We start from the raw sequence: 60,948 nt of genomic DNA, 5'->3' as shown, positions 1-60,948 counted from the left end.
AACAAGCCTCAGTGTACCGTAGTAAGACATATAGGCACTTGTCTCTCATGGTATAATTCACTTTGCACTCTGAAGGCCAAATTGGGTGAACAGATTCTTGGAATGATTGCTCCTCTTGAGTCGTGCTGATCCTGAATCTTGTCGTAGATAATTTCTGCCTGCCATGGACTTTTTAAAAGACACAAGCTAACCTGCCAAAAAAAAGGGGGGGGAGTAGAAACTTTGTGTTGTATTTACTCCAAGTAAAAGAGGTGTGTCAGAGCAAAAGCGAGGACTTGTGGGTCAGAAATGGCAGTTCCTAGAGACTCGCACAGCTTGAGTCCAAAGTGTAGAGTCTGACAGCCGCAGTTCTAACTCCACTTATACGGAACTAAACCCCAACAAATAAAATAAGATTTGTTTCTGAGGAGACACCTGCACTCAGCACTTAGGTAAACTACAGAATTTGCTTGGACGGTATTAAGAGGATTAGACAAATTCATGGGGGATAAGGCTATCAATAGCTATGAGCCATTACAGTGGTACCTCAGGTTACAGACGCTTCAGGTTACAGACTCCGCTAACCCAGAAATAGTACCTCGGATTAAGAACTTTGTTTCAGGATAAGAACAGAAATCATGCGGCGGTGGCAAGGCAGCAGCGGGAGGCCCCATTACCTAAAGTGGTACCTCAGGTTAAGAACTGTTTCAGGTTAAGAACGGGCCTCCGGAACGAATTAAGTTCTTAACCCAAGGTATTACATTTATATCCCATACGTCTTTCCACATTTATTATTATTATTATTATTATTATTATTATTATTATTATTATTATTTAATGCCCTATACCTGCAGGTCTCAGTTACAACATAAAATCACAATATAAAACACAAAATACATAATAAGAATAAAAACAACCCGCTAAACCCCCCTCACCACCACCACACATTTTAAAAGGGTATTGGAGGTAGGTTGAGCTGAGACGCAGTGGCTGGTCCAAAAACACCTTGTGAGCTTCGTGGCTGAGTGGGGATTTGAACCCTGGTCTCCCAGGTACTAGCCCAGCACTCTAACCACTACAGAACACTACCTCTGCTGTTATATATGTGCTCCGGGATCTTCTGCAACATTAATGAAGGGCAATAAGGCTATCAATGACTATTGTACTTCTCTTGTCAAAGGCAGAATCCCTCTGAATGACAGATGCTGAATAAACACAGATGAGGAGAGGGCTAATGCATAGGGCTGAGCGATGTCTGGTTTTTTTAAAACCTACTTAAAACCTTCCCCCTGAGGCAGGGTAAAGGGGAGAAGGGTTGAACTCAGTAAAATCCCTGTAATTTTTTTACTTTGGACTGGGGGAAGTCCCCCTGGAAGCTGGAATCGGGTCCCTGGAGGGATCAGCGAGCCGCCATTATGACATCACAATAGGAAGGAATTTGTTTACCTCTTTGAGGTCAGGAACTGTCAGCAGTGAAGAGAGCACAAAATATTATCCTGCGAAAATATGTATAATAAGGCTTTTTTCACAAATGGTCATAAGACATGAAGAAGAACTAAAAATGAGAGTTTGTAACCAGATCGGGCACAATTTCTGTTTTTGAACTTTGGAGGTACGAACTGCGCCATTTCCTGCCTGTAATCTGTTTCTGTTCCCACGAAATTGGAGACGTGCAGGATGTCAGAAGACACAACATCATCTGACTTTATTGACTTTCAAAAGGAACTATTGGAATTGCTTTTGGATTTTAAGAGTGAACTCCATCAGAACTCTATACAGATTGATGAAATAAATCAGAACTGTGCGGAAAGTGAAAAAGGACCAATCTCAACGGAGTATGAAGAGAAGCAAGATGAACAATCACCAGTCATGGACAATGTAATTGAGGTCAAAGAAGATGAAGATGAAGAAGCTGCATGGAACATTGTTCTCTCAGTGAGAGGGAGGGAACAGGACTCATGTTTGATTCAAAGAGTCTCCAAATAAGAACCAGCAGGGAATAATGCCCTCCCAGTGGGAGAGGGAGGACAGGATCCATACTGGGGCCAGAATTTAAGGGGAACCAAAATTGAGACAGGGCTGAAAACTGGAAATGTAGTTGGATGGTATTGTGCAAAAGTTAAGAAATCAGGGAGGCAGCAGGGGACGGAGAAGGGAGAGTGGTGGATATGTGGTGAAAGAGCGGGAGTGGGGTGAGGAGTAATAATAGATGTTACTCTCTGACTGATCAAAATGGCTCAAAACTGGAATGACCTATGGAACTGGCTGATCCATCTGGGAGACCCTGAGTCCAGGGGAGAGGGGGGGGGGCTGAATTAGATTTAAGTGTTTAAATGTTATTATGATAAAAGAAATAATATTTGAATGTATGGAAAAAATTGGGTTTAAATTTGAGGCTAAGGGGTGAAAATAGAGGATAGATGGAAGGGAAAATAAATTTAGATTTAGATTAAGATGAATTATAGGTGGAAGATAGTTTTTTTTTAGAATAGAAATAGTTGTGAGATAATGAAAAAATATGTTAGAATGATTTAAGATAATAAATGAAAATTGCTTAATTTGAAGTTAAAAATTGACCCAGTGCGAGGGGAATCGAGGAAGTCTACAATGTTAATTAAAATGTTAGAATTGATATGTTGTTCTTTTTTATGTTTTTATTATTGTTTTTTCTCTCCTTTTGTTTTTTCTGTTTTTGTTTTTTTGTGAATTTTTGTAATTTGTAATGTTTGAAAATGAATAAATATTATTTGAAAATATATACAGTATATAATATTCTAAATCCTTTGTTGTCATTTTAGCAATGTTCGCAGCATCTTCGCCAGGGGGAGATTTCATCTCAAGGAACCACCTTCTTTGCTCACCCATAAGGAGCAACTCCTGTTGTTTAGCGTAACCACCTCCATCCGTAATCTTAGCTAGAACTTCTGGATAGCTTGCTGCAGCCTCTACATCAGCACAGCACCTGCTGTTTCAGCTTGCCCTTTTGTGTTATGAAGGCAGCTTATTTCCTTAAACCTCATGAACCAACCTCTGCTAGCTTCAAACTTGTCTTCTGCAGCTTCCTCACCTCTCTCGGCCTTCATGGGATTGAAGAGTGTGAGGGCTTTGCTCTGGATTAGGCTTTGTCTTAAGCGAATGTTGCGGCGGGTTTGATCTTCTATCCAGACCACTAACACTTTCTCCATATCAGCAAGAAGGCTGTTCCTCTTACTTATCACTTGCGTGTTCACCGGGGTGGCGCTACGAATTTCCTTCAGGAACTTTTCCTTTGCATTCACAACTTGGCTGACAGAAGAAAGCCTCGTCGAGTTTAATGGGGCTTATTTATGAGCAGAGACATGCAAATAATTGTGTTATACATTGCATTGCTAATTAGCTGCTGAAGCGTTTACATGGCCTAGCGGCCCTAGCCTATGCAAAATGTCAGTGCCGATATGGTCTACTATCTTCCACAATGGAAACCGGGGCAGTTGAAGAGAGAAGAGAGTTGCGTTCTCAGCCGGGGGCGAGCACGACCGAGCCGGGATTTTTATTGGGGGGGGCAACTTTTTTAGGAAATCAAAGGTTTTTTTTAAAGGAAATTAAAGTTGGGGAGGCTTCTGCTGGGGGGCGGGGGTGACAGAGCCTCAGATTATTTAGTGCTTTAAATGTTTTTGAAAAATATTAGTGGATCCCCCCCCCCTGCCACCGACTTCCTTCCTCAGAACCGGGTTACGCTGTAATGTTGCACGTGGAGGCCGGGTCAGTCTCAAGTGGTGGTTTTACAACAGCCCTGCAACCCCACGATGCCGAGGGGAGTCTCACACAAGACCCTCGCCATGGGAGCCACCGCCCATCCTTCATGTCAAAGAGCGCTTGGGTCTCCCAGCCCCCAAATACCCCAGGTTAGGTAAATCTATTTTTTTATCCACACCAAGTAAGTCTTATCATCAAACTTTCCCCCCCTTTTCTTTTCCATTTGGAATGGGAGGAGTTTCCTTCCCGCCGCCAGGGAAGCAAACGAAAGATAAACCCGGAAACTGCCTCTGCCACCATCTGCCTGTTAGATCTAATGTTGTCTGAAGCCTATGGGAGATGAGCGCGTGTCGCTGCTCTCGCGAGATGACGCGGCTTCCGCCTCCAAGCCCCCTCCCCTTCCCGCCGCACAGCTTTGGCGCGTTTTCTGTTCGGCGGGAGCGGAGGGCCGGTTTCTGAGAGAAGTTGTCCCTGAGGTAAGCGAAGCCATTCCGTTGGTATTGTCCGGTAGGGAGGGGGCTTCCTCTCCTCGGAGGGTTTGCGTGGAGGCGGCTCGAGGCCCAGGTTGGCTGGACTAGGAAGAGGAGCGGCGGCGGCTCCCCTTCACCTGCCCTTCACGAGGACCTGGGCGAGGCCCAGAATAGGGCTCCCAAAATCACGGTCAAGGGGGTGAAGGAGCAGCTTCTTCCCTCGGAGGGAAGGTTGCAGCATTTGGGGCTTTCAGAAGGAAGGAGGGTAAGAGACGACATGAAATCACGCGAGGCGGGGAGGGGAGCGGAAAGAAAGAGGCTCCCCCCCTCAAAAAAAAAAACACAAAAAAACCACAACTCTCTGAAGCTCAGGGACATCCCATAAAGTTGAGTGTTGGAAGATTCAGGGCAGATAAAAGGAAATCCATTCACGCAGCGCGTCGTGAAGCTGTGGAACTCCCGCCCACAGGAGGTTTTTCAATGGCCACCCACTTGGAACGATTTTAAAAAGAGGATAGGGTAAATTCTTGGAGGAGAGGGGCTATCCATGGCTGTGAGCTAGGAGGGTTATTTTATTTATTGCCTGCCTTTTACCCTAAGGCCCCAGGGTTGAGTTACAACAGCATTAAAAGCCATATTTAAAACACACTTGGATGGTTATGCTCTGCCTTCACAATTGGAGGCGATGATGCCTTTGGATACCAGTTGCTGGAAACCTGAGAGGGTGGAGAGCGGTCTTGCGCTCATATACTAAGTGGACACCCAGGGTCTATTCATCCTGCTGGGAAAGCTCTCTTCAGATCGGAAAAAAACAACACATCTTCAGTTGTTTCTGCAAAGTGAAGATAGTGTGGTATCTTGACAGGAATGCTGTCCACACTGAAAGCCCTGCTTGGAGTTACTGTGGAGCGGGGTTTCTGAGATCTTTGGGACTTTTTATTTATTTTATTTCACAACGTGTAATAAAAACCTCTGAAGCCCAGTTTCTGGGTTTCCAAGTGGGGAGAGTTCTATCGCACTCTGGTCCTGCCTTGGGGTTTCTGGTTGGTCACTGTAGGAACAGGATGCTTGACTAGATGGGCGTTTCACTTGATCCAGCAGGGCTTTTATTAAGTTCAGCCAGAATGATCAAGGGGGCTGGAGCACCTTCCCTATGAGGAAAGGTTACAGCGCAGTGTTTTCAGGAATATGAGGTGATAATACACAGCCTTCTGAATGAAAGCTTTCTTGCTCTATACTTTATTCCGAGACAGGCTTGTCATTTTTTAACATATAAAACCTATAACTTTTATAATCTGTCTTTGTTGTTGTTGTTACCTCACATCCACTGCCCTTTGTCTGAACGTTATCCATGGCTACTTTACTTCTTTATCCCTTGTTCATCTTTTTACCAAACTTTTACAATTTTGCATTGCTACTTTTCCAGGATAGAGTGCTTTGAGTTGCAAGATGACAGATGCAATAGATGGCAATTTGTTTGATCTTCCTGATTATGAACAAATCCAGGATGAGACGTTTCTACCTCTACCACCTCCAGACTCTCCAGGAAGAGATGTTGAAGGCAACTTAGTGAATGGAGGTGACTGTTCACTTGAACTAAATGTTCACATTTTGAACCCTGATAGCACAGTCTATGCATGTTTACTTGGAAGTAAATCCCACTGTGTTCAGGGTTTTTTACTCTGAGGTAAGTGTGCATAGCTTTGTGCCCTGAATCCATGAAACTACATTTGCTTCTAATACTAGACTTTATGAGGAGAGAACTTAATTTATGCACATAGTATTTTTTTTAAAAAAACACCCTATTTAAATTATATCTCTTTTTTTGAAAAAAGACTGATTGAAAGTTACTTTGCACACTTCTTATTCCTTAAGGTGGTTAAGCTTTGACACAACAGGCTGTAACATGTAGCATGTGGACTATAGCTTCAGGGTTCTCCCTAGGTCAAGCCCCCTCTCCTAAAGTCATGCCCCTTGTCTGCTTTGCTCCAAAACACTCATTGGGTGCTTTTACCTCACTGGAATGTGCCCTTGAATTATAATAGCCACTTATTTGCCAGGATGGGGTCTTGCATAGCTGGAATGTAACCCACCATTCAAAGGTGACTCCTAACAGTTGCCCCTCCCAATTTACATTTTGGATTTGCTACTGCTGTTATGTACCCCTGGAGGTTTGCCCATAAGGGAATGTGGCCTTGAGGCTGAAGGTTTCCTCTCCCTGCTTTAGCAGCAGGGATATAAGACATCTTTCCTGGAATATGCCTGTGTGACTGTCACAGCATTCATATGTGGTATATAAATATGTATAGGAATGTTTATTACTATGAATGTTTCACTCAGTAAATTAATCACATTCTTAGTTTTAGCATATGTTCTTTTTCATTTGTCAGAGCCAGAGGAAAACAAATTGTCACAAGCCAAGGATTCTTCTGTGACAAGGCGATCTATTAGAAGGCCAGCGCCTAAACTAGATGCTGACAGGTATTTAGTAAAAAAATTCCTAACCCTGTGTGTGCCTCCATTCACTCTGTTGCATATTATTGCTCTTAATCCTTTTAATTGATGCCAAAGTTCTAGAACTTGGATCTTTGAGATGCATCCCAATATAGATAAGAGTTTTTACCTTTTGTTGACCTGTATGGTGTTCTCCTATGGTTACTAGAGTGGAACTTCCCTAGAATGGAACTTTTGTTGCTGAGTCCCACCACCCAATGCTATTGTCCTTAGAGATCCTCTTTAGCACATAGGTCCATTTGGCTAGGGCATGGGACAGAGTCCTTTCAGTTACAGTGCCCAGGTCATGGAACTCTATTTTCAGGACCCCAGGCTGTGGGTTCCAACCATCAATACAGTCCCTTCCTTACCGGCACTTCAACATGCTGCCAAAACCTTTTTGTCCCACCATAGCTTTGCTTTGTTTTGGTTTAGTTTCCCATTGTCTCTTCAGTGATTTTAGTATCTGGCTTCTGGCATTTAGCCCCAATTGTAGGAAATTTATATTATGTTAATCATGTGAGCCATCTTATGATGACTGTTGTGAGGGGCCCAAAGGCAGGATATATGAATATATGAATAAATGAATAAATTGGTGATCTTTTTATCAGCCTAGGCAATGGGTTGTGCTATACCTTTGCCATTGTTGTGTTGCAGTGTCACATCATTTGCTTGGCAGTGAGTGAGGAGGATAAAATGGAACTGAGCAGAAAACAGTACGAGACTATTGTTTAGTCAAGGACCCTCTTCCCAACACAGTACTCAAATGGGTGCCAAAACCCATCCAAATAATGGCTTGGCAACTATTTGTAAATGGTTTGTTTTAAGGAGGTTTAATTCAGTTTTGTTGGCTTAAGAAATTTGTTTATATTATTGTATACAGTGGTACCTTGGTTAGGTACACAATTGGTTCTGGAAGTCTGTACTTAACCTGAAGCGTACTTAACCTGAAGCGAACTTTCCCATTGAAAGTAATGGAAAGTGGATTAATCCGTTCCAGGCAGGTCCGCGGAGTACTTAAACTGAAAGTACTCAAACCAAAGCGTACTTAAACTGAGGTATGACTGTATATGTGGGGGGGGGCAGCGGCATATGTATATATGTATTGTAGATTCTGCTGGAACAAATTGTCTACAGCATGGATATCATGTCCTCCAGACTACAGCTCCCATAACCCCTGACTATTGGCTGTTCTGACTCGAGTTGATGGGAATTGTAGTACAAGAACACTATGTTGGCTATCCCTGGAGAGGTTGATAGCATTTTGATAACTCTTCAGAACCGGAAACATTTTCTTACATGAAAATTATGTGCGTCATCAAAAGCCATAACACCTTATAAATTATAAAGAAAAATTCAAGTAACTGGAGACACTTCTAACATTTGCAGGTTAGTTTCAGAGCGAGGACTTCCAGCTTTGCGGAATATGTTTGATAATGTAAAATTCAAAGGTAAAGGTTATGAGGTAAGCAATGCTGAGAAGTCTTCTCTTGATTTTTGTGGCCATTGCATGCATATTATGTATTCTGGGATATAAGCTGTATGGAACATATGAACATGAAGTTTTTCAACAAAGGATTAGACAGGGGTCAGCAGACTTTTTCAGCAGGGGGCCGGTCCACTGTCCCTTACACCTTGGGGGGGGGCGGACTATTTTTTTTGGGGGGGGGGAACGAATTCCTATGCCCCACAAATAACCCAGAGATGCATTTTAAATAAAAGGACACATTCTACTCATGTAAAAACATGCTGATTCCTGGACCGTCCACAGGCCGGATTTAGAAGGCGATTGGGCTGGATCCAGCCCCCGGGCCTTAGTTTGCCTACCCATGGATTAGATTAAATGTAAGGGGTTCTAATACTAACATGGTTAGTTTGGTTGATAAGTTGTGAATTGCCACTCTGTCATGATGATGATGGCACAAAATTGACTATTTTGGGTAATTTACATTTAACATTAGCCTTCCTTAATAGTATAAGGGAAGCCAAAGCAAGGAGGAAGATTTGTAGGCTCATTTGACTAATGAACCCTTTCCAGACAATGGCTCTTGTTTTACAATATCTTAAAGACTGGAGAGGAGAGGCAATGCAAGTACAATTAAAAACCAGTATGAATATTTAATGTGATGGATGTGCCACCTCCAGTCTTCAACCACAAATCCACACCTGAATGGACCATCTCAGTTGGTGGAGCTCCTGTTCTTAAACCTCTGGAGACACAAGACAGAAGAACACTGGTCTATACTGGCTTGCAGTGGCTCTCCAGGATTTTAGACAGGGAACAGTCCCTGCCTTACCTGGAGATGTAGGTATTTGCAATTTCTTTGCATGCAGAGCAAATGCTCTATAACTGAGCCAGAGCAACTCTCCAAGCATCTTCAAGAAAGGGCCTTTAATCTGTTTTTTAGCTGCTAATAATTATTTTTGTCAGTTGGATACACTTTTGCATCCCAAATGTACAACTTCAGTATTTAAGGCTTTGTAAAATAAAGCTTCAAATACTTTCTCAATGTTTGCATGCCCAATGTTTAAACTGTATCTTGTTCTTTATGTTCAGGAAGCAGACCTGAAGGCACTTGTGAGGCATATGGAGCAGTGGGCTCACAGGCTATTCCCTAAACTTCCATTTGAAGATTTTGTTGACAAAGTAGAGAGTTTAGGAAGTAAACAACCAGTCCAGGTGAGTGTCGACCGATCTGAGTAAAAGTAATGCTTAACTGAAAGCAACAAATACAACTTGGATCTGTAACATATGACACATCTTCTCATTCTAGGCATGCTTGAAGCGAATTAGACTTGACCTGCCCATGTTGCATGAAGAATTCACAAGTACTGAAGGCATGTATGCATTGAAAATGTTAGCACTGTATCTTTTTCTCTTTTAACGATCAGACATTTAGGTGCTACTGAGAACTGACAGCAAAATTGTTGTCCTTTAGGAATGAGCTGACCAGTCATTTTAAAAACTTGAATCCATGTGTCTGCTGCTAAAATTACAATACCATAGTGCATTGCAGGAAGTCTTTAACCGTTGAGGGATAACTTGTTGGTATTGAGTGCTCCTGAACGTGTACTTTTGCTTAAAGACATAAGAAGTGCCTTGCTAGATCTAAAGAGCTACCTAATCATGCAGTCTGTGCAGCAGATTCCAGTAGCAGGTCCTAGATGCACTGGAAATTAGCTAGAGAACTACTATGTACTTTCAGTCCCTCCCAAGAACAATGTATTTAATCTTTTTTAAAATAAGGAACATATGTCAGTTCCATAAGTCTGTGTATTTGTTGGGATCCATCTGCAGTCCAAACACTGGATTGCACATTGTGCTTAGGACATAATAAGTCCTTTCCAGAATTCAGGATTTAATCTGAAAGTGCTGTGCATTTTGCTAAGCCCTTTGATTGTACATTAATTGTAAACTTTTGTGGTGTCCTAAGAAGCTTGGACTCATATAGAACGAGTAGGTAGAAATTTTGGCAATTGCTGCAACAGTGCTGAAGTTTAATGACAATCTTTCCTAAAAGATTAGCTGAAAGGTCACTACTACCACTGACTTGACTTTAAAAGTGTAAACCATTAATATGCTGTTTTGCCTTCCTCTCCTGGGATATCAGAACAATTAGATAATTGTGGATGCAATGAATATTGGTTGCATTTGTTAGCTATACAATGCAGCCCTAGGCAGCCACATATATTAACAAAATGGTTCCTGCCGACAGCCTCTGTCCAGTTATCAGATTTCTGTGCGATGGTTCCATACATATATGTTGAGTGACAGACAACACAGATTTGGTTTAAGGAAAGGTGAATGACATTTTGTTTCAGGAATTAGATACCTTTTCGATTTTGACTGCTTTCTAATTAATAAGACATAGGAATTAACACTTCTGCACCATTGGACAAGTAGCTTTCCTGTAATTTGCTACACTATTGAATGAGGGAATATTATTGTAGTTCCAGCAATATGATGATAAATCTGGTATACATTTTTTTAAGCAGCCTAGCCTAGTGTAGAATTTGCCTGGAAACCTCTGATAGCCTTTCCCCATTCAATATAGGTGAGGACAGGGGAAGCAATGGACCTAAGCCAGCCACTGAAGAATTAGATTTATTTTCTGAAATCCAAAATGCAACAGAAGACTTTGGTTTGCCCCAAAATAGCACACTAACAGAGGAACAGCTACAGAGAATTGAAAGGAACAGACAAATAGCCATGGAAAGAAGACAAGCAAAAACACAGATCAACATTCAGTCACAAGAAGGTAAATTCTAAATTATTAATAGAGGCTATTCATGGTGATACTTTGGGATACTTGAATTAAAAAATCCTGCTAAAAATCAGCATCTGGTTCTGTTTTGACAATTGCAAATATAAAAATTGAGATTTTCTTTCAGTTTGTTTGTAAATGATTTCTTCCCCTTCAAAACAGTTTCCCTCTCAATAGGTGAGCTGTGGTGTGCACTGTACAAGGGAATCCCATCTACACGGGGGTTAGGTTCCAAAGCCGGTGCATTAGGCAAAAATCATGTATAGTCCAAGTTACCTTAAATTACCTCCCCAGTCTGGCTTCAAGGCATCACCGCTTATATTATCTCAGGAGTCTCCTTTGGTCCCTGTGCTTTCCCAGTGGAGGAAGAGGGGCTTTCCAACCTTCTCCATGCTTGTTACTGGCCAGCAGGAATGCCTTTCCCCAAATGGCAGGAGGGAGGGGGGCAGGCAGGCAAAGGGAAAGGAAGGCAGAAAGAAAGAGAAAGAAGAAGAAGAGTTTGGATTTGATATCCCGCTTTATCACTACCCGAAGGAGTCTCAAAGCGGCTAACAATCTCCTTTCCCCTCCTCCCCCACAACAAACACCCTGTGAGGTGGGTGGGGTTGAGAGACTTCAGAGAAGTGTGACTAGCCCAAGGTCACCCAGCAGCTGCATGTGGAGGAGTGGAGACACGAACCCGGTTCCCCAGATTACGAGTCTACCACTCTTAACCACTACACCACACTGGCTAGAACGAATCTTTATTGTTACAGATGGGGTCCTAGTAGTAGCTTTTGCAGGAGTTTGCTGCCGATCATCTATAATTGAATTTGTGTTATTTATGTGTGTGATACAATTCCATTATACTTTCAGATTAGCAGGAAGTTCATGTGATGACTGGTTTATTGCTAGTTCTATATATACACACTGCCCTTTTATACTAAAACCTGCCAACTTGACATAAACAGGGAAATAAAATCAAACAGCTGGTCTTTGTCTTTACCTGAACAAGATTCAGGTTAACTTGTTACTAGGTGGATGAGTTACCAAGGATTGCCACAAGAGCGGAATAGTTATTAGCAGGAATTTTTCTCCACCCCCTTTCCTTCAACTCAGTAGTGAGATTTATTGTGGAGATTCACCAAGTGGCCTAAACCATGTTTCTTCATGAAGGTGTAGCAGACTATGACAAAACCAAAGAGAAGGAGAGTATGTAGGAACAAATTTCACAATTTGTTATTTCCATACATTTGATGACTGAACTAAAGTGTCTTCGTCTCTTTTACAATATTCTTTGGAAAGCTAGCAGCCAGAACATTCCTCTCCTTGCATTTCGAATTCATGTTTTTCAGTTTTAAATTTAACTATTTCCTTCAATTTGACCCCTGCATTGCGATAATTGCTTCATTTTTCTTCCTAATAAAAGTTTGGTTTAAAGAAATTGATTGCTTCTCTCACCTTATAAAACTTCACGTTATTGACTGGGTTAGGGAGTATGAGCCCAAGCAATTACCTTAAAGGAAAGGAGTTAATGCAAGGATGGTGACAGGCAATATTTTTTTGTTTCTAATAGAGCTGCATGTGATCGAGGAGCATGTGGCTCAGGAACAAGATGACCTGCCTGTGGTGGAAGGAGGAAATATACCTTTTCAGACTATTGAGAAGAAGGAAATTGGAAGTATAGAAGATAAATGACCTTTAACTTTTGTATCACGTGACCAAGGACCCACATCTTGAACTATACGTCACATATTCCTGTTATTTCTTCCTGTTGAAAGTGGTTTTTTTAATGGATTTTTTTCCACTTGAACAACTGATCATTCTTCCCAGTTCCACTGGTCTCACTTACATGTAAAGATGAGCCAAACCATGGGTAGGCATGAATGAGCAAGTGTGCTGGTACAGGGTGGAAATTGTGGCTGATTGACTCCTCCCCTGTAGTGCTATCCATGGTTTGTCTTAATGTTCTGTGCAAACCTAGACTTGTGGTTTGTCGTCTCCAATCAAACCATGAGCAGTAAGCTAAGAGCAAGATTTAGTTGCAGCTTGTGGCTTGTTTCTAGTGAGACATACAAGTCTAGGCTCAAATGGGTTAGTGCTGTAGCAGGACTCAGGAAGGAGTAAAGTGGCTGTGATTTTCACTCTATACCACTATGCTTGCTTGCTCACGCTAAGCTATAATTTGGCTTCATGTTGCATGGTAACTTGGCCTTTCAGTGAGAGTTCTGTAATTCAGATTTTTTTTCCCCTTTATCCACCACTTTGTAAATGGTGTTTCTCAGTTTAAAGTGAGATGAGTTGAAGCTTGAATTAAAAGTAATAGCTGCTAATCCTTCAATGAAAAAGCACCATTCTCACAGTAGATGTTATTAAATGTTACATATAGAAAGCAGACCAAAGCAATGCCATTAAAATCTTTTATAACTTTCACCTTGTGAAATACTTGTGCTATAAGTGTCCATATTTTACACTGGAAATGAAGATGTAAATCTGCTGTGAAACAGGAGATTATGGTCTGCTATCAGAAGCAGCAACTACCGGTAATATACAGTACTGTACTGCATAGGCAAATATTGTATAGGTTTGTCTTGCAGAACAGAGGTAATGTTCAGTGGCATAGCATGCAATTAGGGGATATTTATGTGCAAGCTTTTAGACACACACTTATTAAAGTAGTGCTCATAAAAGGAACAGGGTTTGGGATATCTAGGAGGTTACTTTGCAGTGTAACAAAATGGCATGATCCAGTGTTAGAATGAGAACTGAGTTGATTCAGATAAGCCTTTCCAGCTACGTCATTCCATCCTGAATTCCTGCACATAGCTTGGATGGTTTCCACATGGCAGGTAGGAGACTCTAGTGCAGGGGTCCCCAGACTTACCGGCGTTTGGGCCGGTTCCCACCGCGCCGATCGCGCGGCGGGCCAGAGGACGGGGGAGCGCGCGCCTGTGCGGGCCGGCGGGCGGGGGAGTGCGCGCCGGTGCGCATGCGCACGGGCGCTTACTGGCGCGGCGGCGCGCTTCCAGGGTGGAAAAAGCGCTGAAAATCCGTTGTGCGCATGCGTATGGGCCTCCCCCAACCCGGAAGTGCACCAGAAATGACCTCTTCCGGGTCGGGAGAGGCCCATACGCATGCACACAAAGGATTTTCGGCGCTCTTTTCCCGACCCGGAAGAGCGCTGCCGTGCTGCGCGCCGTAAGAGCGGGCGGCGGGGGTTGTCGCGGGCCGGATTGGCAGGCCAATTGGGCCGCATCCGGCCCCCGGGCCGTAGTTTGGGGACGCCTGCTCTAGTGTGAACTGAGAGGCTGAAGAAAGAAAAACACAAAATCTCAACTAAATTTAGTTCTTATATGCTTCATTGCTAAAGTTATTACTCAAAAGTTTTTTCTTGGGTTACAAAGGTAGTGCAATGTCTCTTTTTTCTTCTTCCGTGTATCATTTTTACACGTCAATTTTACTTGTTGAGACATTATGAGGAAGGGGGAAAGGGATGGGTGGGATGGGGAGTTGGGTGTGGTGGATTGTCGATGTTTCTGTTTTTCTTGATATGTGTAGGGGTTCGGCGTCAGCGTCGTTTGTGCAGGTTCTCTGTTGTTTGTGCTTTGTTGGTGAGAGAGGTCGGGATTTGTCTTAGGATGTGATTGTTCATTTGTGGTTGGCTGTGGTGATCCTTAGTTTCTTGTGTGAGTGGGGAGGGAGGGTGTTTTGTTTAGTTTAGCCATATTGATTTGTATGCTGACGGTAAGTTTTTGTCGTCTTGTTGGGCTGTATAAGTGATGAAGGGGGACCATACCGGGGTGAAGGCGTCTTCTTCTGTTTGTCCCCGAGTCAGTTTCAGCTTACTGGTTAGTTTTTCTAGTAGGGCTGTTTCCCATACAACTTGGTACCATTGGTCCATACCCATTCCCGACAGGTCCCTCCAGTGCCTGGCTATGATGTTTCTGGTTGCTGACAATAGGTGGATTATAAATTCTTTGTGATCTGAGTGAGCGTTATCTTGAAAGATATTTAGTAAAACCAATTCTGGGGTAATTTCTAGCACTTGCTTAGTTATCTTACAAATTTCTTGCATGGATGTCTTCCAGAATGATTGGATTTTAGGGCACTCCCACCACATGTGGAGATATGTGCCTGTGGAAGTGCATCCTCTCCAACATTTTGATGAGATTCCTGAACGTATTAGTGATAGTTTTCGTGGAGTCAGGTACCACCTGTGAGTTAGTTTCAACTAGAGTTCTTTTCTTTTCATCGATATAGATTTGAAAGGGGGTTTTGACCACATTCTAGTCCATTGGGTAGGGTTGATTTCATATCCTATGTCATCCTCCCATTGCCGTTTTATCTTGTCCAGGGGATCTGTGGGATTTTGAAGTAGTATTTTGTAAATTGCAGATACCGTCCCTTTTCCGTGTCCTTTTGACATTTGGAGGCTTCTTTCGAAAGTTGTCAGGGGTCTAGTTGCTGCTGGTTTTACAGTTGGGTTATTTAGAAAGGCATGTAATTGATGTTGTGCTAACCAAGGGCATTGGGATGTCTTCTAGTTTGTCCTGTATTTGTGTAGTGGAATGAAGGAAATAAGATAAAGATAAAATAGAGGTGTTTATTTTAAAGGGGGGGTGATGGGTGGGAGGAAAGGCTCCCCTATTGGAGACAGGTTAATAAACAGACTAGATAGCGGGGGGGTTCGATTTAAAAGGGGGAAAGAAGGAACCGAAAAGGAAAGAGAAGACAAAGTGAGGGTGGGAAGTAACAAATGAGATGGAGGGTAAAATAAGGAGAGGATATATTGGGGGGGGGGTTGAGTGTCTGGGAAGGGTTTATGTATTGAGGTGGAAGGAATAATATAAGGCTAAGGTAAAAGAGGTTTGGAGGGGAGGGAGGACAGCAGTTTTAAAAGGGTAGAACTTTAGTAAAAGGGCTAGGAACTTGTGGTTTTATTTTTGCTTGTTTTTTCCCTAAAGGGTTAAAATGTATAAAAAGAGGGGGGTTGGGTGTTAAAAAGTGGAAGGTGGAAGTAATAAACGGTGGCAATACTAAAAATATTGGTTAAAAATATTATTCTTTTTTAAAAAGGGTGGGTGGGTGGGTGAGAAATAAAATGAAGGTCTTTTTTGTTGTTCTTATAGAAGAAAAATTTAAGGAAAATGAAAAAAGGGGGGAAAGAAAGATATAGCAGGCCCAGGTTGAGTCTAGGCCCAGCCTCGTGTTCCCTCACAGCCCTCATGGCCGCAGTCCGTCCTCCTACCCTCTCCCTCAGTTTAGTGGCGGGGGTAGCGGAGGCAGCTCGGTGGCGGGGTATCTGGGCCAGGGCCTCTCCCCTTCCCCTAGGCACCCCACTCTCGCTCCTGAGTCCCTCCGGCCCCAGGGCTCCAGGTAGCCGGGTGACCTCGGTGCGGTGGCGCAGCAGCAGCTGCAGGGAGGATGACAGGTCCAAGGCTCCTCTCCCCCTCCGGATCGAGCGTGGCGATGGCGGCTGCAGCAAAAAGATTGGGGCTTTTTATTTTTTATTTTCCCACTTCCCTCTCTGGGGCTCCGGTGCGCCGCGAGACGGGTGGTTCAAGGCCCCGGGGCTCTATCTGACCGGCGACCGGGTGCCCTCAATTCTGGCCCGAAACACTCACTGAGGGGGCGGGCAGGGGGGCAGCCCCTCAACCGGTTCACCGGACACCCCCGGCTCTCACGCGGCGGCAGTCCCCGGTGGCTCAGGAGCCGCCCGGGCAGTCTAGATCTGCCGGCTGACCTCAGGAGCTCCGTGGCGCCCGCCATGATGCCTCCTACTCAAAAGTTTTGACAATGGTTTCGTAATTCGGAGGTACATTTGACTACAACTCAATGGTGGTGAAAGCAAAAAACAACCAAAATGCTAACTAAATACTGGATATAAATTAATAGGAAGTGCTTAACATTCTTTTGCTGTATAGTCCCTTCCATTATCAGAGAGTAAAATTTTAAAGAGCTTCTTAGTTGTCACATCAAATTATTATTTATTCCCTGAGGTACTTTGAAATATTTGCCATTTTATGTACTCAATTCACAGAAGGCAAAAGTGCTATTTCATTACCATCCATGGCTACAAGTGTGTTTTAATGTATAGCTGCCCATACCATGTTTTACCAAAAGCCGAGCCAACTGAAATAACGTTAACACATTTAGAAATATTAGATTTTTTTTTAGGACAGGCCAAAGGAACAGCACTTGCACGAGAGCTTTCATGCTCCACTATCTGCAGATACATCCAATAAGGCCAACTCCTTGATTTCCTCCAACAAGTGATACAGGCTCACACCCTGTGTCTGGCGATACTCCTCATATTCTTCCTCTATCATCTTTGTTTTGGCCTTGTCATGAGCAAGCTGGGCCTCCTCCACAGTCTTCGTTACTTCCCGTACCAAGTCTGTTCTAGATATGTGGGGACTTTGAGACAGTTCCAACTCTGGTGTCTTGTAAGGCTTGCAGCTTGTTATATGTAACTGAATGCGATCGGTATGGCAACGAGAACTCTGTACGGAAATTTTTACCTGTGGGTGGGAAAAGCACACAGTAAGATTCTATTTTGCCTCCTTGTGTCACAGGAGAGTAATTTCAACGCAGATATGTTACATACCGCCACATGGTCAAACAGGTTCAGAGTAACAGAATCCTCAGCTGTGGGAGCAGAGATAATTTTGCTAGGAAAGCGCTGGAGACAACCAGGTTTCCATTTGCAGCTCCCATCGGCTTGACAAGAGAGGACCAACCCTTCCTTATTTTTCAGATAGGCTGCCCCTTTAATTCCATACCTGTGACAGAAAGAGATTAGGTTCCCCCAAAAAATATCCAATTGCCAGTGAACTTTATCGTTTAAAAGCCTGAGGCAATTAATTGATTAACTAAAGTAATTACCTCTTTTTAGTAAATTCAATAAAACTATTAGTAAAAAACAAAATAAATGCAAAGTAAGTATCAATTAGTATTACAATACGTGCTTTTTTAACAAACGGGAAGACTAGGCAGTCTCTGTTGCAGGAGAACTTATTCAGAGCTCTGTCCCACCCAATGCCAGAGGCTCAAAGCATTGTCACATGGGTGCTGTATCTAAGTAGTGAACAGGCTCTGAACAGAGGTCCCAGGTTCAATCCAGGATCTCCAATTGGATTTGGGAAAAACTCCTGTCTGAAACGTTGGAGAGCTGCTACCAGCATTTGGTTAGAAAGAAAAGTGGTTTGACTGAATAGGGCAGCTTCCTAGATTCCTGAATTCAACTTCCCCTCCTCCCAACGTCATTTGAGAAAAATGTCCCCACAAAATCCCACAGGGTTAAATTAAAAGCTGCTATGCTGTAATCCTTCCTGTGTGTTCCAGATTGCACAGAAATAGGCAACTTGCCATGTGGACTTGCTTGTCTGGCCTCAAGCTACAGTTGCCTTACCTTGGCACAAAGACAAGCACGCCGTTCGTTCGGATTGAATAGATAATCCCGTCTGCTGTGCACTGCTCATCTCCATCAAGACTCTTATCTCTGAAGTACATACACTGGAAAAGTTCAGTGGACTGCTTCTGGGCATGCTGGGCGGCCTATCCGAAGAAAGCAACTTAGATTAGAAAGGAGGGATTCCACTGTGTTGGTGCCACTACCAAAAAGGCCCTGCCTATGATGTTTTGATATCTGGTCAACCAGACAGCATAGCCCAAGACAATGACCTTAAAACCTATGTTGGTGCATATGGGTGGAGGCAGCTCTTTAGGTAGCCGGATCCCAGAACATTTAAGGTTGGGAATGACTTCCTGTCTTGTCCATTCTCTTCCTTTTCTTTATGTTCTTTAGGTTAACGTAATTAAATATTTGCATAAATCATTGTGATTTATTTGCACTGGCCTGCTTCCAAAGCAAGTGGGATGATGAACCTCCCACAAAATAACTTCCCATCTCCATTGCAGTGAATCAACCTTCACAGTAAGTCTACATCCATACTACACATTTAAAGCATGATTTCCCCAAAGGACTCCGGGAGCTGCATTTTGTGATGGGTGTTGAGAATTGTTCACAGACCCCTAATCCCCTCCCACCGCTACAATTCCCAGAGTCCCCTGTGAAGAGGGATAGTTTTTAAGCTACTCTGAGAGGAGAATAGGGACCTCCTAACAATTCTCAGCACCCTTAACAAACCACAGCTCCCATAATTCTTATGGGGAAAGCCATGATTTTTTAAAAAAGCGGTATAGTGCTTTAAATGTATGGTGGTCAAATGTGCCTCTCTGAGAATCTATTACACAAACACCCAAATGCATGCTCACTAATCGCCTTACCCTGTTTCTGTTGTTGATGTGTCTACATAGCTCTTCAAGTTCTTTGTTGCTAAGCAAGTTCTCCTTGGTGCCTGATTTATCTCCTTTCGAAGTGGCCACCAACAGCAGCCGGTGGACTATGATATCAGCATATCTTCTAATTGGTGAAGTGAAGTGGGTGTATTTATCCAGAGCAAGACCTGCCGCAAAATAGGATGGAATAATGGACACAAAGGCCATGAAGACGATAGTGGAGGAGTTGGAGCTGGGATTTTAAAAACACACATGAAGAAACAAACGACAGCAGTTACCATAGTGAAAGAACTCTTCTTTGGGGCAAGAGCCAGTTGAAAAATACAAGGCGTTAGACATTGCCTGTGTGGCCATAGATCTCAGCAGCCTATTCACCAGGGGATCGGATGGGTCAACTGCCTTATCCAGGGAGTCAGCTAATGCTTTGTTCGACCTATCGAAATGAATAGATTAATGATTACAGAAAATCAATTTATTTGAACTTTTCAGTCATGTAGATGTTTCCTGTTACTACTTTCACAAATGAACCCACATCACCAACCTGTCCTTGGACCAAAACTAGTCTTGGACTTACCTGCACAGACAAACTCAGAGCAATTCCAGTTCTACACCGGTTGTTAAGGTGTCTAGCTCTTATGTTTTTAAAGATGCAGTGGATAGTAGATGGAGAAAAGTTTCCAAGCCACTCTCCTCCCCTGCTTTTGAAACTGCACTTCAGTCCAAAACACAAGTTGCTGCAACAGAGCTCTTCTATGGCAAGCTCCAGCTGGCTGCCTTCTAGCCCTGCAACCAGACTACTCTGAATACAGAAGAGTAGAACAGCTGAAGAGATCATACGGTAAAAGCCTTTTTCCTAGCCCAAAGTGCCTTGTTCTGGAGTGGCATATCAATGTCATAATTGTAAAATACGTTCTTAATGTTCTATACTGCCCTGGGATCTTTTGATAAACGGTGGTATATAAGTTAATTAAATAAATAAACAATGCATAAGCCCAGCCCGTTTCTGAAAATGCAGATAATCTGGGCACTCAGAGCAGCATTGTCCTTTGAGATATTTTGGAAAACAACAACTCTTCAGGTTAAAGAAGGCCTGGACTGGTAAGCCCCCATTCTACTTGCCGTGTATCTATGAAGAAGCCTTTTGTCCCAGCACATTCTCGGAGCTCTGAAAAAAACTCCTGCCGTGGGGGTGGGTGTTGGCGCAGGAGGGCTTGGTGAGGGAAAGTCTCCCATATCTTCTTGGCCACCCAATGGTTTGCGAGAATCATACATTCGGCAATCGTTTCATGGACTTCCAGCGGCTGCCGGGGGATGAGGTCATTGATGTTCTTTTTGTCATCCAGTAGCACTCTGACCTCTACTCCTTCCAATTCCAGCGCTCCGCAGCTGTCTCTCTTAGCGCGAATATGTCGGGCTACCTCGGTCAGCTTCCCTATGGCCCAGGTCAGCTCGTCTAACTTCTGTTTCCTTGTATCTTCGCCCATATCTTTGAGCTCCAGAATTTCATCGGCCACTGCCAAGTCTCCATCCAGCAACGCCTGGGCCGCCTCATAAAACAGTTTGTAGGAAGAGCGAATGATGGTTCTGTGGTACCAAACCTCCTTTATTTCATAGGAAGTTTTTTCAAGTTCCCAAATGACACTCACAGCGTACCTTGAAAATAAAACAATGTTGCTGATTTATAAATTATAGCACTGACCATCATGTAGCCTCTTTCCATATGAACCTATCCAGACCCTGATATCATCTTCTGAGGCCCTTCTTCGTATGCCTCCTCCTCGAGAGGTTTGGAGGGTGGCAACACGAGAACGGGCCTTCTCTGCAGTGGCTCTCCGTCTGTGGAATGCTCTCCCCGGGGAAGTTCGCCTGGCGCCTTCATTATACACCTTTAGGTGCCAGGCAAAAACATTCCTTTTTAACCAGGCCTTTGGTTGATCTGATTTACATCCTATGCCCTTTTGAATTTTTTTTTTGGGGGGGGAGGGGGAGGCTATTGGGTTGTTGAATTTTATTATGTATTTTGTGGTTTTATATCTTGATTTTATTCTGTGAACCGCCCTGAGACCCCCATGTATAGGACGGTATATAAATTCAATAAATAATAAAATTTCAAGCAAGAGAGAAACAGAGTTCAGTTGGTTTGACATTCATAACATGGGTTGCTTTTATGAATTATAAACAGCTGTGTTAGCAAAATCCACTTGTTAGTCATTGGAAAAACCATGAAGTTCACCCCTAGTTTCCACCCTTTCAATTTTTAGTGCAGGGAAGAAAAGACAATAGCCAGTGACGGAGAAATTGAATTAATCGTTATATTTTAAGTACGTGCAGTTTAATAGATTCTAATAATGGCCAAACTTCTGTGCTCGCAAAACATGCTATGGGGTCCATGGGGTCACGAAGAGTCGGACACAACTAAACAACAACAACAAATGAAACTTTTCTCATAAACTGAGAAAAGGTGCAGAATATTAGAATGCTACAAGGGGTTATTTTGGTCCCCCAAAGAGTCGGGGCTAGGAAGAAGCAGAACACCAAGAACTTGTCCTAATACCCGAGATGCTAGGGCAAGTCAGTGCTAAGAGCTCACCTGTCAACATTCCCAAGAAGAGAACATAAGTTGGCACTCAAGATGGCAGGCAGCATGTCGTAACGACGATCTGCTAAGTAGTAAGTAGTAGCCCTGAGAAATTGGAGAAATAATTATTATAATGCTCCTACTGTACATCTTTAAAATTTCAGAACATTTGGACGCATATTGCAACACGGTTGGTTTATCTAATGTGAATGCTAAACAATTTAGGACGGGCCATTTATAATGTAGACAAGAGACATTTGTTTCAGTGACACTATGCGTAAAATGACCATGCTTTAATCCCTTTTGCTGTGAGGCGACTTATATTGATATCTACTGTTAATTCAGAATAAGAGCAGTTGGCAGATGTAAGAAACAAACACCCCAAGCATACATGTTAAGATTAGTTTCAGCCTAAAACAGCAGCAAAAATATTAAAATCAATTTTGGGCAATTGTACATCTAAATAGAGCTTTCACAGTTACAAGAAATGATTTCCCTGTGATGACACTTGAATGACTGATTCTGCCATCTCCTGTGCTGCAGTATTTAGTCACTACTGTTCATTTCAGAAGTATATTACATTACACTAGGAGAAGGGGACGACAGAGGACGAGATGGTTGGACAGTGTTCTCGAAGCTACCAACGTGAATCTGACCAAACTGCGGGAGGCAGTGGAAGACAGGAGTGCCTGGCGTGCTATGGTCCATGGGGTCACGAAGAGTCGGACACGACTAAACGACTAAACAACAAAATTACATTCTTGGTACTGGTTATTGAATTCACTATCAAAAGAACAATCGTTCATTTCCCCCCCTTGCAGATAATACAATACAGTGGTACCTCGGTTTATGAACACAATTGGTTCCGGAAGTCTGTTCATAAACTGAAGCGTTCATAAACTGAAGCGAACTTTCCCATTGAAAGTAATGGAAAGTTCCGGTTTCCGCCTGCAGGAATGGCGGACCTGTTTTCCATCTCTCTGACCTTCGTAAGGAATTTGGCGGTTGCTAGGGGAGTAAATGGCAACCCCCTACCCTCTCCGGGGGTTACGGAGAGGGGCCGCTGGCCCGCGATGCCCCCAGACCCACTCCGACTGTTTTTGGAGTGGGGGGAGCTTGGGCTGAGCACTTACGAGGGCCAGGACTCCCGGACGCTAATCTGCATGGCGGGGATTTCCATGGTTAAAGAAGATAATTAGGCTTAAATCTATGGACATACTTCAGAAGGAGGGGAAGAAGCGCTGTTTACTGCTGAGAAATTTATGCTGCTGAAAGGAGAGGAGTCAAAGATTGTACTGCATCTGGAAGAAGGATTGATGGGGACGGAGCGATAAGGGAAGCGAGTTTTTATTTTTTTTTCCCTTCATATTGTTGCCTCGTACCTTCCCGGACGCGATGTCCTGGCTTGTTTGGAGTGAAAGAGAAGCAAAAGACTGTGTGAGTTGAACTTTATAACTGTTGTTACTGAGCATATTTTTTTAAAGATGTGGAGTTGCCGATGAGAAAAGCCTCCCCCTAGTCGGGCGGAAGGAGTTCTGGACGCGCTCGGAGGATTTATGAGTTGTGACGCACTTTAAATTGGAGCAGCGACCTGAAGCTAAGTTCAGCTATAGGGCAAGGAAATCCATTAATTTACCAAGAGTTTATGGTTTGATGTTTGGGTCTCCTGCCTGAAAAAGCTGTAAATTCTATAATGATCGTGAATCTTCATGGCTATGAGAGAAAGCGAAAGTGATTTGAGCTTTTTGAGATGGCGCTGCTTCGGGCTGCTTCGACGCAACAAGGAGCTCCATTAAGAAGATTTATGGGGAGGCTGGACTGATTAACTCACACAGGAGAAAGAACATCTGTGAAACTTTGTTTGATATTTATCTCAGCGGCTGGGAAACAATCGGATGAAAGTGGAAAACATCTATGTGACTGTAAGGGGAAGATCTGGATTATTATGAACTTGGAGGACGATTTGAACTTTAGAAAAAAGACGGCAGTGGACAGTTGCGAGGAATTCCCAATTTCTTGAAGCATGGGAACCCAAATAAAAAATTCTTTAGATGATTTGGCATAACATTCGGTTTGATTGATATATATATGTGTATAATTTGAAATATTGAATGTGATATAATTGGTTTTAATTGGAAAATTAATAAAAATATTTTTTTTTTAAAAAAAAGAAAGTAATGGAAAGTGGATTAATCCGTTCCAGATGGGTCCGTGGTGTTCGTAAACCGAAGCGTTCATAAACTGAAGCAAACTTTCCCATTGAAAATAATGGAAAGTGGATTAATCCGTTCCAGATGGGTCCGCGGAGTACTTAAACTAAAGCGTTCATAAACTGAAGCATGGGTGTAATTGGTTCCGGAAGTCTGTTCATAAACTGAAGCGTTCATAAACTGAAGCAAACTTTCCCATTGAAAGTAATGGAAAATGAATTAATCCGTTCCAGATGGGTCCGCGGTGTTCATAAACCGAAAATTCATAAACCGAGGTGTTCATAAACCGAGGTTCTACTGTATACAGGTCCATACCATACATTTATAGCACTTTAACAGTCATGACTTCCCCTTCCTGGAAAGTAGTTTGTTAAGTCTGCTGGGAACTGCAGCTCAGCAAGGGGTAAACTATAATTCTCAGGACTCTTTGGTGGAAGCCATGACTCAAAGTGCTTTAATTCTATGTTGTGGATGTGATCACAATGAAGTACTATTATTACGCTTCACAATCTTGTTTTCAAATTGATTTTCCTATGTTATTTTATATAACCGTGTTCACTTAGGTACTTTGTTTTAACTGGTTTATATATAGTGGTACCCCTACTTACGTGCCCATCTTGTTACGTATCCTTTGGGATATGCACGCGGCAAACCCGGAAGTATATTTCCGGGATTCACCAAACGAGCATGCGCAGTAGTGCTCTATCGCGCTGCGCGCATGCACGAAAGCACTCTATTACGCTGTGTGAGTGTGCAGAACAGGCACCTCCAGTTGCGGAAACCTCGGGATCCGACCAGAGCTTCAGAACGGATCCCGTCCGCAACCGGAAGTACTACTGTATTGCAACAATGAATATTAAAGCTTCCAGTTTCTACCCCAGAATCAAACCCACCTTGCTCTTGCCTCAATATCTGTGTAAGAATTTGCAGCCACAAAGTGAGTCACGTCTGCAATGTGAACACCTAGCTCCAGGTTTCCATTAGGCAGGGTTCTAATGGACAGGGCGTCGTCCACATCTTCACAGCCTTTTGGATCAATGCTGAAGACTAAGTGGGTATCCCTCAGATCAACACGCTTGAGCTCTTCTTCTGGAGCCACTTTCCATGGCTTCTCTGGGATAACAACTGGCATCTCACACATCTGCAGGAGGAAAGTCCTGCCCGTCAAAGATTTTAGATTGAAAAAATAACACTTCATTCATATCCTCTCTAAGAGTCAGCGAGTAAAATCTGCTGGAGGCAGCTTTGCCCCCTGTGTATATTGAAATCACAGTACATCAGAGCCCTTCAGTGCAAGGGGCAGAGTTTGCTTTTCTAACATGGCACCTTAAATTCAGCACTGCTCTAACACAACTCTGCAGTGCTTAGTACAGTTGTACCTCAGAAGTCGAATGGAATCTGCTTCGGAGGTCCATTTGACTTGCAAAATGTTCAGAAACCAAGGCGCAGCTTCTGATTGGCTGCAGGAAGCTCCTGGAGCCAATCAGAAGCCATGCTGGACGTTCAGGTTCCAAAGAACCTGGGTTCTTTGGCGTTCGGGAGCCAAAAGGTACGAGTGCCAAGGTGTTCGTCAACCAAGGTACAACTGTACCATATAATAATAATAATAATAATAATAATAATAATACAGTGGTACCTCGGTTTAAGTACACAATTGGTTTTGGAAGTCTGTACTTAACCTGAAGCGTACTTAATCTGAAGCGAACTTTCCCATTGAAAGTAATGGATAGTGGATTAATCCGTTCCAGATGATCCGCAGAGTACTTAAACTGAAGCGCATTTAACCTGAAGCAAACTTTCCCATTGAAAGTAATGGAAAGTGGATTAATCTGTTCCAGACAGGTCCGCGGAGTACTTAAACTGAAAGCACTCAAACCGAAGCATACTTAAACCGAGATATGATGTAATTGTATTATTTGTACCCCACCCATTTGACTGGGTTGCCCCAGTCCCTCTGGGTGGCTATAGCGGTTATAGTGTCTGACTATGACCCTGGAGACCAGGGTTCAAATCCCCACTCAGCCAGGAAGGTCACTGGGTGACCTTGGGCCAGTCTTCATCATCATCTCTCTCTCTCTCTCTCTTTGCTTTTTATTAATTTTATTATTATTAATTGACATCCATACACAATCTTAAGTACATGTACAAAGAAAAGGTAAAACTGATAATGATAGTAATAACAACCTTAAATAATTATACCATTAAATATTGATTTAAACTTGTACTTGTACATGCTCTTTTCTTATACTTTCTAGCTAAACGAAAATAGACCGAAGTAAAAGTCCAATAAACTAAATTATATCAAAACAGACTTCCCGTCATTTCCTGATGTAAGTTACATTTACAACATTGAATGTACTTATACTTCTTACCTTACTCTTACTATAATTTCTAGTACTTATAACATATTGTACCGTTTTTCCTTATTTAATAATATTTAATTTACACAAGGGTCATTCAAACGCTGCCATAGATGTTATGTCATTGTTATATTTTTGTAGGTATTTCTTGAACATATCCCATTTTTGTGTGAATGATTGTTTTGTATTTCCCCTTAATCTATTTGTCAATTGAGCCATTTCTGCATAGTCTAATAACTTATTCTGCCATTCACTTACTGTTGGTACTTTCCCCCCTTTCCATCATCTCTCAGCCTAACCTACCTCACAGGGTTGCTGTGAGGATAAAATGGAGAGGAGGAGAACCACATATTTAATGGTGTGTGAATTCTTGGGAAGAGGTCTTGTCTTTGTTTGGTGGGCAATCCTTAAGCTGCAAAGCCTCTGTCAAGAATCTCCACTTTCACTATGAAATACATTTCGCTGTAGAGCTCCTGCAAATTCCACGACTAACAGAAGCAGAACAGTTTTCCCCTCCCATAAAATAAGCAAATTTGCACCATTTACAAAGATTGCAGAATTCAATTGCTGCTTTTGTCTGAAGTTACCTTTGTATGGAAGGTTTGGGCCAGCCTTGACCATTATAATAATAAAAACAACAACATTCGCATAGACCATCACCCACAGTATCTATTACCTGAAATAATATGGCATTTCTCCAGTACACCTAGTACGTGTTTCATGCAATTGAACAGACTACATTGTACCAATTGATGTTATTACCAAACCACTGGGAACAAGTATACAATTACCATTTACCAGCTGAAGTATTAAAAGCAAATGCAGACCAACCTGCGCTTCGGAGAAAGGACTCACAGAGATGCTGTTTTCCACCAGGATAGTCTGAATTTCTCCCTCAATATCTCCTATCCGCCCTAAAACACGCACAAAATGCCCATTTGGATACACCGATGTCGACTCCCAAGAATCGATACGCACGATGACCCGGAAGTCCTGTTGCAAAATACCAAGTCAACAGAAAATCCATGATTAGCAAATGCACATTGGAACTTGGTTGATATTTATGCATCAAGGAACTGTTTTTACCTGTAGAGCTTCAGCTTGCTGCGTGCTAATTCTGATCTTGGGGATTCTGTAATCCCAAGGTGTCACAAGAACTTTCTGTGCATTTTTGCCATGTGACTGGCTTTCTTCTTTGGATGGAAATGTGACCACATAATCACGCCAGTTCTTCTGTATGATGCCAACGACTTTACCTTTGAAAGTGGAATAATGCTGTGACTATACTGTACATCAATCCTTGGAAGCAGAAGCAAAGTGCATGATAAGGAAGATATTATAGATAAATCCATTTACAAAAAGATCTATCATGCCCAAGAGGCAATAAGGGAATTGATAAAATGATACAGTAGGTCTACGAAGTGTTCTTACAGGACTAGCCTGCCACTTTACAATGCTACAGTGCATTTCAGACAAGATCAATAATTTCTTCTTCTTAAATATGAGCTTGTTTTTACAATGGCCCTTCATAGCAAGATTGGAATAACAATCTCAGGCCCAAGGGACACCACTACGATTTACAAACTTCAGCACACACCAAGTAAACGAAATACAACTAAAAAGTTTTCAGCTGAGCAGCTGCTAAAGCTTGAACAGGGTAGCAATGTATATTAACAAGATGTCAGTGACAACTTGCTCAGAATTTGTTCTGCAAAGCACAAACCATGGAAATGTAGGGGGAAATGCCTGTTTCCAGGTCAAAGCCCTAAGATGTTCTGTAGGGTGCGATGCCACAGGTAGAATTTCCCCAGGTGACTGAAGTGCTTTTACACGTCTTTACAGAGGCAAACAGTCTTTCAGGTAACTTACTTTCTACACTTACCTGTGGGCATAGGTTCACCGTAAACCTCCCCAGAAGTCTTGTCTTCGGTCTCGTTCTCACAAAGGGCGGCAGTCCGTCCCTTCCACTCGCTTTTGGGGAGTAATTCAACTGCTACCACATCACCATGAATTGCTCTGTTCCGAGCTTTGGTGCCGTAAATGAGGACGTCATTTTTGAGATCTGGGTGCAAAGAAAGGAGGAATGACTCATTGGAACCTAGAGGAGACAGCAGATTGCTATTTCTCGAAGTCTGGTTCTTTTTTGGCATTTTCTTATAAAAAAGGGGGGGGTGAGACTTAGCTGGCATCACAGATAAATAAATTTATTGTAAGAATGCACACAGCTTCCAAGCCACACTGCCTGTTTCCTAATCACTGGTGTTCGTCTATATACAAGATGAACCTCTGAAACTCATAAAGCCACTCTCATAACTAAATGTGAAAAACCACATATAAAGATTTATAGGGCTAAACTCCAGCATGTAAAAAGATGTATACATAAATTCTATGTCAAGAGAATAACTGGATTGCTATACATAATATTATGGTTGCCAAGTGTCCTTTACTTTCAAAGAACTGTCCCATATTGCAGGACATCCCCTTATTCATTTTGAGCACAATCCAATCCCTTCCTGTTGAAATATTGATCTGATCATTTAAGGGAGAATCATTTGGAGGGGGCTTTCCTGGCAAAGGGAGAACCCTAGGAAATAAATCACATTATTTATTTCCTCTCCCCACTGTTCTGTGGAAAGTGGCAAATAGATCTACCCCTGAGAATCTGTAAAACCTGATTGCAGAGGACAGCTGAAACCCAAGAGAATACCTGCTCTAAAGCAGAATTGCAGCAGTGTGAGGAATGAAGAAACTGCTCAGTATGAGGCAGCTACCGCCCTTTAGTCAGCTCCCATTATGAGGCAACCTGTTCAGTCTAGACCAGGCATAGGCAAACTCGGCCCTCCAGATGTTTTGGGACTACAACTCCCATCACCCCTGACCACTGGTCCTGTTAGCTAAGGATGATGGGAGTTGTAGTCCCAAAACATCTGGAGGGCCAAGTTTGCCTATGCCTGGTATAGACCACTAGGAACCTGAGAGAGAGAGAGAGAGAGAATGCATCCCAGAAAGTGCCTGCATGGCAAAGTAGACCCAGATGACCCAGCAAAGTAAGCCAAGCTGTACTTTGCAGAAGGAAAAACCTAGCAAAACCCAGTTCACTAGCCAAACTGAAAGCATGGAATCTGTTCTCACCTTTTTCTTTGTTGCTGGCTCCTTGAAGTCGCACAAATGCTTCAACCTGAGCTCTGTGCTTATTCACATTCAGGACCCCCTAGAATAAATTAAAATTCAGAACCAGGCACAGCCAATACAAATATACAAGGCTATGTTTGGGAGTGCTCTTGGATCCAGCATTGCCGCTTGAGGTTCCAGGTGGTGGGTGTAGTTTGGAATGCCTTTGCCCAGTTAAGTTAACCTGCCATATAATGCCTGGAGAAAGCGGATTTGGTCAGAGTGATGCTCACTTTAGCTATCTCTTGTCTGGATTACCTTAACGCACCACCTGTGGAACTGTCCCAAGAAAGCATTCAGAAACCTCCCTGGCTCAAAACACTGCTGCAAAAGTTCTGACAGGGACCATTTTGCTGGGTCATGCAACTGTCCTGTTGTTTTGGCTGCAATGTCTACCACGTTGTCCAGGTTATCAGCTTCAAGGCTCTATTTGGGAACCTGGATACTTTTTAAGGGCCACCAATTTGTCTAAGAGCCTGCCAATCCCGTTAATGCAGTGGAAGAAACCTTCTAGTGTCTTTTTATACCCAAGGACACATTTGGATTTTTGAGCAAGCGCTGTGGGCATCAACCCCTCTGATCACTTCTCTCCCCACACTCCCAGATCAGCACCCAAGAGACAGGAAAAGAGAAAGTGGATATGCGCACGCTCTGCTTTTGGGGGGGACACACGGTTAAAAGTCAGATCCAATAGGATTAATCTGAGCCTTGAAAAACACATAGAGCTGAAAGAGGAAGGGGGATCACTCTTCCCACTTCCTTCTTCAGTTCTGTGTACTTTTCAATGGAGAAAAAAGTCATCATTCTCACCACCTCAGGACCAAGGGGGCAGTGAGCGAGGCAGGGCAGGGGGGAGCTCAAAGGCCTGAAGGGAAGACCACAAGGGTGCCATTGCACCCATGGGTGCCACACTGGCAACTCCAGCTCTAGTGTATTCTATGTCCGAGGCACAGTTGGTGGGAAGATGGGGAAGCTGTCTTGGTGGGAGTACCTGGATTACAGAACTCACCTACCCCAGGAGATCCATTTGGATCCTTATTAGCAACTTTTTGTCACTTCCTGGACTTGTTTGCTCTAGCAAATACTTGCGCAGCCATCTGGCTGGGTTATTATTATTATTTTCTTCTTCTTCAAAATTTGCAATATTCTGTTCACTGTGCTCATTTTTATTAACGATGTGATTGTAAGTGTTTTTATATTTTGTCTTGTTAGCTGCTGTGGCATCTTTGACGGGAAGATCTGGCCGGGTTATTACTATTTTTCCTTCTTCAAAATTTGCAATATTTTGTCCACTGTGCTCATTTTATTAACAATGTGATTGTGTGTGTTTTTATGTTTTGTCTTGTTAGCTGCTCTGGCACCTTTGATGGGAAGAGCGGGATTCAAATTAACTGAAATAAATACTTTCTGTACACAATGCCAGATCTTGCAACTGATCTTGCTTCTTTCCCCATCAACATTGTAATGAGCTATAAAGGCCACTGCCGACATTTCAGCAAAAGACTCCAGTCTATCTTATCCCACAGAGACACTGTCCATTATGGGGCAAAAGGGCAAGGGGGAAAACAAACCCAACTGATATCGAAGTGAGCTTATTTGCAGGAACAAAGTTTTCCAGTGTTCTCTGTTTTATACCCTACTCTAATCATTATCCTCTGAGCATTTTACAGAAAGGAGGCACAGAAATGTTATGAAAACTGACCTCCTTGCTTGCTGTTTCACTGTTCCAGCATCAATTTTGGATTTAGTACCTTTTTGTGGCAGGAACAGCCCATAAAACTTTCCATTTCAAAGTCCAGCCTCCAAACTTTAACAACATTGTGTTAGAAATCTTGCAAAATTGCTTATTATTCTTATTACTATTACTGCAGCGTGTACAATTTACTTAATCTATTCCCCCCCCCCCCCGTATCCCTGGGTGCTTTCACCCTGCCAAGATCACACGGGGTAACTTCAAAAAGATGGAAAGTTCTGAGTGTTTGAGCTCACACTATTGGAGGCAATGTTCTGCCACCATACTGGTAAGCAGTACGCTATGATTAGAGATTGTATGCTGCTTTGTGAAGGAAGTTCCTCAAAAAGCAGGGAATAGCTTTTTAAAATGAAATAATGAAATAAAGCAGCACCTGTATGTATCTCCCTGATTTGATCCCTGCTTCCAGCATTTCCACAGGGACATGTTCAGGATACTCCCTTCCGTGATTCTCTTGACTTTCATTCTCCCGTTCACGCCGTGAGTGCACTATAGACTCAAAAAGCTCGTGAGCAGCTTTTAAGTCAGGCCAAAAGTTGTCTAGATAATTCTGTGCACAGACAGACAAAGAGGAAGGAGATTATTCCTGTAATTTGTAAACGGGCAATTCATAACAGGACCAGTCCCATGTTGGAAGCCCCAATAAATAAGGCAGAAATAGTAATCCTAAAGTGAAATTAGTGAAATTACTGGGTCATCCTGCTGCTCCAAGTTCAACCTTAACCACGTACCTCTCAATAAAGACGGCAACTGTATCTGCTAAAATACAGGGATGCAAAGAGCTAAGTCATCCCTCTGAAGAGCCACATACATACGGTAGTATTTGCCAATCCCAAGAAATGGAGCAGGAGCAAGGCGAAATTATTTGGTCTCTTAAAGGTATGTGACTATATAAGGCTTTAGGAAGAACTAAGCTGTGTTAAGAGAATCATAGAATAATAGATTCATAGAGTTGAAAGAGACCACAAGGGTCATTCAGTCCAACCCCCCTGCCAAGCAGGAAACACCATCAAAGCATTCTTGACATATGCTTGTCAAGCCTCTGCTTAAAGACCTCCAAAGAAGGAGACTCCACCACACTCCTTGGCAGCAAATTCCACTATCAAACAACTCTTACTGTCAGGAAGTTCTTCCTAATGTTTAGGTGGAATCTTCTTTCTTGTAGTTTGAAGCCATTGCTGTGTGTCCACTTCTCTGGAGCAGCAGAAAACAACCTTTCTCCCTCCTCTATATAACATCCTTTAATATAAAAAAAATCCTTCAGTAGCACCTTAAAGATCTGAAGAAGTGTGCATGCACACGAAAGCTCATACCAAAATATAAACTTAGTTGGTCTTTAAGGTGCTACTGAAGGATTTTTTTTATTTTGCTTCGACTCAGACCAACACGGCTACCTACCTGTAACTAGATCCTTTAATATATTTGAACATGGCTATCATATCTCCCCTTAACCTTCTCTTCTCCAGGCTAGACATACCCAGCTCCCTAAGCCGTTCCTCATAAGGCATCGTTTCCAGGCCTTTGACCATTTTGGTTGCCCTCCTCTGGACACGTTCCAGCTTGTCAGTATCCTTTTTGAACTGTGGTGCCCAGAACATTTAGGTCACCTCCTTTCTCTCTAGGAGGAACGTTTACTTTTTCATGCCCGGTGTGTTACTGAACAGCTCTGATGTTTTACTACAAAACGGGTCCATTTCATCCATGTCGCTTTAATGCAAACAAGTGAATAAATGGCACAGAGGCATTTCTGCAGGCAAACATCAAGGACATCAGAGTACTGAACTGTTTCATTTGCCATTTCAGTACAGAAAGATTACCTTGAATGAAATCACAAAAACACCTTCCGTTTCACTTCCAAGTTGTTGGATGGAATCTTCATCATCTGTTACCATGACAATGGGCATCTGACCCGCAAAGTGATTATAGTACCAAACGGATGCATTGTAAATACTCCTAGGAGAGCAAACATTCACAATTACCACTCCACGTCCTGATCATTCCCTTTTCTCACGAGGAAGCCTATTCAGCATAATGGAATTTCCCTTTAAAAAAGGGAGAACTTGACAGCTATGGTCCTGTTACATTTTTTGTCTTGACATCATAAATGTATAAGACTGAGTCATTATAAGGCCTTTTCATTTTAGTATAATTAACAAGCTTGTTATGGGTCAGTCACCCACTGGCCAGGGCTGGACACCAAGGGTGGAGAGTGGCTGGACACAGTTTTCTAATAATTTTACTGGTGCTTTTAACTGGTGATGCTACCTCATCTTCAGCACATACCTTGTCTGCCACTTCTCCAAAGATTCTCCCCTCTCTCTTGGCAAGTAAGAAAGCAGCTGGAATTCGTTAAAAAACATAATGCAATCATGGCGGGCGTCCCTCACCAAATTTCGAAGTTTATTGTACTGTCTGTGAAAGAGAGAAGTCAAATGTCACTCTGCCAAAGCATTACAGCTGTATTATCTTTTACAAATGGGAACATTCATTGTAACAAAGGATCATTAATACACAGACCGCCTTGTTCATGTAGTTAGCACCCAGTGGCAGTCCTATTGCTAACAAACAACTCATTGTTAAGTATCTAAATATTCATCCATATTGTATTCAAATTTAGTACTACTGTAACAGTAACATTATAATTTTTATGTGATCAGAATTTTTTAATCAATTATAGTATAAATTAAGAAAATATCTCAATTTTTATTATTGGTGTTTTATTAAAGGAATCAAAGGGACACAGGTGGCGCTGTGGTCTAAACCACAGAGCCTAGGGATTGCCAATCAGAAGGTCGGCGGTTCGAATCCCTGTGACAGGGTGAGCTCCCATTGTTCGGTCCCAGCTCCTGCCCACCTAGCAGTTCGAAAGCACAAGTAGATAAATAGGTACCGCTCCAGCAGGAAGATAAACGGCGTTTCCATGTGCTGCTCAGGTTCGCCAGAAGCAGCTTGGTCATGTTAGCCACATGACCCGGAAGCTGTCTGCGGACAAACGTCGGCTCCCTCTGCCTATAGAGCGAGATGAGAGAGCAACCCCAGAGTCGGACACGACTGGACCTAATGGTCAGGGGTACCTTTACCTTTACCTTTACCTAAGGAATCAAATAAATACAATTTGCTTTCTTTCTTCACTCCTCCCTGTTCCTTTTCTATTGTGCTTTTTACCTTCTGATCTGGCAGGGCAGGGAATGTCTGATATTTTAATCTATGCACCGTGTTTAGAAAGAAATAGGTCCTTTAAAAGCAGTAACTCACAATAACACTGACGATGAATCAAATTTTCAATCTGATCTAATCTTTAAATGTACCCCTATACAATTAATATCCACTAAAATCATTTAAACAAAAGTGCAATTTAAGTTTATTAATTTTAAAATGATAATTATGAATTGTTAAAATTTAAATGACATGGCTTGGGTAGCCCACAGTATAATCCTTTAAAACCATTTCCTTTTAAGAGCATGTATAAAAACCTGCCATTCCATGCATAACTGAGTCCTTATCAAAACTTAATAAAAATGAAATTAATGGATTAAAAATAGATGGATTTATTTATTTTATTTAAAAATTCCTTTATGTTTAATGGATTAACCATCATCCCCTTCTGTGTTAGACTTATTGCTCTACCAAACAGGGCCAATGCAATGTACTAGAGGCTGCTGATGCAGAGGATACCAGGGACGAAGAGTCAGATTCCTCTTCACTGGGTGATCAAGGGAGGATTCTGAACCAACAGGGGAGGGGCAGGCAGGGCCAGCCCTGGAAGTACTGCTACAGTATCTGATGAAAATACATACTGTAATGCTTTTTTTGCGGATGTTGCACTGCTGTCCTCTAACTCAGAGGACTCCATTGCAGAAGACACAGGAAGTCCTTGTGCAGCTGATTGCTGCTTTCCCTTATTGGAATACAGAGCAGGATAGAATGGGTTGATCCAGAGAAAAGAATCATAGAACTGCAGAGCTGGAAGGGACCAGGAGGGTCGCCTAGTCCAACCCCCTGCAATGCAGGAATTATGATGATTTGTTAAATTTGTATACCGCCCTATACCCACAGTTCACAGGAATCACAGCTAAAGAATCCCTGACAGGTACCCATTCAACCTCTGCTTTAAAACCTCCAAGGAAGGAGAGTCCACCACCAAGATCCACATGTACAGCAGCAAGCTCTGCTTATGCCCCCATATTCTATACTCCTTCGGGAAAGACTCAATACAAATATGTCCCCTTCCTATCCCTACTGATCATTTCAGGAAGAAACTGTGCCATTCCTGCTATACTTCCCGACATCTGAATTGGGCCGTACAACTCTATCAGTACAAAAAAGATGAATATAATCACAGATCCTAGCTGCAGATCTATATATCAAGCCTCACAAAAGTGCAATGCTGAAAACAAAGCCTGCAATGTTGGGGTGTGTGTGTGAAACTGGAAGCATTAAACATTGAAAAATATGCATAACCATTGGTATAATAAAGGTGGCAGCTAAGTAATTAATGCACAATGAAGAAATGGCTGGCTGGGATTTCAGAAATGAATAGCCACTCTGGAGATATGTGAACCGCATCTCGCGGATGCCAAATTAGCTCCATCAAATAAAGTGACTGATGTTGGACTAGCGGCTTGTAGGCTGCAGTTTCCCACCCCCCTAAGACCCCCACCCAGCCCTCAAATCCCAGAATAAAAAGGCCATGCAGAAAGACAAGGGCCAGACCTTGTGTCACAATCAGAATTTTTTTTAAAAAGGGACCCACATGAAAACTTTATCTCAACCTGGGGAGTGGCCGAAGGTAAAAAAAAAAATAAAAATAAATGCTGGCGGCAAGAAAGCATTATGTATTTTCATTAAATTGCCTTGTTATGACTGAGGATTAGAATACTGCCATTACCTCTGAAATATATTCATAGATAATAATGCTATAATTAATGTCAGTGAGAGAAATCCCTGATTAACCTTTGGGGTCCCAAGGGCATCTGCAATACAGATGTGTTCACAAAATTGCTGTAGCATAATATTAACCTTTGTAAGTCTAAAAAAAGGAAGGGGAGTAAAAGACATTTCACAGTTTGGTTCTATTATTTCTTGGCATTTAGAGTGTCATTGTGAAGCTGAAATAAATCTGCCACATGTATTGTTTATAGAGAGCCATCTAAGGATATGGCGCTTTTAACAAAAAAAGAGGCATGGCCAATCTCTATCCAAAGGGCTTGCCATCTAAGAAAGACACAGGAGGCTGTATCCAATGTAGCAGTAAGTTAAAGTCATTTAGTGGAGAAATGTTTTGTACCAATGAACGGTTGTTGCACAAGAGGATGCATAAGCAGTTTAGCTTTGTTGTGCAACAGGTTGCACAATGCAGAGTTTGTTGGGTGTTGTGTTTCCACCAGTGCAACAGGACCCTCCAATGGATCTCTACCCCAGCACTGACCACAGAGCCATTGGATTCACCCATCTTCAACACAGAACCAGGGGAAACAGTGATCCAGGGGAAACAATGATCCAGGCAGGAATTTCTTGTGCTAGCTGCAAATAAGGCTACTCGGAAAGACAGAGAAATATGTGAGAAGCACCTGCCCAGGTCAGGACCTGGCTGAGAGGCAGGAAGGAGAGGAGCCTGCTGTTCTGCTGAGTCTTCCTGGCCTGGGGTAATGCACAGCAGGACTGAATGCTCAAATATTTATCATTTTATTTTGGGAGGAACTTGAAGCATGCAGGAGGCTCCGTGAAAAATCAAGATACCTGCGCCCTCTCTGATGCTGCATTGCTTGACATGCTGTTTGCATGAAAACAATCCCTCTGAGTTCCAGGAACTCCAGTATCTCCAGATAATCTTGAACCACCTTCCAGTCAGGTACAACATAGTGGGTCAGGTCGTCGGACAATAATTTCTCACCTGAAACAGAATTCAAAGTGTTGCTTTATTTATGGCCCCTAAGACTGTGTGGTGCTTTACAGAGCACGTGTCCCCACACTGAGGCATGTACAGTCTTGTAGGCTACAGGGGAAAACCTACAATGGAGAGAGGTGGAGTATGGGAAACAAGGAAACAACATGCAGTCATATTTCAGTTATACCTGTGTACTGTGGGTTACAACTTTAGTTGCAGTAGGCAAGGTGGAGAGGGGGAAGCTGGTGCCCTTCAGATGTTACCCTCCAACTCCCATGAGCCCCAGCCAGGAGGGACAAGGGTCACATATTATGGGATTTATAGTTCAAAGGCATCTAGAGGTTGGACAAGGTGGGTTATCTGAAAGGAATGGAAAGAAAAATGGTGCTGGCTCGCTAATTTTACTCTGTACCACCCTTCGTCCACCTCTTGTCCTCCAGATTTTTGGATTACAACTCCCAGCAGGTTGTAGTTCAAAACATCTGGACGTCAACAGGTTGGCGAAAGCTGCTCTGTACACACTAAAAATTATACGGTCCCAGAGAGCCTGAAATCCATCCTTCTAATGGACAGATAGTCTTAGATGGCATTAAGTCTTTCTCACTTTATGAATGGTGATTGAGGTCAAAAAGAGGGCACGTTGCAGTAACAACCTGGCAACAAGAACAGAAACCTTATTTGAATAGTAAAGGCATATACTGCATCAAAGTAAAAGCTAGCAATCAATTTACTTTCAGGGGAAAGGGCAAAAGGGTTTATTCTACTTGGTATAAACTATTTGACCTTAAATTCTGATGGAAAATAATGTAAGAGAGATATTGGATCTTCTGCGCATTGCTACACAGCATTTCTGATTTTCTAACACCCACTTGCTACAACAAAGTTAGCAACAAGCCTCAAAATATATATGAGAACCCCTAAATTCGTACAGGAAGAGTTGCAAATTACAAGTTTTATTCTTGGAACATCCAATGATTCATTCCTATGGTAAAAATTACAATGGGCGGATAGGTACAGTCTGATTCAATCTATGGATTGTGTTCGTACAGAAACTTAATCAGACAAAATGGAAATACTGTGGGAGAGAAAAATCTGTTGATCTGGAGGGAGCTGTGTGTCCAGTACTGGATAGGGATGCATTCACCCAGAAAGACCAAGTCTGAACTTTGGGCTGGGGTGTCCTCCTGGATCTAATGCTATCAGTAGAGACATAGGTACTATCTGTTACCAGCAGTGCTTTTTATCACCTTTGCCTGATTTGCCAGCTTCAATCCTATCTCAAGAAAGCAAACCTTGCCTCATTCATGGCCTGGTTATGTCTAGATTAGACTACTATAATGCACTCTACATGGGACTGCATTTCAAGATGGTTCAGAAGCTACAAGAGGTGAAAAATTCAGCTGCCCAGATGTTTTGAGGGCCAAGCAGCTGGATAGCCTAATACTCATTCTGTACCAGCTACACTGGGCGCTTATGCATTTCTGGGCCCAGTTTAAAGTGCTGGTGGTTTCCCTTTAAAGCTCCAGAAGTTTGGAAGCAGTTATTCAAAGGACTGCCTGCAGTTTTGTGAATCTGCCTCAGCCTGAAGTTCATCCACAGGGGCCCCATTTGGAAGCCCTGCCACCAAGCTCAAGCAAATCCCCAGGCACAAAAGACAGAGCCTTTTTTGTGATGCCCTCCCCTCCCAGTCTTGGTGGTACGTACAATTGGTTTCCTTTTTAGTGCATACTAACAGATCTTATTATGGGACATGGGTGGCGCTGTGGGTTAAACCACAGAGCCTAGGGCTTGTCGATCAGAAGGTCGGCAGTTCGAATCCCCATGACTGGGTGAGCTCCCGTTGTTTGGTCCCAGCTCCTGCCAACCTAGCAGTTTGAAAGCACATAAAAGTGCAAGTAGATAAATAGGTACCACTCCGGTGGGAAGGTAAACGGTGTTTCCGTGTGCTGCTCTGGTTTGCGAGAAGTGGCTTAGTCATGTTGGCCACATGACCAGCTGTACGCCGGCTCCCTCGGCCAGTAAAGCGAGATGAGCACCACAACCCCAGAGTCATCTGCGACTGGACCTAATGGTCAGGGGTCCCTTTACCTTTACCTAACATATCTTATTGCTGCTTTTAAAAGCTGGACCAGGCCTGGGGTTTTAAAACAATCATTGCTTTGGGTTTTCTCTTTGGTGGTCTGGATTAGGTTAGGGTTTTTTTTTTGCTTTTTGTTTATTGCTACCTTGTTTGATGTTTGTTTTTATGAGGATTCTTTATACTGTTGTTTTAAATGTATTTAGTAAATGTAACCAGCTTGGTTATATTTGTGAACTACTTTGCATTGCCCGGAGAAGCAGGATATAAATAAATAAACAAATCCTTCCTCCTGCTTGTTTGTGCTGTGCTTCTTTAGTACCAACATGAAATCCAAAACCAATCCCACTGAAAGGCACAGTAGCTGCTTAAGAGTGCTACTACAGTTGATGTGAGGAGTCACAATGGCTCCATGGAACATCGATGGACAAGGGGTCCAGTTTGTCTGTGGACTTCCCAAAGGCATTTAACCGGTCACTACAGAAAGCAGAATATTGGAGGCGATGGGCCTTCTGACCCAATCCAATGTGGTGCCCTCCCGATTCTGGAATCTGCCCACGTGGCAATAGTCAGAGATCCTGGGAGTTGTAGTTCAAAACATCCAGAGGCCACCACATCAGCTGCCCCTGTTCTAGTAGTATAATTTTGCGTGTATATGTTGACAATCATGCTCCTCTCCTTCTGTTTTATTCCTCCTGGACAACTACCACATCCCCAGTTATGTACTCACGAGTTCTGTTGGAATTGGCACTCTACCTCTTCCTGAAAGAAATGAAATAAAGCACCACAGAAGCTTTCCTCCCACCCTAGTGAATGCTCACAGAGGGACAACTAAGCCACGTGCATGGAGCTGAAATATATGAATGCAGGAAGATTATACCAAGTCAGATATTTGGTCAATCTAGCTCAGTACTGCCCACACTGACTGACTCTTGGAAGTTTCAGACAGGAAATCAACCAGGGTGCTCTGGCCATTCATGTATGTGCATGTAGAATAAGCAATTGTGTGTGCCTTACACAGAAGCACCCAGACTCCTTTTCCCATTCACATTTACTAAAGTTGAACCCTTCCTTAATAATAATAATAATAACAATAATAATTTTATATAATACCCCGCCTATTTGGCTGGGTTGCCCCAGCCACTCTGGGCGGCTTCCAAACATAATAAAACGCCAAACACTTCCCTGTTCAGCTCAACAGGGAGCAAAGAAAACACTTTGCATATGCCCAGTGACTTCTTTTCCTGTATTAGCCAGTTTGGTGTAGTTTAGGAGGGCAGGGTTCAAATTCCTGCTCAGCCATGAAACTCACTGTGTGACCCTGGGTCCCTCAGCAAAAACCTGCCTCACAGGGTTGCTGTGAGGCCAAAATGGGGAGGGAGGGACTCATGCAGACCACCCACAGCGCCTTGGAGGAAAAGTGAAATATAAATGTAATAATTAAAAAATACCAAATCAGGCATGAGCCTTGGATAGACATTCCCCCTCCCTGCCCCTTTGAAACATGACACCACGCTCCGCCCCAATTGGCCAAGCCCCACCCCCTTCAAGGTTACAGACCGACGCCCCGCCCACCTACCGCGGGGACAGTCCGCCCGGCAGAGGGCGCTGCCGCAAGGCACGTCGGGCCTCAGGTAATGCTCGCGCACCACCCGCACGGAGCGGCCCAGTAGGCCCCGCAGCTGGAGCACCTTCTCCGTCCGCTGCATCTGGAGAGGGAGGGAGGGGCGTGCGCGCGCGAGAGAAAGAGAGCGACAGAGAGCCAGCGGGGAGCGGGCGCGAGCGTGAAAGCCACACCTCCAAACGACCGCGCTGCGCCGTCCACCGCCTTGATTCGTCGCCGCCGCCGCCCGTCCTGAAAGGAACGTGGAGGCGGGCTAGGGGGTGGGGCGGGGCCACCCTCGTGAGAAAACGGAGAGGCTGGAAAGAAGAGGCGGGGCCACGCCTGAGAGAAACAGGGAGGCGGGGCCGCGGGCGCGAGATCAGAAAGGGGCGGGGCTGCCTTAAAATGGCGGGCATGTTTTCCTGTGGGGGAGAAATTTCCTGAGGGGATGAGGGCGTTTGCTTTGGTGAGGGAGCAGGCGAAGGAACCTCGTGAGGGTGGAGCTGCGTCCGTTCGCTTTTCCACCCTCACGGTTACAGGCTTTGGGCAGTTTGGCAAGCCCCATCGTCAGAATAGAATAGTAGTAGTAGTAATAATAATACTGTAATAATAATAAAAAATTCATACCCCGACCATCTATACCCCGGCCATCTAGCTGGGTTTCCCCAGCCACTCTGGGCGGCTCCCAGTAGAAGAATAAATAATAATTTAAAATGTGATACAATATCAAACTTTAAAAACTTCCCTAAACAGGGCTGCCTGTTAATGCACATGGTTAATTTCGCCCCATTCCTTCTCATGGGTCTACTCTGAGAATAATTTAAGTTATATCACATTATGTTTCTACCGAGCCTTTTCTAAGGGACTCAGTTCTCCTCCCTCCACTTAAATTTCAACAGCAACCCTGTGTGGTGGGTTAGGCTAAGAGTCGGTGGCTGGTATTTTGCCAGTGTTAGGGCAAAATTCTGGGTGCGAGATTGCTCAGCCAGTGCCACCCAGCTCGTCAGGCAAGGGCCTGCAGCCACTGCGGAGTATAAAGGATGGAGTCCAGTCACGATCCGGAGCAAACAACAAGGTTTATTACTGCGCAGCAGGTTCAATGCAAGACTGAACACCAAGAACAGGGTTACAAGAACTTTTAAAACTTCCCACCTGAATCCCATAATGCATTGCCAGCCTTGTGTTTCTCTGCAAAAATCAAGGCCTCCGAGGTGGCAGGCAGTGATAATAAAGCAAGCTATTGAGCCCCCCCCCCCAAAAAAGGTGGTGGGAAAAACAGGACTAAAAATTAACATATAAATCAAGACACTCATTCATTCATAAATTTATAAATCCAATGCAGTGAACAAAACCAAAGCGACTAAAAGCCAGGGGCAGAAGTTCTGGTCTATTTAAATAAATAACAGGCAATCTCTTTATTAGGAGCATCTGAAAATAAGTTTTCCAAGTTCATTAGATCCTGTTAGGCAAACAGAGTTCGAAAGGGAAAGAATTGAAGACTGTGATTTGGTCCCCTGGCAGAGGTGGTTTTAGGAGTGATCTTGTCCCAGCCCATCAGGAGTAACTTGAGCATTGGATCTGCTTGTTGTTGAAAAATGGAAGCAGGAGACTGACATTGCAGCTTGCTGTCAGGCTCAGAGGAGACGGGAATAGACAAAACGCTGCCATTTTTTACTTGATTAGTATCTTGATTTTGGGTGGCATACCAGAGCCGTTATCAATTATTAAATAAAGAAGAGAAATAAATTGACAGAGATATACACAACACTGCTTTTCCACATAAATACAGCTGTAATGTATCATCTTTTGACATTTTAATGACAACTCTGTTGCACTTCATGTCATCCACGTATTACAGAAGTTCCCCTCCCAACCTCTTTCCATCAGGCAAGACTAATGCCTTTCATCACATATGGAAAATTAAAACAACCAAATGGAGCTAGTCTCCAGAAACATGTTGCCCGCAGCAAAAGGAACTGCTCTGGTTGGTTTCAGCTTTGAAACGAAGATCTTAAGAATTGTGCATTGCAATCCTATGTTCACTCAGGAATAAGCCCCACTGAGTTTAGTGAGGCTTACTACAAGGTAAGTTTTTTAGGATTTCAACCAAAGATTCACAAAACCCCAATTCTGGAAATCCAAGAACCCTTTTCTCTGAAGATAATTTAGCAGAATGTCCTGGTGCCGGTCTGCAAGTCATCAGGGTGCACTTTCCATTTTTGTCACTAGGAGTCACTGTTTCACTAATACAGTACAGTAAAGATCAGCCACGGTGTATGATGGGGAGTTTCCTTTGCCCAGACGCAACAGACACAAATCTACTCAAGTCCGTGATACTGTAACAACATAAGCAGATTGTCTTCAAAATAAACAAGAAATTAAGTGTTTCCCTACAAAACATCAACGTAAACAAATCCCTCAATTTATTGCAAAGATTCAAGTAGTGGAACATGAAATTACAAGACCAACTTATTTATGAACATTACTGGTTGTACTGTGTAGAAATTTCTTGCTTGCCATAGCTCTTCGGTTTTGGTGACATGTGTTTAAGATTCAACTTTACATTTTATCTCTGGATTAAATTGTTTTACTGTCAACCCAAGCTACATATTACTTTTATTTTAATTGCAGCCTGACCCTGACACATGCTTAAACTCTTTGAAATCAATGGTCCTTGGGCATAGCTAAGTCTGCATAGAATTGCAGCCTTAAGCTCCAGTTGTATGCACATGTGGTAGAGAATGAACCCCATTGCATTAAATAGGACCTACTTCTGAGTAAACTGTCTGGAAGTGAGCTGTTGATTTTGTAAATTTTAGTTTCCCAAACTGCCATTAAGATCAGGAAGTTTAATATTACTTTCTTCTATTACCAGCAGCAAATCAGAATGTCAGAGGCACTGCATGGATGGAGCTTTTATTTTTATTGGATTAAAAAAAACAAACCTCCAGGGTAGTTTACGTGGTTCTAATCCCCTCATTTATTCCATACAACAACTTTGTCTGGTAGGTTTGGCTCAGAAAAGGTGCTTGGTCCAAGATTGCCCTGTGAGCATTGGGGCTGAGCAGGAATTGGAATCAGGATCTTTCCTGTTCTAGTCTGGCATTCTAACTACTATGTCCCACAGGCCCTCACAGGCCTTTGTACATCAGTTGTTCCAAACACATCAGCCAACAACTCAGGAGGATGGACTGGGAAATGATGCCAGATAGTGTGCCTTAACTTGTGTATCTCCCCAAAAGGACCTTTGCCTTTTTCCTGGCAAGGCCTGACTATTAATGTAAACCACTTCAGAATCAGGTCCACCTTAGTTAGGAGGAGAAAGTGCTGGTTGATTATTCCCCCCCCCCCGCACCTTTCTCTCTTGAATTTTAATGCACATCCTTGAGCCTCTAAGGAAATCTCTTCTTATCTCATTTGTACCGCAAATGACAACTGGAAAGAGTTCAGTGGAGGTCAATTGCCTCCTCATTTAATTTCTCATGATCAGTGGCTAAAAAGGAATCCATCAATTTCACCTCAACATCACAGCTCAAGTATGTGAGGGCAAGGGAGCATTCTTCCATTTGTAGGTGGACTTTTAAATACACACCAAAGCAACCAAACCTATTCGAGAAATAGCCATGGCCCAGCCTGTCAAGAATGGGGGTGCAGACTCTTGAATTGTGGAACTTCTCTGTTGTACTGTTGGTCAAATATGGGCCTATCTGAACTAGATGTGAAACCCAGATTCTCCCTCTTCTTCTGATGTTTTGGTAACGAGCACAATGAAACACTCGTCAGAATTCAGTACAAGGCTACCCTCTCCTTCCAAGTTACAGCCTTTTTTTTCAATGCTGTCCTTAATACCTTAGAAGCTATAACATGCTTTTATGGGAAACCATAGTAAAATGAGCATTATAAACTACAGGAGCAAATAAAATAAAATCTGAATGGCAGATGATATTCGTGCCTCTTTTCCTAAGACTATAGGAATAGAAAAAAATTATTTCATGGCCCCTAGAAAAAAAAGAAGAAAGCAATGAGCAAGCTTTTAAAATAAAATAATTTATAACAGCTATAACACATAAATCACTCTTGGTTGTCATGGAATAGTTGTTAAATGGTGGTGGCTTGGTGTAAAATGGAGAGTGAATTGGGAATTGCATTTGTGTGAGTTCTTATTTTTAAAAATGCAACACCTGAAGGCTCTTGGCTGAACAAAACATGTAACTATGAGTAGGGGTGGGGACAACTCCCATGCACTGTTGGTTATGTGTGTGAATTGCTGCTTTTTCCATGCTGTGGTTAATTCAGTGTGCTTCAGCACCCTGGATAGTTCATTATCCCTCTGCTAATACCGGCTGCTGTTCTTCCTTTGCCTCACCTATCTCCAAGTTGTATCCAGTGTTTGTCATACTCAGAGTAGACCCATTGAAATTAAAGACCATTACTTACTTTCGTCCATTAACTTTAATGAGTGTACTTTAAGCAGAGACGGTTGGCTATAACCTTATATCTATCTCATCTCTTTCCTAAGCCCATTCTAAACCATCTCCCAATTCCTTTCAAAACCTGCTTCTTGGATAAATAGTAAGTTATGCAAAACAAATGCATGTCAATATGACTAATTCTACATGTGCATCTCATTTGCAGAATTTGGATTTTCGTGGTTAATTTTTTTATTTATTTTTGTACAGTACGTACAGCCTCCATCTGTTCTTTGTGTTTTCTTCCAGAGAGGCATAAAAACATAGTTTATGCTGACAAACCTCTAAGTATGCCGGTGAAAACTATGATGCAGTCACCCATCACGAGGATGAAGCTTACAGAAGCAAGCTGATAGATTTATTTGCTGATCACTCAAGAAAAGGAAGGAATGAACTGTGTCATCCTGCTTGCATTTTTACAGAAGGTGTTTGCTCATGCAGAAAGAAGATCAGCATTACACCAAGGTTCTCGGAGATTTTTTTTTTTTTTTGCAGACTCCTGGTTGAACTGGCAAAGGCCCATGAAGGTCAAATGACTTGCCGGATGTTATCCATTGATCTGAGGGTTTTTGGCAGGATGGCAGCCGAATCTTCATGCTCATCCTGGTGCATTGCCCATCAGCTGTCAGTGCAGGATTCTGTTCTCTTCAGTCTGTATTTCGTTGAAAACAAATGGGCTTCACACCATTTGGTAATAATTTAATAGACTGCACATTAAAAAGCCAGAGGAGATGTGTGTGATTGCTTTATAGCACATCAGCAAAATGTCACTATCATGCACAGGAAATGCAGTGTTTGGAGTAAAGCTGAGATTCAACACATTCAAGCACCAGTCTCAAGCAGAGGCAAGGCTGTACCCTGGATGTTGCTTCAGCACCAGTTATTTAGATTAGGCCTCAGATTGCAGCTCCCTCTCAGTAGCTAGCTCTGCCTTCACTTCAAGGGGCCTAGATTTCTCTGGCAACCTTTCAATCTGACAAGGCGAGGGAGACTCTGGGACTCATGTGATGGAGTCCTTTGAGTCAGGTGAGGGTCTTCAGATCAGAGGGTAACTGGACCCACAAGTTCTGCTTCCAGAAGTGCTTTCAGTAGGTTAGGGGCTTCTGGAACTGATCCAGAGGGCAATTCCCTCTTCCACTCTGAATCCCAAGCTCATTTCCCAAAGAAGGTGAATCTGACCCCGAGGTTATGACATTTCATTCTCTTGAAAAGCTGTTTCTTCTTTCACTGTCTTCTTCTTCCTTGGCGATCACTTGTAGCCGAGTAAGATTCCATAAACATGGTTTTAACAGTGGGTTCATAAGTGACTGTGGAGGCCAATTCTGGATCCACACCTCCTTCCACAGTGGGGACATAGGTTTCCGGACGGGAGTTGATCATGGTGAGGGTTTGCCAAGTGTGCCTTCCTCTTAGCATGTTTCTCCCTTTCATCCTGAGTTTGTGCTTCTTCAAAGCCCATGACACTTTCCATAAACATGTTGAAAACAGACGTAAGAGCATCCTTCCTTTTATTACAGTTTAACTATGCTGAGTAAAAACATTGTTTGTGATCATACCCTGTCATTGGCCAACAACAAACTGAAAGGGTGGTATCTATACTGAAGTAATGATATCAAGATGAAACAAATCAACTAAGGAGTGAATTAATTCTGAAGAGAACATAAATTATTTTAAACAAAGAAACAGAAGTGTGAAATCCTCAGCTCTCTGTACATCCTGCTGCACAAGTCCAGTTGGAATAAATGGGAGCTGTGCAAGAGCCCTGCTTCCCAAATATATTTTGCTTGCCCTTTTCATTCTGTGGCTTTTCTTCCGAGGATTTTAAGAACTTTTGTTTCCCTTCATCCTATTGAGTGGTCTTTTTCTCCTCCCCACTCACCCTGTTCTCCACTGAGTGGCTCCCCATGTGTCAGATAATTAAAAAAATGGAAATTGCAAAACACAAGGCAGGAGAAGGTAGCAGAAATCCATACTGGTTGAGGTCCTCTTGAATATTAAAATGACTTTACTTTTGAGAGCATAGCAAATTCCAGCCTTGACAATTTCATTTTGAAAACTATGCTCACAAAAGTCCATAACAACAACATTTCCATTATGTTCTTGCAGGATTTTCTTGTGGTCTTTACTTTTGTGAGTCAGCTTTTATTATTGTTCAGCACTGATGTCGAGCAATGCAAATGCAAAACAGGAAGGGCTTTGCGGTAAAGATATTGCTGTTTTCTCAAAGTACAAAGGTGTCTGTTGGCCTGCAGCCCTGATGTTTTCTCCTCCCGACCTGCCTCAATAATGCAAACTAGCAGCAGTGGAATTTATTCTCCTGAGACCGTAATCTTCATTTACCTGCTACCAAGGTACTCTACCTGACTATATTTAGATTTCTTTTGAATGTTATCTCAAGAGTCTAGAACAGATTATAGTATATCATCATCTATTTTTATCTGCACAAAGGCTGTGGGAGGGAGAGGTAGTGGTTTGCCAAAATCCATGCAAATCAGCTGCATCTCCCGTGTCCAGACTACCCAGTGCACCACAATGTCTCTGCAGGGCAATTAGTGAATTCCCATCTCTGGTTTCTGGACTTTCTCTGTAGAAGCTGGGTGCATTCAAACAATCTCCCCCTCCATTGATCTTGCATTAGGAACAGCTATTTTCATTTAAACAGCTGCAGGGAGTCTGGAACACTGACCTAAAAGGAAGTCAAATTTATTTGAGGCTGATTTTATTCTCATGCTTTATCGTCCCATAGAACATTAAGTGGAAGGGATACATGCAGGCGCGCGCACACACACACACACACACACACATTCTGTCATTGGGATAAGTAATGCAAATGAATTATATAAACAATTTTTCGTACATAGAATAATTTATCATTTCCCCGAGATCTAGGTTTTCAAATAATTTAGGCCGGTTGGAAGGAAATAAGGCAGGCAAAATTAGATCACAGGGTCTGACAACAAGGAGAATGCAGAAAAGGCAAGGACCTATAAGAAGGAGAGGACTTTTCCTGTGGCAGCTCCTAAACTGCGGAACCTCCACTCCACAAAGATACATCTTCTAGCACTTTTGTTACCCACTTTCCGCTGTGTGCTTTCTAGCCTGACCTTTGACAGTCAATGTATTATTGGGCAATCCACCTCTTCTGTTTTGCTTAGCTTATACTGTGCTGCTTTCGCTTGGAATTGCTTTACTTTTTTTTTTTTTAACTTTATGATGATAAAACCCATCTAATGGTGAAATAAGAAATCTAATAAAGAAATATGAGACCACCAACAGGAAGGTGCCTTATACTGAAACAGACCGTTGTCCCTCTAACTCAGTGTACTGTCTACACTGACTGGCAGTGGCTGTCCAGGGTTTTAGGCAGGGTACTTTCCTTCCTGGAGATGCCTGGGATTGTACCTGGAACCCCCTGCATGCACAGTGAATACTCTGTTACCACTGAGCCACAGCACTTCCCCTTAAGCTGCAGCCCTTCCACTGAGCCTCTAGTCTAGGGCTTGCCGATCGGAAGGTCAGTGGTTCGAAACCCCACGACAAGGTGAGCTCCCATTGCTCTGTCCCAGCTCCTGTCAACCTAGCAGTTCGAAAGCACGCCTGTGCAAGTAGATAAATAGGTACCGCTGTGGTGGGAAGTTAAATGGCATTTCTATGCGCTCTGGTTTCCGTCACGGTGTTCTGTTGCACCAGAAGCGGTGTTGTTAGGCTGGCCACATGACCCAGAAAGCTGTCTGCGGACAAACACCGACTGAAAGCAAGATGAGCGCCACAACCCCATAGTCGCCTTTGACTGGACTTAACCGTCTAGGGCAGGCATCCCCAAACTTCGGCCCTCCAGATGTTTTGGACTACAATCCCCATCAACCCTGACCCCTGGTCCTGTTAGCTAGGGATCATGGGAGTTGTAGGCCAAAACATCTGGAGGGCCGCAGTTTGGGGATGCCTGGTTTAGGGGTCCTTTACCTTTACACTTCCAGATCACCTGGAATCCCCTTCACCTCCCTTGTTGTAAACTCCGTGATAATTTTGCGTACAGTTAGAACAATCTCCCCCCCCAATGTAGATCTTTTCTTCCAGTGGCATATTCTTCTACAGAGGAAAAGCACCACACTGGAATCCATTGCACTTCATAATGGAGACAGATGGTTTACCTGGCAGCTCCCCTTCACGCCTTCTGTCTCAGGGCAAGCAGATTGAAAGGAAGGAGGGGCAGAACCAGGGGCTCACATGGAACCCACAGTCAGACCGAAGATCCACAGAGGATGGCGCCCTGGAGGAGCAAAAGGAAAATAAAGAGAAGAAAAAAGAACTTACCAAAAATAAAGGTGACCATGAACCGTTGTTCTGACACAGGCAGCCTCAGACTATTCTCACATGCTTCTTCTTTTCAAGCAACCTGTCTGCTTTCAAGAGCAGGCAATCTGCTCTTCTTCTCTCTGTGTGTAGGAGGAGGAAGCATGCTTCGAAACCGTCCAAATGCAGCTGCTTCTTATATAAAACTCAAAACATGTAGTTTAAAGACTTCGACAAAAGTGACAGCATAAGTGGAGCAGCAGCTATTCCTGAGAGAGGGGGAAGTGAAACCCAAAATGTCCCAATTGACCAACTGCCGGGGGACCCTTGTGCCTTTAGCTGCCACAAAAAATATGAAATTCTCCTAGTGTTTTCCTCCATTTCCCACTTAGTTTGCCTTTGCTGGGCCCTGGGGTCATATTGAAACCTACGCGTGGGAGCTGGAGCTGGAGACAGATGCAGAGCAAAGTTTCAAGAAGGTGGAGACCCTCTGAAGCAGACTCATTTCTGCTCAGTTGATTAGGCATTAGCATCAGTGATTAAAACTACTATTATTTTCAGGGCATGACTTGAAGATCTTCAACTGTCATGAGTCTGTCAGAGTCTTAATCTGAGGCAGGCTGATTTTTTTGGGTGGGGTGTTGGCTGAAACAGTGAGGTCAGACTCAAAAGGCTAAAAGGTTTCTCAGGAAGTCAGAGTGGAAACACACAGATATCCCTCCCCACGAAAAGCATAAAGTGTACCTCCAGAAAGAAAGTGTCACACCTCTGTCCTGCGCATGGGCTCCTCCATAGCCATCAGGTTGGTCACTGTGAGAAGAGGGTGCTGGACTAGATAGGTATTTAGCAGGGCTGCTCTTAGAACACCTTTGCATAAGATTTGCTTATGCTGATTTATAAGAACAGAAAGGGAACAAGACTGTGACCAGGGTCTCAGCTAGATTGGTAAAGAAAAAGCGTTTTATATGTGTTGTATGTGCGATATAACACTTTGACACTAGATGGTGCTGTGGAGTCCCGTCTTTCCCTACCTGATTTCCCTGTATGAGTTCACAACACGTAACTGAATCACTTCTTTGACGTGTCTAGATCCAGCCCTGATGATCTGTGCGCCTGCTTAGTCTGCTGTCCAGTGCTAATTAAATGGGAAACTCTTGCTCTCCCTTCTTAGGGCTTTTTAATCTTTAAATTGGGCAGCCTTCAAATAGAAGACTCCTTCAGAATAGTATTACGTAGTAGGACCAGGAGGCGGGGGGGCGGCTGCTAACTTTCTTTATATCACTGAATCTATTATTCAGGTTGAGAACTTCCGAGGTGATATTAGATGCTGAAGCAGGTGTATTCCTAATCCTTTGCTCTGGATAACAACCTTCCCACGGGGACTTTCTTCAAGGGCATATCTCTCTTAGACCTCAGCAGCTGGCCTGCTTCGATTCTCCTCTATACTTCCAACGATCACTCTTCACAGCCACCATTCTCTGTTACCTGTTCCGAGTGCTTCAGAGGGAAGAAAGTCTTTCTTATGCTCACACTCAACAAGAGAGTACCTGCGAAACTGGCAGAGTGGAAAGCAGAGGCAGGTGGGTAGTCAAAGCTAGAGCCAGTAATGGGCAGAGCCACCGCCTCCTGGCTGCTTGCAAGAAGGCAGGCAGGTGGGGACTAACTGGGAGCTTTCTGAGATGGGTGGGGCAATGCCCAGTTCACCCTAATGAACGAGCCTCCACTGCCATTTCCTATGCTCATTCATATGCTTAGCCTCCACAGTACATGGTCTTGACTGTGCGCCTTTGGTCTGAAATACACATATGAAGACCTTGCTTTTTTACTTGAGCAAAAACTCTGCATAAAGTCAGCCACAGTGTGTTTGAAGGGGGGGGGCTGCATTTTATTTTGTTTCCTTTGGTCTCAGCGCCTAAATCTAATATATGTTATTTGATTTGGACCCTTTGGATTAGTAAAAGGGGATTGGCTATTATAAAGGGGGCCGGCATCATTACTCAGTGTTATTAATGATGTTGTCAACCCTTAGATTTCCCCAAACTAGAAAACTCATAAATTTTACTTATGGGGGGAGTGGGTGGAATCTCAGAATGATCTAACAAATATATAAATTCTTTAAAGTATTTAATATGTGTTAAGAGGACAGCATGATAAATTCAATATTGAAAACCAATATCAGGTTTACAATTATTTGCCATTTATCATCCCTGATTGTGCAGACAGTATCTTATTGAAAAGAATAAAGTGATTCATAAAGAGAGTTCTATTACAAAAGAAAGGAACCAAACAGAGAGAGGGGAGGAACAGTCAAAAACATCTTGTTTTCCTCTCCTACCATTATTGTCAGCTGCTATTTGCTCTTTTGAGAAAGGAACTGTGTGAGCTTAATCGCCTGCACTTTGATATTAGAGATATGATAAATTTATAAAGGGAGGAACCACCTCATTTTCTGAACAGCATTCTGACAGCACATTTTTCTTTAAATATCTGATTTTCTACTTACGGAGGAAAACAGACAGCGCTGTGCCATCTTTGTCTTTACAAGCTTGAGTTCTTTGAAGTTTAGTACGCTTGAGGGGGCCTTGATTCCCTTCCCTTCCTGCCCCATGAGATTGTCATTCTGTTACTGGTGGAATACGTGGAAGAAACCAAACTCCAGCAGTTAAATTGCACGTAATAAGACAGGAGAGGGTACCATTGGGGGAGGGCAGGGCACCCCATACTTGTGTTTCAGAGACCACATCTGGTAATTTCTGGAGTACAGCTATTGCCTACTGTCTCACTGGTCTACACTGCTAACAACGGAATTGGCCTATGCATCAGGTATGTATTCCAAAGGTGTAAACCCCTTCCCTTAGGAGAGGACTTTATCTGTGGCACCCCTTAAATTGTCGAACTTCCTCCCCACAGTGCTGTGTCTAGCAGCTTTCAACACATTGTTTGTTATGTGTTGTGGTGCCAGAGATTTGTGGGTGCAAGGCACCCATAATCCTTAGAATTCATAAAAGTCAGAATTAATCAAGGTTTGATTAAACGGTGCCAAGCACAGAAATTCCTGGGTTTAGCTTATGCTTACGAGCCAGACAAGCCTGGCAGGACTAGCTGTGTGCAAGCCATTCAGAGACAAAGACCAGTGATGCCCATCAAGGAAACCACCAAGTGAAAGTGAAGACTGCCAGACCAGGAGGGGAGGAGCCCCTCCTCCAGCTGTGTGTTGGTTGGTATTTCAGCCAAACAGGAAAAAGTGTCAGTTTTGCAATTGGTTTAGCAAGCAGATAAGTGGAGGGCAGAACATGATGTAGGCTGGTTGTGACTGTGTAAATAAACCATGTATCATAAATATACGTACCACAGTTTATGCTGTGGCTTATTCCCAAAAGGAAACACAGGCCCTGGATAAGCACCCAGAACCCCTGAGGTCTCTTGCATTGGAGATTGAGGTGGCGTATAACAATATGCTGAACAGTGAAAGGGGGGCAACATGGCTCCATCTATTGGCCAGAGAATGAGCCGCTGCAAAGAGCTTGCTTCTTTCTACCCCACCTGCCTGAATGACCACTCAATTGCATCTAGCTGTTGCCCTGGGACTGCAGAAACAATACACAAATAAATAATGCACCCTGCCATAGTCCCTATTCAAAGGTAGCAGGCTGTTAGGAAGGTCCCCCTGCGAGAGCAGGACTCAATTCTGTATTCCAGGTGAGAGCAGGCTACAATTTGGGGCATGATTTATTGGTCCTGAAAGAAGCGATTCTGCCCAGGTGAGATCTGGGCTCAGAAACAGGATGTGTTTGGGGACATTGAATAATTGCATGTAATTTTTTTTTTTTTGCTGCAGTTAATATGTTTTGCTCTTTGGCAGTTTAAATTAGGGTTATCAGCTCTAACACTCCTGGTACTGCAGGCCTTTAAATAGGAAATTGTTTTGAAACCTTTTCTGTCTTAATTCTGCTATTAGCAAGCGTTCTATCATTTGTTGGTTAGTGCATGTCTCTATGGCAATGCGGATGGGGGCACCCCAGTTGTCAGCATAAGTGACAGGGTATGTTACAGTGATGGAAGGATGATGTTCTGAATAGATACTTAAAAACTGTCCCTCCTCTCATCTAAGGGAACCTCAGTTGCCCTGTCAATGGACCATTGAAATTGCTGGTGCTAAATGCCAGGTCAGTGAAAGGGAAATGTAATTTACAGGACTTGTTCCTGAATCAGGGGACCAACCTGGCCTACATAATTAAGATATGGTACAATGAGACTGGCAGGTAGGCTCGTCCCCAGACATTTTGCTGACTGGGGTGAATGACAGGATGGCATCCACTTCCACATCCCACTTAAAGAAGAGGACTGGATTGGCAACTGAAGCTTGCTTCAATGTGTGCCTCTAGCACACCTGAGAACAGCAAACTCTTTTAGGGGATGCAAGGCAAGTTGTGTGGCACATGCAGTTCTGTCCCCCCAATAGTTGGGAACACCTAGAGACTCAGGAGGAACAACCAGAAGGCTGCCACCATCTTCAGCATCTGCCACCTGAGGCAGTCACTTCACTCTGTCTAATGGTAGGGTCAGGCCTGCAGGAAGGGTTGGCCTGTCTCAGTCATAGTTTTTCAGCATCCTGTCAGCACAACATCAGCATAGGTAGGGAGTCAAGGAAGCAGTTTATGTCTTTTATCTGAGCTCCATCTTCTTCTACAGGTTCAGCAGAGACCTAATTTTAAGAGACCGTGTTGTACCTCTTACCCTGTTTCCTAACAGACTTCCCTGCCTAAGCAGGTGCAGGAGGTCTTGAAGATCTTCAAGCCTTCAGTGTTGGGCAATTAAAACGTCAGTGGTAGAGCATTTCATGCTACCTGTATGGTGGACCACGTGCTTGACATGCTTGAGCATGACGACCTATGTGTGGGTGAAAATTCCCTTACCAGGAAGAGCTAGAATTAAGCTTATACTGCAGCCATAGGGGATCAATTAACCACTAGAGGGTGGAAGTGTCATCAATATATTGATAACACCCATCTCTATTTCTCTTTTCTAACTTAACCAGGTGAGAAAGTTGACACTCTGAACAGGTGTTTGTGATCAGTAGTGGAGTGGGTGAGGAGGCTAGCAAACCAAAGCGAATTCCAGACAATATGGCACTCTTGATGGTTGGCAGCTCAGTTGATCCTGGAGTTAATGTTTGGCTGCATTTGAAATTGAGTTTGTATTAATCGGTGTACTTTGGTAGTATGGTATGTATTCTGATACGTTGCAACCTGTCCTGTGACCATGTGGTGAAGGATGGGAAATAAATCACTAAATAAATGAAATTACCACTGCAATCAAATTCCCTCCCTTCACAAGCTTGGAATGCCCTCTGACAGTCCCAAAGTAGTAAAATAGGAAGCTGCATTTTACTAAGCCAGAACAGTGGTCCATGTACGGTAGCTCAGTGTTTGGTGCCTCCCAGATTGTTTTGAACTCCCATCAGCCCCAGCCAGAATTTGGAAGGGTTGGGGATGACCTGAGTTGCACTCCAACACATCTGAAGGGCAGCAGGTTGGCGAAGGCTGCTCTGCATTGACTGGCTGTCCTGCTTGGAGATGCTGAGGATTGAACCTGGGACCTGCTGCATGCAAAGCTGATGTCCTGATGATGGAGCTGGAAGAATCATGGCTCTCCTAAGATTGTGTGTAGCTGACTCTTTGATATGCCCTTTAATGAGTGCCATTGTGTCTCTGTTTGATCCCCTGCTTCTTTATTTTTCATGGGTCTTTGATGGTTCGGTGGGGTTAAAAAAAAACGATTTCAAGTGTTTTTATTATTTGGAACTGATTTTGTTTACCAAAATCATTGGATCTCTTTCTTAGTGGAAAGGCATAATATAAACACTTTAAATAATTAAAAACAAACAAACAGCAGCCTCCTTGCCTTGCCTTGGTCATCTTCTTCTAGGGCAGGATGTAAGTAACTTAAGACGGAAATACACAAATCACAACTTTGTTGTTGCTGTAGGTCTTCATTTGTTTTTAATATTCTTAAGCAAATAATAAAAAAGCAATTAAGATTATTCTTATTTATTCAATAAAGCCATTGCTAAATTTCAATCAATATTCAATGGCCTTCAATCACCCCTAATTTAATCAACAATTGCTAATTTATTATTGATGTTGTGAGTTAATAAAAGGTTTGTAAAAAAAAGGAGAAAATAATTAAAAATAGACCAGCGTGCTGAGCATAAAACTGATGTGAGAATGCACCACCCCCGTGCTGAAATGTATGGGGCAGTAGCAGTAGCAGTGTTAGGTAGATACGTGGCAGAGGTTGCTGCAACCTTGCATGATGAGGAAGGCAGGGAAATAGTTTTCTGTAGTGACAAAGGGATTATGGAAATGGGTTTTCAGGGAAAAGTGGACCAGAAGCCAGCAGCAGCTGCAAACGTGCATATAATCCTCTGCTCTTGTCTTGACGCAAGTGGTTGATAGCAAATTCAGGTAATGCTGACTGCTGAATTTGTATCCTATTTATTTAGTAGATTGATATCCTGCCTTTTCGTCTGTCATGGAATTGAAAGTTGGCAGATACGGTGGTTTTCCAGGCAGCCCTCCATCCAGGGTGCTGGTTAGGGCCAGACCTGCCTTGCTGAAGCCCGATGATAGATAGATAGATATGGAATGGCATATTCCCCACACAATTACAGTTCCCTTCACCCCAAACAAACTACAATTCCCTGGATTCTTTAGGGTAAAAAAAATGTGCTTTTAATGTATTATATGCACAGAGTCTGGTGGGCTTGTTTGTTTAACAAAATTTATATACTGCTTGATTGCAAGAAAATATCTTACTAGTTTACAAAAATATGGAATAAACCGTTAAAATTATTGATTTAAAAACTGCTAAAAGCAAGTGTTTATAAACATCCAAAAGATGATAAAAACCAACAGTAGCTAGGAAGAGATGTAATAGGTCTAACTAACATGTCTGGAAAAGCTTGCCTAAACAAAATTGCTTATAGCAGGACCCAAAAAGAATGAGTGAAGGTGCCTGCTTAATGTCAAAAGGCAGGGAGTTCCAAAGTGTAGGTGCTGCCACCCTAAAATGCTCATTACAAGTGCAGAAAAAGTGCTATGTGGCACCTGTGACTATCAGTTCAGACTGAAGAGGCATCTAAGGGGTAAAGGCTGCATCCAACATTACCGGTACTTCTACTCAAAGTAGACCCAGTGAAATGAATGGGTTAGTGCAATTCTAACCCTACTTACCTGGGTGTAAGTTCATTCAATGCAACAGGACTTCCTTTTGAGTAGACTGGTTAGAACTGCATGTCCATTGATTTCAATTGGTCTACTTTGAGTAGGCCAAGTGTTGGCTGCAACCCAATACAGTAGTCTTACTGGGGTGGAGGGGGCTGTTTGGATGGGAATGCGTATTGCTTTACTTCCTCCAAAATTTGGTCCCCTAGTGCTGCTGTGTATAGTGTGGGTCCTGCTTGTTCCGATGAACGGGGTCATGGACTTCTGCCCCCAAAGTCCTGCCCTGGCGGCACCCCCTCCCCCCGTTTCCAACAGAACCGGCCAGATGTCCCGCTTTCTCTCTGTCCCCAGCTGTACCTGAAACTGCCCCTTTCCAAGGAGGCTTCATACATATCCAAGCTTCCTTTAGCTACCCCGTGAACGTGCAGGAGAGATGCTGACCCCCCCTCCAAAAAAAACGTGGGCCACGTTTCTGCTCGGTCGGTAGAGTGGACGTCTCCTCGTCATTCTCAGGCCCTGCCCGCGAGGTTTACATTCGCACCATCATCATCTGGGTTTTGCTGCGAGCTTACTGCCCAGCGGGACCGGAAATGCACTCTGCACATGCTCAGAGGCGCCCCGGTTTCTCTTCTCGACTCCCAACGGAGAAGCAGCCGGCAGGCGGGGACCCAGCCAACGTCTAAGAATATCCCCCCCCCCGCCCGCCGATCCCAGAAGGTTTTGCTGTGGGGGTTGCTGGCCGGTTGGGAGGAAGAGGCGCTCGGCACTTGCTCAGAGGCGCCGGAGACTGGCTTCCCCTCGCCTCCCGTGGGGGCGGAGCGGAGGGGCGGTCCGGCTCTAAGTCTCCGCCCTCCGGGCCGCCCCGTCTTGCTGGGAGGCGGGTTTAAGGCGCTCGTGCGGCCGCGGCAACTTTCCCAACAGAGCCAAAGAGCCGCCGGGAAGGAGCGTGGAGCCCCGGCCAGCCAGCGAGCCAACGATCCGGTCCCAGCCCGGGCTGCGGCTCCTCTCGCCCGGCCGCCGCCTCCGCTCCAGGCATACGCTCTCTTCTCCTCAGGTAGGTGCCGCCGAGGCGGGCTTGGCGTCGCTGCTGCTCCGCTCCGGCATCCGGCGAAGGAGGACGCTAACAACAAGCGTGCTCCTGAGCGCATGCAGACTTCCGTTCCTCTCGCCTCCACTCTGCGTGCTCTGGGCAGGCTCGCACTTCTTTCCGGCAGGCTAGGCGCCATGGCTGCCTCCGGGTGGTCGCTCGGCGTTTGAGGGGGGAGTGGGGCAGTTGCTGGATGTCGACGGCTGTGGGGGTGGCAGTGGGTCCTTTGTTGCGTCCCCCTCCCCTCACCCCAGGGGCAATAGGGTTATAACGCGAAAGGTGTGGGTCCGAGACGGAGAGCGTGTTTGTGGAGAAATACTAACTCCCTAACTCGGGTTTCCAAGTTCCTAGCCCCTGTGAGGGCTTCTTTTCTTGCAAGCTAATTGTGTGACTGACCGCGAGCAAAAAGCCAAAAATCTTTCCCCTTGCCTCTGGCTCTCTCTTTGGAAGCGCAATTGGCCAATAGGATAACCCCTCGGACGCCTTCCCGACCCGTCCTTTGCCGAGGTCGATGGTGCAGGGCGAGCCCCTCTCACTAAGCAGCACGTTTTCTGCACTAGGGTCTTCGTTTCGTGTGCAGTCCTGTTTACCAGGAATTCTAGGGTGGAGTTGGCTATTTCTACTGTGGCATACCCCCCAACCCTAAGCACAACGCAAGAGTGCAACGTGTGGCTGCGGCGGCGGCGGCGGCTGGGGGGAGCCCCTCTTCTTCCATCCAGAAGACCGCTCCCCTATTCCATTCATCCCAGTCCTAGGTCTGCTCCCAAGACGCCCCCCCCCCCATTAGCTTTCCATAAAATTGTGGCTTTCCCTGTATGCAGGAGAACAGTTTCGAAGACACCCCCCTCCCGCATCCCACAATTTTCTTGCTGCTAGTTAAAGATCAACTTCTGATCTCTCACCGCCCCCCCCCCGCGCCACTCCAACATGCTCCAAAGCCCTGCAGTTTTTCCCTGCTCCACATTCACTCCACGCATCAGCCCAGCGCTTGATGAATGGGGTTTCCCTGGGGGTGACTGAGTGGGAGGGACATTGCGGGCCAGGCCTGTGGTGGGGAGGGGGAATTGGGTGGCAATACTGATGGAAAAGGGGAGGAGGCGGGGGTCTTGGCAAATTGGAGCTTGCTGGCTGGAGGCTGTCCAAACCCAGCCTGCTGCCTCTTCAACCCTGCAGAGCATAGCTCATATCTGGGAGGAACTATAGCCTTTCTCTTTGGGGTTTTTTTTGGTTTGTTGTTGTTGCAGTAGTTGATTGCAATAATCTATTAACATGTTACTTGTGAGGTGGCGGCTGAGTGAGACAGTCGGTTTGGGGGAAGAGGAGGGCTCTTGACGTAGCAAGAGAGGGGATCCATTTCGAAACTGCCCCCCCCCCCCTTTTAACAAGGCTCTCCTTGAAGTCTGCTCTGGAGCTGTGGTGGAGGATGCAAAAGGAATTCTCGAGACAGCCAGCCAAAGACGTAAGGAAACTCTTGATTTAACTTTCTCTCTCCCCCCCCCCACTGCCCCTTCGTTTTTGACAGCTGTAGGAAGGCAGCTGTTAGCATCCTGAACTCTTGGAGGGGGAAAAGATCATCAGCCCAGTTCCCAAAGCTGGAGGTAGAGTGGGGAGAGTTGCACTCAGAAGTGAACTAGGTCAGTGAAATCACTTGAGCTTGCATGTCTGTGCCTTTGGTCTGCTTCCAGCGAGGATAGTCCCACAAATGTAGATGGAACTCCCACTGACTTCCCTGGATGTCCCAGGAAGCGTGCTAACTTGTGAGGCTTAATTCCTTGCAATGAAACCTCTTGATACAAAGGAGATGGCATGCTTTTGTTGGTTTGCTTTTTCTTTGGGGGGGAAAAAGATAAAGAGGTTGGGGTGCTTACTCAAGATCACACAAACCTTTGCCCCCGCCACCTGCTCTTAATCCCTGTTGTATGATAGCCGGGCTTGATTTGCCCATCTCTGGATATGGAGCTGTCTTTTACTTTTAATGACTAGATGATGCTAGTTAGATGAAGTTTGTGATCTTATGCATGTGGCATGGCCAAGTCTTCTTATGGGACTGTATCGCCATCAAAAGTGTATATTAGTGGAGAAATCAATGGAGCAAATGCATCAACGGAAGGTTCATTGTATTGAGTTGGAAGGAATGTGTTGCATGTTGAGTGCTATTCACCTGCTGTGTAGTTGGATATTAGCATGGATAGGTAATTTATGGAGCAGAGGCAACGATTCTGATGGTAGGCAGGTGAAAGTGGGGTCTGTTATGTACCTCTGAGGGTTTTTTTTTTTTTGCTGCTTGCATCTCTCCTGGAAATAAAAGGTTGTACTTCAAAATGCAAGTTACATTTACCACCTTCCCACCCCAAAAAAGCACTCCCTACTAACTTTTCCGCAAAGGTGCTTTGCAAAAGTTGTTTGCTCATCTTTTGTTCACATTCAGAGATTAACTTTGCAAATAGATTGGAGGAGGCAGTTTTGTCTCCCTGTATTTCAGAATGGAATGGAATGTGATGGTTTTGATTGCCCTGGGGGAAATCAGATAGCTGAATGCTGTTTTATAAATTTAAATAAGTTTTAAGAGATTTTGCTGATACAAAGGTGGAAAGCAAATAATATTTCTTTTTCTTTTTCTGAACACCCACCTGCTTCACTTGGGGACATTTTCAGCTACAGTACTTCTAAAACAAAAGCCACACACACAAAGCCCAAATGGGCTTGTTGTACAAATTTGTCTTCATTATGCTTTAAGCGACCATTATCGTTCTATGTCTTAAAGCAAATGTGCTACTCAGCAAAATTATGATTCCCTGAAACTAGGCAGTTCCTAATGGAATTCTGAATAGAGCTTTTAAAAGCCGTTTGCACAAGCTGCCATTCTCTGTTAGGAGCACAGCTCCTCCTAACCTCTCATCTAAATGTGTGAAATTGTTCCTGTGCCTTTGCTGCTGCAAAATGAGTGTCTGGCTGTGGCTTGAGCTGCTGTTTTTAAATATAATATTTAGAGTGCTCCTAGGTTGCTTTGAA

At 43.7% G+C, this 60,948-nt stretch overlaps 2 protein-coding genes, 1 long non-coding RNA gene and 1 other non-coding gene across 8 annotated transcripts; 3 read left to right on the top strand and 1 right to left on the bottom strand.

The window, feature by feature from the left end:
* The first annotated feature begins 4,123 nt into the window (after positions 1-4,123).
* Positions 4,124-13,354, top strand: TIPIN (TIMELESS interacting protein). 2 transcript variants are annotated; one of them, XM_035132107.3, is made up of 8 exons: positions 4,124-4,190; positions 5,611-5,763; positions 6,575-6,665; positions 8,067-8,142; positions 9,235-9,357; positions 9,452-9,515; positions 10,733-10,936; positions 12,498-13,354. In XM_035132107.3, exons 2-8 carry the CDS (start codon positions 5,634-5,636, stop codon positions 12,617-12,619), a joined length of 810 nt encoding a protein of 269 aa, XP_034987998.3. In that variant the 5' UTR covers positions 4,124-4,190; positions 5,611-5,633; the 3' UTR covers positions 12,620-13,354. The 2 variants fall into 2 exon arrangements, with proteins under 2 accessions (XP_034987998.3, XP_088513226.1); XM_088657100.1 differs by having other exon boundaries at positions 4,124-4,449.
* Positions 10,304-10,437, top strand: LOC118093338 (small Cajal body-specific RNA 14). Its single transcript, XR_004693629.1, has one exon.
* Positions 13,355-16,884: 3,530 nt separating the features above from the next.
* DIS3L (DIS3 like exosome 3'-5' exoribonuclease) lies at positions 16,885-41,191 on the bottom strand. 4 transcript variants are annotated; one of them, XM_035131512.3, is made up of 17 exons: positions 40,838-41,191; positions 37,034-37,187; positions 33,578-33,706; positions 33,112-33,247; positions 31,668-31,844; positions 29,503-29,581; positions 28,253-28,432; positions 27,457-27,626; positions 27,202-27,363; positions 24,904-25,151; positions 21,813-21,905; positions 20,342-20,875; positions 19,501-19,655; positions 19,211-19,389; positions 18,333-18,478; positions 17,529-17,703; positions 16,885-17,442 (listed from the first exon to the last, which is right to left on the bottom strand). In XM_035131512.3, the coding sequence occupies exons 1-17, from the start codon at positions 40,965-40,967 to the stop codon at positions 17,134-17,136; spliced, it is 3,156 nt and encodes a 1,051-aa protein (XP_034987403.3). In that variant the 5' UTR covers positions 40,968-41,191; the 3' UTR covers positions 16,885-17,133. The 4 variants fall into 4 exon arrangements, with proteins under 4 accessions (XP_034987403.3, XP_034987406.3, XP_034987404.3 ...); XM_035131515.3 differs by having other exon boundaries at positions 41,056-41,158; XM_035131513.3 differs by lacking the exon at positions 40,838-41,191 and adding an exon at positions 37,369-37,470.
* LOC148683657 (uncharacterized) lies at positions 40,811-46,060 on the top strand. Its single transcript, XR_015946876.1, has 2 exons — positions 40,811-40,892; positions 45,580-46,060. It is a non-coding gene; the product is annotated as an uncharacterized LOC148683657 (long non-coding RNA).
* The last annotated feature ends 14,888 nt before the right edge of the window (positions 46,061-60,948 follow it).

This window comes from Zootoca vivipara, chromosome 13 (genome assembly GCF_965207765.1).
Source record: "Zootoca vivipara chromosome 13, rZooViv2.hap1.1, whole genome shotgun sequence".
NCBI classification, from domain to species: domain Eukaryota; kingdom Metazoa; phylum Chordata; class Lepidosauria; order Squamata; family Lacertidae; genus Zootoca; species Zootoca vivipara.
The sequence above is the reverse complement of the archived record's forward strand: the minus strand, read 5'-3'. Positions and strand labels throughout refer to the sequence as shown.

Excerpts from the sequence above, each read along its gene's own strand:
- TIPIN (XM_035132107.3), top strand. The coding sequence starts at position 5,634 with ATGACAGATGCAATAGATGGCAATTTGTTTGATCTTCCTGATTATGAA. Across the intron at positions 8,143-9,234 it reads TCAAAGGTAAAGGTTATGAG|GAAGCAGACCTGAAGGCACT; the intron begins GTAAGCAATGCT and ends CTTTATGTTCAG. Across the intron at positions 9,516-10,732 it reads AGAATTCACAAGTACTGAAG|GTGAGGACAGGGGAAGCAAT; the intron begins GCATGTATGCAT and ends CATTCAATATAG.
- DIS3L (XM_035131512.3), bottom strand. The coding sequence starts at position 40,967 with ATGCAGCGGACGGAGAAGGTGCTCCAGCTGCGGGGCCTACTGGGCCGC. Across the intron at positions 33,248-33,577 it reads TTGGAGAAGTGGCAGACAAG|GAGTATTTACAATGCATCCG; the intron begins GTATGTGCTGAA and ends TTGCTCTCCTAG. Across the intron at positions 28,433-29,502 it reads AGCCAGCAACAAAGAAAAAG|ATCTCAAAAATGACGTCCTC; the intron begins GTGAGAACAGAT and ends CTTTGCACCCAG.